The sequence below is a fragment of the Henckelia pumila genome, chromosome 2, assembly GCF_033568475.1.
Source record: "Henckelia pumila isolate YLH828 chromosome 2, ASM3356847v2, whole genome shotgun sequence".
NCBI classification, from domain to species: Eukaryota; Viridiplantae; Streptophyta; class Magnoliopsida; order Lamiales; family Gesneriaceae; genus Henckelia; species Henckelia pumila.
This window is the reverse complement of record NC_133121.1, coordinates 135,688,417-135,760,505: the sequence shown is the minus strand read 5'-3', so window position 1 is coordinate 135,760,505 and position 72,089 is coordinate 135,688,417. Positions and strand designations below refer to the sequence as shown.

The 72,089-nt window shown below is 33.3% G+C and overlaps 5 protein-coding genes and 2 long non-coding RNA genes across 11 annotated transcripts; 5 read left to right on the top strand and 2 right to left on the bottom strand.

Moving 5' to 3' along the window:
* Positions 1–4,345: 4,345 nt before the first annotated feature.
* LOC140881482 (LOB domain-containing protein 12) lies at positions 4,346–5,981 on the top strand. 2 transcript variants are annotated; one of them, XM_073286829.1, is made up of 3 exons: positions 4,346–4,405; positions 4,500–4,694; positions 5,447–5,981. In XM_073286829.1, exons 2-3 carry the CDS (start codon positions 4,530–4,532, stop codon positions 5,801–5,803), a joined length of 522 nt encoding a protein of 173 aa, XP_073142930.1. In that variant the 5' UTR covers positions 4,346–4,405; positions 4,500–4,529; the 3' UTR covers positions 5,804–5,981. The 2 variants fall into 2 exon arrangements, with proteins under 2 accessions (XP_073142930.1, XP_073142929.1); XM_073286828.1 differs by having other exon boundaries at positions 4,375–4,694.
* A 19,325-nt stretch (positions 5,982–25,306) lies between these two features.
* LOC140882405 (uncharacterized) lies at positions 25,307–28,219 on the top strand. The gene is made up of 2 exons (XM_073288394.1): positions 25,307–26,286; positions 27,615–28,219. The coding sequence occupies exons 1-2, from the start codon at positions 25,513–25,515 to the stop codon at positions 27,828–27,830; spliced, it is 990 nt and encodes a 329-aa protein (XP_073144495.1). The 5' UTR covers positions 25,307–25,512; the 3' UTR covers positions 27,831–28,219.
* A 681-nt stretch (positions 28,220–28,900) lies between these two features.
* LOC140882197 (probable protein phosphatase 2C 1) lies at positions 28,901–32,364 on the bottom strand. Of its 4 annotated transcripts, none has more exons than XR_012150153.1 (10): positions 30,961–31,293; positions 30,767–30,824; positions 30,533–30,612; positions 30,354–30,435; positions 30,108–30,178; positions 29,809–29,888; positions 29,589–29,686; positions 29,323–29,446; positions 29,151–29,228; positions 28,901–29,061 (listed from the first exon to the last, which is right to left on the bottom strand). XR_012150153.1 is itself a non-coding variant. In XM_073288021.1 (10 exons), exons 4-10 carry the CDS (start codon positions 30,387–30,389, stop codon positions 28,954–28,956), a joined length of 600 nt encoding a protein of 199 aa, XP_073144122.1. In that variant the 5' UTR covers positions 30,390–30,435; positions 30,533–30,612; positions 30,767–30,824; positions 32,232–32,364; the 3' UTR covers positions 28,901–28,953. The 4 variants fall into 4 exon arrangements, 3 of the variants coding, with proteins under 3 accessions (XP_073144122.1, XP_073144121.1, XP_073144123.1); XM_073288021.1 differs by lacking the exon at positions 30,961–31,293 and adding an exon at positions 32,232–32,364 and having other exon boundaries at positions 29,151–29,233; XM_073288020.1 differs by having other exon boundaries at positions 29,151–29,233.
* On the top strand, positions 32,220–32,969 carry LOC140882198 (uncharacterized). Its single transcript, XM_073288023.1, has 2 exons — positions 32,220–32,296; positions 32,404–32,969. Exons 1-2 carry the CDS (start codon positions 32,254–32,256, stop codon positions 32,883–32,885), a joined length of 525 nt encoding a protein of 174 aa, XP_073144124.1. The 5' UTR covers positions 32,220–32,253; the 3' UTR covers positions 32,886–32,969.
* Positions 32,970–36,313: 3,344 nt separating this feature from the next.
* Positions 36,314–38,253, top strand: LOC140879416 (uncharacterized). Its single transcript, XR_012149411.1, has 2 exons — positions 36,314–36,455; positions 38,067–38,253. It is a non-coding gene; the product is annotated as an uncharacterized lncRNA (long non-coding RNA).
* A 5,101-nt stretch (positions 38,254–43,354) lies between these two features.
* On the top strand, positions 43,355–43,873 carry LOC140880002 (uncharacterized). The gene is made up of 3 exons (XR_012149566.1): positions 43,355–43,460; positions 43,547–43,673; positions 43,797–43,873. It is a non-coding gene; the product is annotated as an uncharacterized lncRNA (long non-coding RNA).
* An 8,178-nt stretch (positions 43,874–52,051) lies between these two features.
* LOC140878480 (uncharacterized) lies at positions 52,052–52,849 on the bottom strand. The gene is made up of 4 exons (XM_073282080.1): positions 52,749–52,849; positions 52,498–52,588; positions 52,264–52,390; positions 52,052–52,182 (listed from the first exon to the last, which is right to left on the bottom strand). The coding sequence occupies exons 1-4, from the start codon at positions 52,847–52,849 to the stop codon at positions 52,052–52,054; spliced, it is 450 nt and encodes a 149-aa protein (XP_073138181.1).
* Between the last annotated feature and the right edge of the window lie 19,240 nt (positions 52,850–72,089).

Sequence of the window (72,089 nt, the reverse complement as noted above, 5' to 3'; positions counted from 1 at the left end):
CAACTATAGTCCCATTGAACTCATTGTGATTGGTTTAGCTGAATCTAGATTTGTATAGCTGAAAATGAAATTGATGAACTCACCATGGGGTGTGTGGATTTCTCTAGAAGAGAAAATATATACATCTTATCCAAGTTGAAAGAGTTAAATTGAACAAGTATGATCGTCACCTGTTGAGATGTACTGTTAGATCAAAACTGGGCTTATTCACTAAAAACTAGCGTAGAGCGGTTCATGATGATGTCTTTGTGACGGACTTGATTTTATAAAAGATGACGAGAATGTGAACTCTCAGCCATTTATGCGTTGGAGAGATCGTTTCTTATTTTGTGTCGAAGTCAGTTATAAAGCACATGCTGGAACACGTAAAATCAAAAGGCATTACTTGAATGCTATTAGTATAGATGAGTTGATTTAATTTCGGTTCTAGGTATTGAAAATTTTCGGGTTATTTTTACGTTAATTGTGTCGAATATTTTAATAATAATAACAACAATAACAAAAAGCTAACAAGTTTCTTCAGGAGCTTAATTTGAACCGATTACTGTATGAGTCTCAAACTCAGATAATCAATGAGCTTGAGGGCGTGACTCACTACTCACTGGTCGACTCAATTAATGTTACACCCTTAAATAATATACTTTATTGGTAATTATTTATTGTAACCAATTATATTCAAAATCAGTGACCGCGAGACAAATCGTAGCAACATGATATCAGTTTTTTCAAAAACTTACGTGCCCACCATATTAACCCCAATTTTAAATCGAAAATATCAGAAGATGATCATACAAAAGTCAGTTAATCAAATATATATGGACCTATATAAATATATATTCCGTATATACATTATAGAAATGGTAGGGCAGAGAGCTGTTTTAATTTCTTTGGAATGGGATATTAGAAGCTCGAAATCATGTGACGTGCATTAAATGCGAAATTCAGAGATTCCAGCTTAGGGTTCTCCCACTGTTAATTAGAGTATAAATTTTGGAGCATCGATGCATTAACCACAAGACATAAGATGACAATTTTCATTAATTGATGCATAGTTAGCCTACTAACAATTAATATACGTAGTGGTCTAGAAATACAAATATTGTAGGTTTTTTAGTTGGTGGAGTAAGTAAATATAGAGCCAATTAATTGGTCATTAGTTCAATTTCCCGGGCTTTATATATCAACACTTTCTCATTAATTCTAGCATGTCGCACGTAACTTTTTTATTATATATAGTTTGCAAACTACTGCATTAAGATCGAAGATTTACCCAACATCCACCAAAGGGCAGCACATTATATATTGCACATATAGCGGTTCCAAAATCTCCAAAAAAAAATATAAATATTAAAATTTAATCAAATTTGGGATGTTATGCATCCTGTATTTATAAAAACTAGCTAGAAATTAGAAAATATAAATTTTTTTCTGAAAAAAAGGAGCACATTTTTTCTAGGTAATATTGAATATAGAGTATATTGTGTGTAGATAGTGCAAGGAATATTTTTCTTTGATGCCCATGTGACGGAGAATAAATATATATTTAAGAAGCAACCACAATCTAATGCATGTGATCACTTGATTCTAATTAATAATATATAGTATGATTTTGAATTAATTATTTTCATATGTATTTTGTCTTTGATTTGGTCTTTTAATATGAAGTTTGTAGCTCTCTTAGATTTCAGTTTCATGTCGGACTTCGTAACTGTCTCATTCATTTATTGGTGGGCATTTTTTTAATCTTTCTTGATTATATATAAATAAAAATTAAGAATTAAATGAGATTAATTAGTTTGTTTTCTAGCTCTAGCTCTACCCTCTATGTCGAGCTGCATTTGAAAAGGTGATATTATAATTTAGATAATAGAACCAAGTTGAACTAAAATATATATAATGGATACAAATGATAATTTTGGACTTAGAAATGAGCGAGATAAATATAGCTTAAAAACTATTTTATTCATGAGAGCTTGATTATGATTAGAGGTGACATACCGTACCGTACCAAAATGTTCGGTACATATAACTAGCATATCGATTATTCCGAAATTTTACGGTATACCGAGATTTCGATACAGTATCGGTATATACCGTTTTTTTACCAAAAAAACCTTATATTTTTTAAAATTTATAAATTTATTGTTTAAAAATATTATATAGTTTTAATTTTTTTATATAATGTTTCGATATATCGATATATACTGAAAATTTCAAATTTCATACCGTTATCGTATCGAAAAAATCGGTATCGTTACCATACCGTACCGAAAAAGTCGATATACCGAAAATTTGGTAAACTCGATATTTTTTCGATACGATAACCTCAGTATACCGAAAATTCGATATTTTTCCCACTCCTAATTATGATGCCTTCTCGTGCAGGATAATAAAACCATACAACATGTACACACACATATACACACAATAAAGTCATGAAATGAGCTTAATTTTATTATACTTCTTTCGGAAAAAGTTAAAAGCAAAACTTAGAAGTTACATGCATTATTTGACTTGTAGCTGCACAAATTAAATGCATGCTTAGAGAACACTTTTGAAAATAATATCTCTGTCCAAAATTTACCCTTTTTTTAAAAGAAAAAAGTGATTCAACGGAAGAATTTCTTATTCCTCTATTAAAATATGTTACTTAAAAATTTAGTTGGAAATTCCAAATTAATATGCTCGTATAATTATCATTCAATTTCTTTGGATGTAAAGATTTAACTTTGTGGGGAAATTTTGCCGATGATATTCGTTAACGTAATTTGTTTCTTGTACACAGGCTATATATCATCGTTGTCAGGGAGAAAATTGCGATTTTAGTCTTGTAAATTGGTCTGTTTTTTTGTTTTTGTTTTATAACTTTTCAAAATTTGATTTTAGTTCAATAACTTGGATTTTTTTTGTTCTGGTCCATTTTTCATCGGAAGTCACTTAATTGAATATTACTTATTTGACATCGATACTCTCCTATATGACTCATTTGACAAGAATTAACCATATGTTGCACAAATTAAAATTCATTACGCAAAATTAAAGAGAAAAAATAAATAAATAATGACATCCAATGTTTAATTTTTATTGGGTATATTTTAATATGTGTAATATAAGTTTAATTCTTATCACATGAGTCTTATAGGAGAACGTTGATGCCAAATAAGCAATATTCGATTGATTTAGTAACTTCCGATGAAAAAAATGATCAAAACCCAAAAAAAAAAATCAAGTTACTAGACTAAGATCAAACTTTAAAAATTTAAATGACTAAAACAAAAATCAGGACAATTTATAAGACTAAAATTGTAATTTTTCCAGGTAGTCAACAATTGTAGTTAGGGAGAATTTAATTATTGTTAAAAGAGGCATTTTGCCCATTTTTTTTATTTTTTTTTATGTTTGAAGACCTACCTAGCTAGATGTGAACGAGTGTGTTAAATAAATCGGAAAATATGGTTAATTTAGCGCATTGTCACTACTGATTTTATAATATTGTTGATGCGTGTTTGTGACAATTATTGAACAAATTTATTGAAATTTCACTTTCCATGTGAACGAATACTTGCGACTTGTCCACCACCACCGACATGAATTCATCAATACTATATATATCGACTATATACAACGCTTGAACCATAAATATAAAATAATTTTTTGGGGTACTTTTTAGAATCCTCAAAATACATTTTTTTGGCATCAAAGTCTTAAGTGTGAGACGAGATAACCTAATTGTTGCTGAAGCATTCTCATAAAACTATTGCCTTTTCTTCTTTTTTTTTCATTAAAAAAAAGGAAAATATTTTTGACATGCGTATGTTATTATAAAATATAATATAATTTTAAAAATCTTGACGATGAACCAGTACAAATGCGTAAAAAAAATTACTATCGTCATACTTCTAACTTTCCTATGATCAGTCACGACCTTAAAACGTAAATTCAGAATGAAGTTATATTGCAAGCCACCTATATACATTTTTTTTTGTGTGGTATATATATCTAAATTGAAAATAATAGTATTTCTAAAATGGAACTCGTTTAATTTACTTTCTTTGTCTTATTATTCTTTTTAATATAAATAACTTATACATGGGACGACTGGGAATTAAAAAGTTAATTGTGTAACGTGGAAAACTAGTTATCTAATTTACTTATAATAATTTTTTTTTTTTAGAAACAAAATATAGAATGGGTTGCCCCAGTTACGTCATTTACCGCGGCGGTGTTCGGTCAACTCTCCATATTTCTCATATCTACATGTGTATATTAATTTCGTACTAATAATTAATAAGCCTATATATATATAATATATAATTAAATTAAATATCATGCACATTGCACACCGGTACTATAAAAAAGCTTCAATCACCCCCTAAGGCTAGCTTGTTCTCAAAATCAATCGATTGTATGGAGCCATTTGTAGTTTTTTGTATAAATTAAAGTAATTTACATATAATATATCAGTACAGTTCTATATACATTTATATATGAAACTGCAGGTTGTTGAATTTTACATGATTGATTGATTAATGAGATCTAAAATGGGAGGAGGACCCTGTGCTTCCTGCAAACTGCTGCGACGCCGGTGCTCGAAAGACTGCATCTTTGCCCCTTACTTCCCCTCCGATGATCCTCACAAGTTTGCTATGGTTCACAAGGTTTTTGGTGCCAGCAATGTTAGCAAGATGTTGCAGGTATTTATTTATCAATCAATTAATAAATTTCTTCTTCATTTATAATAGGGGTAAATTGCAAATATCACCCTTGTGAAATCCCGTGTTAGCTAATAACCCCTGTGAAAATTTTTTAAGCTAATAACCCCCTGTGATTCTAGATTTGTAGCATACACACCCCTTCTGGCTAAAAAATAACGAAAATGCCCTTGACTTTTATGAACTATTTAATTTATCATTTATTTTATGTAGGGGTATTTTCGTTATTTTTTAGTTGAAAATGGTGTGTATGCTACAAATCTAGAATCACAGGGGGTTATTAGCTTAAAAATTTTTCACAGAAAGTTATTAGCTAACACGGGATTTCACAAGGGTGATATATGCAATTTCCCTTTATAATATATATACGTTGTGTTAGCCAAATCTTGAAGTTAGAATCATGCATGCCATCAAAACATAGACTGAAACAAGAATGTGTAAGCGATCAGGGTAGTGTTTTGTAGAGCTTTTAAAAAGCATTTCTCATCTTTTTCTTAACAAAATTTTTACTGCGTAAATATTTTATCTTTCGCGACGACCTAGTTGTGAATTGTGATGCGTAAATATTTTATCTTTCGCGACGACCTAGTTGTGAATTGTGATCCAAATCTTGGATCCATACCCTTAATTAGTTTACTCAAACCCTATAGCTAGCGTAAAAATGGTTGAAGTCAAGTACTAATTACTTAAAAAACCCTATAATATGCATATGTTTGTCTTGGGAATTTTTGTAGGAGGTTCCGGTTCAGCAGCGGGCAGATGCAGTGAGCAGCTTGGTATACGAGGCGAATGCGAGGGTGCGGGATCCGGTATACGGGTGCGTAGGAGCAATATCATACTTGCAAGGTGAAGTATCGAGGCTGCAGATGCAGTTAGCTGTGGCTGAAGCTGAGATTCTGATGTGCATTGATCAGATGCAACATAATCGAGAGCAACCCGAGCCGCCGCCGCCTCGATCAGATTTTCAAGACAAATCTCTTCTCTTAGCTTCTTCTGACTTTCAAAACTGCCATAGCTTTGCTAGTACTACTACTTCGATTAATTACCATGTCATGCAAGACCCCCTCAAGAGAGAGTCCATTTGGTATTGATCGAGCGAGCCCGCTGAAGCCGAATTCGTCGTTTATGATGAATAAATCTGCAAATTTTGCTTCTAAAATATTAATGCGTTTATCTTTCAATGATATTTGGCTAAAATCCATTTTCATGTCCTTCAATGATTTATCTTTATATGGATTTCTTTATGATTTTTTTTATAAAAAAATTACTTTACCCATCGCCTGTACTGACTAGATCATATATGTGTTTGAGTTACTATGAGCAGTTTAAAGATCGACAAATGGTTTACAGAAATGCAAAAGGGGGAAAAAACAAAAAAGATATATTGTGTTTGAGTGACTATTTGGCAACATGGTTCAAATAAATTTTTATCTTTAAACCTTTCTTAGAAAAATAATAATCCGGCCCGACCCTATACAACAATCGCATTTAAGTTGCGTCTGGATTTAAATACAATGATTTTAGATACGACCTTACGAAGGTGAGATCATTTGATGGATGGAAATCAAATAACTCCATTTTGAGTGAATTTGAAATACATGATTATACATTGATATCACACAAATTTAATAAAATAGAAAGGAAGGAGTTTTAATTCCATCGTGAACTAACATAAAAATTCTTGTGAGCAGTCGAGTTAATTTTGTGAGAAAACCTTCAATTTGGCTTACTCATAAAAAATATTACTTCTTATTACAACACATGATTTGTCAAACCAACGTATATTGGTTCAGAAAAGAAGTCGTTTTTGATTTTTTTAAGTACAATTAAATCGGATATCAAATTACATCAAATTATAACACTAAAGAAGGAAATTGTCCGCACAACCGACGAAACTTGAGCATGGACTTGAGACGTGCTTGTCTCGAGCAAAGAAAGTAACTAACTCAACCTAAATAAATTAAGAAACTAACCCGCAGTCAACGGAAATAAAACCTTAGACCTCTTGCTCTCAGGGTCTCAATCTTGATCACTAGGTCAAGACCTCATTGACAAGTCGTCTTCGATTTGAACTTGTACATTAGCACACTTTTATTTAATATATATTAACACATGAAATAATATCTTACAAATCTTACTATATATTTAATTTAAAAAATGTACACTCTATCTGTTAATGAAATCATGTAAATGAAAATTAGAAGGGAAAATTGCAAATTTAGTCCTATATATTTGTCACTTTGTGATTTTGGTCCTCTATGTTTTCACATTTCAGTTTAGTCCTGCATGTTTTGATTTTTGGCAATTTCGGTCTTTTTTATTCAAAAATGCTAACGTGACACTATACACTTCAGCTCCACATCAGCACTGAATTGGTGCCACATAAGCGCCACGTCGGAAAAAGGACTAAAATTGCCAAAAAAATAAAGTTAGCGGACTAAAACTGAAATCTGAAAATATAAAGGACTGAAATCGCAAAGTGACAAACATACATGACCAAAAAAGCAATTTTCCCATTATATCATTCTCGTTTATAAAAATATTAATAATGTTAAAAGAATTAATAATTACAATTTATCTATTATCACATATTATCAGTTTTTAAAATTTTTTAATTACTAAAAATTCTTTTATCTTAATCTAAAAATTTTAAATATTTAATTCATCATATTAATCCTAAAAACAATAAGAAAATTAAAGTTTTGTTTGGACACGTACTAATAAAACGTTTTTATAAAAATATTTTTTTAAAACTTTTTATAAAATATTTTAAAAGTTGTGAAAGGAATATGACTTGCCTTGCAAGACATAAATTCCTTAATGATATTTTCCTAATTTTAATGAGATCTTATTTATGAGTTTTGCCTTTCTAGACTTGATATTTTGTAGATTTATAATTATCATTGATTAGTAAGATATGATTTCTTTGTATTTAAAAGAGTTTATTTCCTAATGAACTTTGTTTCCATATTTTGTTGGATACTAATCATGGAAGGAATTCTAATCTCTATTTAAAATATATGGTGGAACGTTTAAAAGAGAGACGACGAGAGAGAGCAAAATACACAGAAAATATATGCTGATCACTGCAGAAATTCTGGAGCTTTGAAGATCGTTTGTTGAAGAATTTCTGGTGTGTTCATTGCTGTTACGTTGTGTTGCCGAGTAGTATTGAAAACACTGAAGAACACACGAGTAAAGTTTTGTTCAGAAAGTGTTTCTTTGATTTTTGTTTTTCGGCTTAAGAACTTCCTATTGATGTTTTATTCTAGTTCTTACTAGTGTTTAGGAAGTCATTTATTTTCTCAATCTATTGAGAAAAGTAGTTTTTCATAAAATAATCACTAGTTGGTTTTTGTAAATTGATTTTATTTTCTAGTGATTATTTCGCCATGAGGCATCGCACAAGTATTTTATACTTGTGCATATAAATATCTGTGTGCTATTTACTTTTACTGTTAGTTGATTATTTTACTGTATAGTGTTCTCTTGAAGTGTTGACAACACTGAAAGATAACACAAATTCGAAAAGTTATTTCTGGTATTTCTGTGATTTCAGACTGTCCAAACCTAACAAGTGGCGTCAGAGACATTCACTTGACGATACTAAGTGTGATTCTGTTTTTGTGTTTTGACAGGATGGATTTATCACTTGTTGAATTGGCGCAAGATGTCGATGATTCTGATCTAGGGGACGAATCCATCGTCTTGCTTACCAGAAAGTTTGGTGGTTATCTCAGAAGGATGAGGGATGCAAAGAAACCTGAACAAAAATCCAAAGTCCTGGTCCCTCCTACTCCTAACATGCCCTTGAGAATTTGCGTACCAGATCACATACCAGGTCACATCAAGGCTTGCTGTTTTAAGCTCAGGTATGAATATATGTGCTAGAATATCAGGAAAGTGTTTCCATCAGTGTTGCCAACACTGAATCAGAACACTGACAGGAGGAAAAATGCTGAGAAAAAAGATTGGGTACCAAAAGCTAAATCAAACTGTAATGTTGTTTATACTTTCTTGAAAATTAATGTTGCAGGTCATTGGTACTTCGACAGTGGCAGTTCACGCCACATGACAGGATTAAAGAAGTATATTTCTGACTATGTTGAACATGATAAAGGAAAAGTGACATATGGAGGAGGAGTCAATGGAAAGATTGTTGGAAAATGAACTTTGAATGTAGAAGGACTGCCAAAACTTCACAATGTTCTACATGTTGAAGGATTAAATGTTAATCTTATTAGCATTAGTCAACTTTGTGATGATGATCTTTATGTTAAATTTGATGAGAATCTTTGTGAAGTATTTGATAAAAATAATTCATGTGTTATTTCAGGTAAAAGATCTGTGGATAACTTATATCAACTTGAAGAAGATCTTGTTTGCAAACACCCAAAAGAGAATGATCTTGATTTATGGAATCAAAAGTTGGGACATGCAAGCTTCAAGACATTGAAGAATTTGTGTAAGTATGATGTTGTCCGAGGTATGCCAAATCTGAACTTTGGGGTACCATATGTTTGTGAAGCATGTCAAAAAGGTAAGCAAACTTGGGTGTTGTAGCCAGTGTTGCCAACACTTAGAACAACACGCTGCCTTGAGCTTTTGCATATAGGTTTAAGGGTCCTATGGACTTGAAAAGCTATGGAGGTAAGTGGTATTCTTTTGTGTGTGTTGATGACTTCTCACAGTTCACATGGGTAAGTTTTCTTAGAGAGAATTCGGACGCTTTTAATGCTTTTAAAAATTTACACACAAGGATTACTAACCTACATAAATTTAAGGTAGGAAGAATCAGGACCGAACATGGTAAGGAATTCGAGAACTCCTTGTTTTCAACTTTGTGTAATAAAAAAGGTATTTTACATGAGTTCTCTACTCTAAAGACTTCTCGATGTAATGGCATAACCGAGTGGAAGAATCAAACTTTGTTGGAGATGGCTAGGGTGATGTTGTGCTCAAAGAATATTTCAAAACGATTTTGGGCTGAGGCCTTTAATACAACATGTCATATTTCAAACCGCGTGTTCTTGAGGAATGGTTCAACGATGACGTTCTATGAAATTCTCATGAAAAAAAGGCCAAATCTCAAATACTTTCATGTTTTTGGTTGTATTTGCTTCGTTTTGAATGATAAAAATCACCTAGCTAAACTTGATTCCAAAAGTGATACATGTCTATTTCTTGGATATGCTTCTAATAATCGTGCCTATCGAATGTTTAACATAAGAACTAGGACGATTATTGAAAATGTTAATGTTGTGTTTGATGATTTTGCAGATCTTAATAGAAGAATAGCTGAAGTTGAGATAGATGATCTGTTGGAATTTTCCATACCTCAAGAAAATCCAAGTGTTGCCCCAAGTGTTGTCACGCCCAGCCCAACACTTAGCACAACACTGCCTCTGACTGTGACAGAACTTGATGTTGCTCAACATGCTGATTATACAGAAGACACTGATGGTGTAGTGAACAATGATGGAAAGAAAATTCCAAGTAAATTCCAGAGGAACCATCCATCATCACAAATCATTGGAGATTTGCATGGAAACATACAAACCCTGAGAAAAGAGAAGGTTGACTATCGAAAGATGAGTGGGCTAGTATGCATGAATTCCGCGTACTCAGAGGTAAGTCACTCATGTTTTATCTCTAATATTGAGCCAAAGAAGACACCTATGAATTCAAATGAAAATATGTGTAAGGACAGTGTTGTAAATTGTGTTGACAACACTGGATACTGCAAGATTACTGGTAGAATTTTGTGCTTGAATGTTATTCGTCCTGATATTATGCTCAGTATGTGTTTGTGTGCTAGTATTTATTTTGATAATTTGAGAAAAATTGACATTTCAAAGAACTCATCTCCACACACTCGCACAAAACACATTGACGTTGGACATTACTTTATTCAAGATTTGGTAGAGAAAAGTTTGATCTGTATGGAGTTTGTTGGAACAATAAAAACTGGCAGATATATTCACAATATCATTAAATTTTGAGAGATTCTCCAACCTAAGGAAATCTCTTAGCATGTGTTCATTTTAATCACTCACGGTTGCTGTTCCTAAGTGTTGTCAACACTGAAGGACAACACCAACCATGCATGTGCATTTTTAAGACTTTAGATATACTGCATTTTCATTTTGTCCTATGTTTTGCACTGGTTGTTAACAATAACTAGCATACTGTAGTATTCTGGAAAAAGTTATTTTAAATCACACTTGCCATGCATGATAATGTGCTCTAACTAAACCACGAACTAGTTGAGGGATGTTCGTGTATTCCATGATCTTGTCCCATGTGAAAAGTGGTTTCGCAAATTTAGAGTATAGTTTGATAAAATTTCAGTGACCAATGTTTTGAAAATCAAACTAAAATCGGAATAAAATTGAAAAAAGCTACCTAAAGGAGTCCAATGAATACCGTTCTTTTAGTGTGCAGGCTACCACTTTTGAATAAAAAATGATACATGGCTCTGGAAGTGCGAAAAAAAAAAATTAATCAAAATATTTTGAAGATTACAGTGTTGTTGGAAAGTGTTGCCAACACTAGTGCTTAACACGTACTCTGCAAACACTCTACATGCATTTTATTGTTGATCTAATATCATTACATTCTGTTTTAGGCATAACTTAGGTCATGCATATATCATAAATTGTGAATATTTTTTTTGTTCAGGGTTGTAAGTTCTAAACAGACAAAATAAGGTGAAGTACCCTATTTGCTAAAAATTGATATTCTGTGATTGACAATGATTTAGTGGATCTGTGTCTACTACTGCTGTCATTGAGGAAGATAGACCTAACTTGGTCTGCATCTAGTGTTGAGTCGAGTGCTGCTAACACAATATGCCAACACTGTTGAAGCTCTACACTACACTGCTCCCGCCACTGATTTCTCCAGATAACTCATTGTGTACTCTGAAGCCTTATTGGCTCAGTATATATTGATGCTTGAATTGGATGTTTCTGGTCAAAAAGGGGGAGATGTAATTGGCACAAACTTACAAACTTTGGATGCTGGAAATTTTGGATGTTGGACTGAAGATGCTGAACTGAAGATGGAAATTCTAAAGATGAAGAAGCAGTATCCTTAGTCTATATATTCTTTTACTCTAATCTCATTGCTTTGAATTTTTATGATCTTTTATATTTTTACTATGCTTTACTTTTAAATCCCTAAGTAATACTCTGATGATACTTCCATGTTGCTTTAATGTGAATAGGATCCCCATGTTGCTCTGTTACACATGTTATCCCTTGTGTTGCCAACACAAATGACAAATACTGTTTTAAATTCAGGGGAAGACTTACTTATTCACGGGGAGAAATGGTTTTCAACTAAGGGGAAGTTTACTCGAACTCGTTTGTGCGTGTTTTGTTCAAAAAGGCAAAAAAGGGGGAGATTGAAAGGAATATGACTTACCTTGCAAGATATAAATTCCTTAATGATATTTTTCTAATTTTAATGAGATCTTATTTATGAGTTTTGCCTTTCTAGACTTGATATTTTGTAGATTTATAATTGTCATTGATTAGTAAGATATGATTTCTTTGCATTTAAAAGAGTTTATTTCCTAATGAACTTTGTTTCCATATTTTGTAGGATACTAATTATGGAAGGAATTTTAATCTCTATTTAAAGGAGATGGTGGAACGTTTAAAAGAGAGACGAGAGACGACGAGAGAGAGAGCAAAATACACAGAAAATACATGCTGATCACTGCAGAAATTCTGGAGCTTTGAAGATCGTTTGTTGAAGAATTTTTGGAGTGTTCATTGTTGTTACGTTGTGTTGTCGAGTAGTGTTGGAAACACTAAAAAACACACGAGTGAAGTGTTGTTCAGAAAGTGTTTCTTTGATTTTTGTTTTTCGGCTTAAGTACTTCCTATTGATGTTTTATTCTAGTTCTTACTAGTGTTTAGGAAGTCATTTATTTTCTCAATCTATTGAAAAAAGTAATATTTTTTCATAAAACAATCACTAGTTGGTTTTTGTAAAATGATTTGATTTTCTAGTGATTATTTCGCCATGAGGCATCGCACAAGTATTTTATACTTATGCATATAAATATCTGTGTGCTATTTACTTTTACTGTTAGTGGATTATTCTGCTGCATAGTGTTCTCTTGAAGTGTTGACAACACTGAAAGATAACACAAACTCGAAAAATTATTTCTAATATTTCTGTGATTTCAGACTATCCAAACCTAACAAGTTGTTTTAAAAATAAATATGTGTTTGGACAACTATTCTATAAAAAATATTTTAACATTTCAAAATCAATGTTGTTCAAATTGTCTTCCATAATTCTATTCTAAAACATCTCTTAATCATTCTTTAAAAACTGTAACACCCCATTTTTATCTTAATTGAACTTATTTGAGACAATCAGTGATTTCAAAATTCAAGAGCCGACTTTTTATTGATCAAGAACTATTTTGCAAATTTTGGAATTTTCAGGGACTAAAACGCAAAAAGGAGATTTGTTATAACATAGAGACTTGACTAAGTCTTCTTCATTTTCCTCCATTCCCCTCCAAGTCACCTATCTCCATTGAAGGCGAGAGAAAAACTTCCAAGCTTTTGTGATTTTGATTTTAACTCGATCCGTCCGTTGGAATTTGATCTGAAGTTGATATTTGCGATCGCAGCGACGAGTGCTACGTTTGGAAGTAAGTTTATCTTAATTCTGAGAAGTTTGAGTTTTTCGATATTTTTAGAATTTGTTTATATTCGGAGATGATGATTATGAGTTAGCAGTGATCGTATATCTAAGACGGTTCGAAGATCTATCGACGAATGGATTTGATATGAATTTTCTTATGATTTTCGAAATTTGGATTTTTGAGATATGTTGGGTTTCACTTGAAAATGATGTTAGATGATTGATATGAGTAATCTGAATTGATATTCTGCTGTCTACGATTTTGGTTTGATCAGTTTATAGTCGTTATGCCGTCAGTTTGAGTTTCGGGATATAGTTTCTATTGATTTGATTATACCGAGTTTGATGAAGTTTTACTATCGTTATTGATCATGTGACTTCTTCTGTTAGATTGATTCAAAGTCCTTGGAGTTGCGGGATTTGAGATTCGATCAGTTTGGAAGATTGAGCCGGTATAGTATCGACTTTCTTACTTATCGATCGTAGAACTGGAATAGTTATTGAATTGAGATTTGTTGTTTTACAGATTGAAGATTGTGAAACGACGAGAAGGTATAAGATGACTTGGATTAGTATAGGACGATTAACTCGAATCGAGATTGATTCGAGTATCTTAGAAGAAAATCACATACTGCATGTTTATATGCTTATTTGACTATTTGTTTAAAGGATATTTGAATGCTTGAGTTTCATATGCATTCATATTGAACCTTGATTTATTTCAATTTAAATTAGACGATCTAGGGATTGTAGTCGAGTGGCTTGGTAGGCGATTTAGTACCTTGTCGAGTAGCTCACTATAATGCTATGGAGTCTAGAGGATTAAAACATGCCACGTATGAAAGAGTGGGTGCCCGGTTAGCCAACTTGTGGCTAAGGGCTTTTATGACTCTATGTAAAACAATCTTTTGTTTAATATAATTTACACTTTTATAATGGCATTGACTTTATCTTTCTTCATATTGTTATATTATGATATACTATTGTTGTTTTGATAAAGACCTTGAATATACTATAGTGTATGTAAGATGTGGTAGCACATGGGGATGGCTATCATGAAACACATCTTATAGTCACTGTATATTCTAAACAGTTCCTAGTTAATTGAGCCGTCCGCAAATAAGGATAAGGATCGCTCGAGATTGAGACTAGCATTTGCGATGCCGAGTACCACGTTTCATTGGTATGGAACATAGAGATGTTCAAAGCATGCAAATGGATATTCATATGATGAATGATCGAACTACCCTATTCGGACTTTCCAAGTGGTTATCACTTATCGAGTGGATAAAGTCCGCGGTTTTGGTTATACACCATTAGTCCTTATTACTTGAAACATCATTGAGACTCTATATGCTAGTACTGTACTTTGACTCGTTTACCGACTCTATTGGGGTCATCAGGTGTCGGGATTGGGTACAGTTATGACACATATAAGAGTCGATGCTTTGTTGTCAAGGATTCACCACATACTTGCGAGTGTGGATATCCTATGCGATCTGAGGAGATATTAGTGTGACGAATCTTTGGCCAGAGTACATGATGTGTTTTAGGTTAATGGGTTTTCCTAGTAACACATGCAATGTCACTATTTGATCTCCAAGATGTTATGCATAGTTATCGAATCTCGAACGACTCTCAATATACCAATGGTTGTTGATTCGATCGGGATATATGGTTGAAGGGACCGTACTGTACGCTAACCAAAATCTACTGGTTCTTGCAGGCACTATCAGTAATACCTAGGGAATCATGGGGCGATGTTGCTAGGCGCTCTTACCATGATTCGATGGGTAAGTCGGAAATTGTTGTTCCGAGTCACAAGGAGTTGTGAGCCCACGGCTAGCTGTATTCCTGAACCATTGAGGGTTACACAAGTAATGGATTACTAAAACCCCGTAGAGATAGTTAAATTTAAAGAGTTAAATTTAATGAAAGAGAAGTTGGACTTCTTAACTAAAGGGAGTGGGATTTCCTAAAATGACATAGGGATGGGCATTTTTGGAAATCACTGAATTCGGATTCAGAAAAATTATCTTGACTCTAAAAGATGCAGAAATGGTTTCTGTGCACATTGGTGAAATCAGTTTATCAATCGGAGTCACGATGAATTTTATATTAATTTCTATAACAACGGGCTTGGCTTGTTGGGCTTAAGTTATGGATTGTGGACTTTAAGGAGTTAGAGTCCTGATACAATTATAACTAGAAATTATCTATAAATATATGTGCAGTGTTCGAAAATTGCATGCAATTAATTATTAGAATTTTCGAAAACACCACATATTATTTTCTAAGGGTTTTTCGAAAATCCTTGTCCCTTTTCGGAGAAAATTCAGTCTTGTGATTTTTGTGAAAAATTACAATTCTGAATTAACAGATCATATCTGTTTATTCTCTACGCAAACTTCTGATTGATTTCTAGTGCAGTCAATCAGAGGGTTTCTGTTTTCCATTCGTGGACCTAATTCCAGAGAAAGATCGTGACGCCATCAGTTCCCGGGATTTACAAGAAGAGCAGATTAAATTCTGTTGGAGTCCATAATCAAGCTTTTGCTTGACAAAGGTAAAATATTTAATAGTGATTATTTATTTTACTTACACAAATTTAATCGTAAAAGTTTTGATACCCAGATATGAAATCGTTCCATATTAATAAAATAAATTTTTAAACTTCCGCTGCACCGGGTATCAATTCTAATTGATTTGAACACCGTTTTCCAACAGTGGTATCAAAGCCAGGTTGCTCAGATCAAACGATTAAATTAATCGATTGTACAAAATTTTTAAGCCTCGGTTTTTGAAACAAAACAAATTTTTAAAAATTAAATTTTTGACGGGCAAAACACGGGCAGCGACGGGCTGCCTAGCCCGAGCCCCGGTCGGGGCACGGGCTGCCCGGGATTGTCCCGGGCAGCCCGGAAAATTAAAAATTTTAATTTTTGAAAAAATTTTGAATTTTTGAATTCTAGTGTTTGATCCGATCGAAAATTGTTTTTGATTAGATCACGAGGCATCGGATCGAATTGTTCGAGTCCGAAATTTTTAAAATTGATTTTTGGATAAATTTGAATTTTTGTAAAATTTATAAATTTTATCCGTTAAATTAGATTTTATAAAATTAATTATTTTGGTGCAATTGATGATAAGATATGATCTTATGGATGGATAAGATAAAATATGATTTTATCTTTTAATTATGATGCCATTGCATGTTTATCCAATTATTTTAATTATTGAATTAATTATTGGATAAAACGATGATCGATTGTCATGACCAATGTTTTAGGTGTATGTTAGGTGATTTACATTTGTCTTATTGTTGTTGGTGTTTATTAATGGGCTTGGTTTATAGCCCAATATGATTGTCATATGTAATAAAAGTGGGCCTGGTTTATGGCCCGTTTCCACCCCTAAAATGTATCTCATATTTGTCATCGAAATTTAATGTAAATTTATTAGACTTAGTGGGAGACAAAGATTTGAAGAAATGGTGGGCCCAACAGACAATGAAGACCGAAGAAATGTAAATTGGAAGCACAATGTAATAGGATTGCATTGCATACTTACATATCACCTAGGATTGGAATTAGACTCGTGATTGGCAACCACGGGTCGATTAGTTAATGGGATCGATCATCCTTAAATAATATATGATATTATTGATGTATGCATGTTTAGACAAAATTGTATGAATCCCGCAAGCATACATAAATTGCATGATGAGACAAATTTTCAAAATAGAATTCCTCATTTTAAATATGATTTAAAATTGATATCAAGATAAACAAAAGGAATTTTAAATATTGTTTAAAAATTCCTACCTTCCATCAACGATCAATGTATGTGATGCTACCCGCGGATACGGTCCGGCTCATATTATTGGGGGGGGGGGGCCGTTCGTCGGAAAGCTGTACATTGGATCGACACATGTTGTAAGTTGGGTGGAACTCCCATGGGATTGGCTCATATTATTGGGGATCCACATGGCGACCGTCCATCACAACTTAATATTGATGGGTCATCTTGACATGTCACAATAAACGGTGTCATATTATTGGGCCCTTATTGGACATGAGGTAAAAACATGGAGGTTGCTTTGGAAGCAATTGGGCTCTACCTTTTGAAAATTATGGTTGGCTGATATTATTCGGGACCATAGTTTGTCAATTGGACTCCATGTTCCCACTAAAGAAAATGTTTCTCGTTTTCACTAGAGGGTAGTGAAATCGTCAAAATAGTGGGAGTGTAATTCATAAAATGAAATTCGCCATATTTTATGTCTTAGTAAATTAATTAAACAAATCATTGATTATTGTCTGTTTCATTTTCAGTATACTATTACAATGACTTCTCGCAATCCACTGTTTTCAATTCTCGAACAAAACAAATTGACTGGCGCAAACTATACGGAATGGTTCCGTAAGTTGAAAATTATTCTCACTTCGGAAAAAGCTTTCTACGTGTTAGAGAAGCCGCATCCGAAGGAAGCCCCGGCTAATACAAGTCCGGAATAGTTGGCCAAACTTGATTTATGGTGGGACCATGATATCAAGGCCAAATGCTACATGCAGGCTTCAATGTCTGATGAGCTTCAAAGGAGATTCGAGGATGCCGTGAATGCTGCTGACATTCACAAGAACCTCAAGGAACTCTTTGGAGCTCAGTCAAGATCGGAGAGGTATGCCACCGTCAGAGAGCTCATGACGAGCCGCATGCGAGATGGGACTTCGGTCCGTGAGCATGGGGTACGCATGATTGGGCTCATTGAAAAGTTGGTAACACTCGACTTGACTTTGGAGCATGAACTTAGGGCGGACTTGTTTCTTCTATCACTTCCTTCATCGTTTGACGGTTTTGTGATGAACTTCAATATGAACAAGATAGAGGCCACCCTTGAAGAGATGGTCAATATGCTTGTCACATATGAAGCCACACTAAAAAAGGATAAACCGGTACTCTTGGTTGGCTCCTCTTCTAACTCTAAGAAAAGACCAAGTGGAAAGGGTAAGAAACGTTCTGCCCCGCCCAAGAAGATTGTACCAAATAAGAAGGAAAAGTCCAAGGCTTCAATTGAGATAAAAGATGAAAACGTTTGCCATTACTGCAAGAAACCCGGTCATTGGAAATGTAACTGCAAAGAATACCTCGAACAGTTGCGAACTGCAAAGGGTATGTTTTACATTGAAATAAATGTTTCGCTTAATACTTCTTCTTGGGTATTGGATACCGGATGTGGATCTCACATTTGCAATGATTTGCAGGTGATGACAAGAAGTCGTAAGCTAAGGATGGGTGAGACCCAGCTAAGGCTCGGGAATGGTTCTAGAGTCGAAGCCAAAGCTATAGGAGACATTTATTTAGTTTTGCAGAACAATTTTAAGTTATTTTTGAGAGATGTTTTATATGTTCCGGATTTGGTCAAAAACATTATATCTATTTCTATGCTTGATAGAGATGGTTTTTCTTGCAATTTTGTGAATGGGATTTGTAATATTTACAAGAATGAATGTTTGATTGGAAATGGACAACTTGAAAACGATCTATATATCTTAAAATTAAAAGACGTTCCAATTAATTATGTTGATAAACCGGTAACAACAATTAAAAGGAAGGACAATAGTCAGGCAAACATTTGGCATGCTAGGCTAGGTCATATTTTCTCAAGGAGGATGAACAAGCTAGTGGGAGAGGGCATGTTTGATATGTCTGATATTAACTCTCTACCTACTTGTGAGTCCTGCCTAAAGGAAAAAATGACTAAATCTCCTTTCAAAGGGAAACCTGAGCGTAGTCAAAATCTGTTGGATTTGATCCATACAGATGTTTGTGGTCCATTTAGGATTGGTACTAAATGTGGCAACACCTACTTCATTACCTTTACTGATGATCATTCTAGGTATGGGTATTTATATTTAATGAAATATAAGTCTGAAGCATTTGAAAAGTTCAAAGAATTCAAGGCTGAAGTAGAAAACAAACTAGGTAAAAGTATTAAGGCACTTCGATCGGATCGAGGTGGAGAATACTTAAGTACCGAGTTTTTGGACTATCTAAAAGAGAATGGAATTCTCTCTCAGTGGACTCCTCCTATTACACCTCAGCTTAATGGTGTTTCGGAGCGTCGCAATCGAACTTTGTTGGACATGGTTCGATCCATGATGAGCTTCACTGAGCTCCCACCTTCGTTTTGGGGCTACGCGCTTGAAACGGCGGTATTGTTGTTAAACAACGTCCACACTAAAGCAGTAAATAAAACACCATACGAGTTATGGAATGGCAAAGCTCCTAAGTATTCGTACTTGAGGATTTGGGGATGTCCTGCTTACGTGAAGCAGACAGTGGGAGATAAATTGGATAGTCGATCCACTTTATGTTATTTTGTAGGGTATCCAAAGAATTCAATCGGATATTATTTCTATCATCCTGCTGAAACAAAAGTGTTTGTTTCAAGGAATGCCACCTTCTTGGAGAAGGAGTTCTTATTGGATAAGAAAGGCAAGATGATGGAACTCGAAGAAATTCGAGAAGAACCCGAGATACAAAATAGCGATCCTACACCTCAAGAATCATCACAAGACACGCCTATTACTATGAGATTCGAGAGGACTTCTAGGCCTCCTATTAGATATGGTCTTCTTCTTGAAGGGGATCAAAGTGAACCCGTCATTGGATGTGATCCAAGAAACTTCAAGGAAGCAATTTATGATGCGGATTCGAATTTATGGCTTGAAGCTATGCAATCGGAAATAGACTCGATGCATTCTAACCAAGTTTGGTCTTTAGTAGATCCTCCCGATGGAATTGTTCCAATTGGGTGCAAATGGATCTACAAGAGAAAGCTTGAGCCTGATGGAAAGGTATTGACCTATAAGACACGATTGGTGGCAAAAGGTTATGCTCAAAGACAAGGAGTTGACTATGATGAAACCTTTTCACCAGTCGCAATGTTCAAGTCCATAAGAATCCTTATTGCCATAGCAGCATGGTATGACTATGAGATATGGCAAATGGATGTAAAGACTGCATTTCTTAATGGAAACATTAAGGAAGAGATCTATATGACGCAACCTGAGGGATACACATCCATGGGAATCGAGCATAAGGTATGCAAGCTTCAGAGATCAATCTATGGTCTCAAACAAGCATCAAGAAGTTGGAACCAGAAATTTGATGAAACAATAAAGGATTTTGGTTTCATCAAGAACCCGGAGGAACCATGCGTGTACAAGAAAGTAGTTAAGAATGCGGTAACATTCTTAGTACTTTATGTTGATGACATCCTACTCATGGGAAATGATGTAGGGATGTTGCAGTCAACAAAGATATGGTTATCAGGTAGATTCTCGATGAAGGATTTAGGTGAGGCATCCTATATTCTAGGAATTCAGATCTATAGAGATAGATCTAAAAGAATGATAGGACTCACTCAATCAACCTACATCGACACCATATTGAAAACGTTTTCTATGGATGAGTCCAAGAGAGGACATCTACCTATGTGTCATGGAGTTTCTCTATCCAAGTCTATGTGTCCCAAAACTGACGAAGAGATAGAGAAGATGACACACGTGTCATATGCGTCAGCCATAGGTAGTATCATGTATGGGATGATATTTACCAGACCGGATGTGGCCTATGCTCTGAGCGTCACGAGCAGATACCAAGCCAATCCCGGTCAAATGCATTGGAAAGCCGTGAAGGATATTCTTAAGTACTTCCGAAGGACTAAGAATTTGTTCATGGTTTATGGAGGGAGAGAATTGAAGTTGGAAGGCTATACCGACTCTAGCTTCCAATGTGATGTGGATGACTCGAAATCAACCTCTGGATTTGTATTCGTGCTCAATGGCGGTGCTGTCTCTTGGAAGAGTTCCAAGCAGGACACCACAGCGGATTCCACCACTGAGGCAGAATACATTGAAGCATCAGCTGCTGCTAAAGAGGCGGTTTGGATAAAGAAATTCATCCAAGAGTTGGGTGTAATTCCTGAAGCTGTTGGTCCAGTCCCGGTGTACTGTGACAACACGGGTGCCGTTGCTCAAGCAAAGGAACCAAGGTCTCATCAGAAGTCCAAACACGTACTGAGGAAATACCACATCATCCGGGAGATCGTGGAAAGAGGAGACATCAGTGTCGAGAGAGTGGCCTCTACAGACAATATCGCTGATCCGCTTACTAAGCCCTTGCCAGGACCATTGTTTGACAAACATCGCGAAGCAATGGGATTACGTAGTATGACTAGTTGGCTTTACGGCAAGTGGAAGATTGAAAGAGTGAGTGCCTGGTTAGCCAACTTGTGGCTAAGGGCTTTTATGACTCTATGTAAAACAATCTTTTGTTTAATATAATTTACACTTTTATAATGGCATTGACTTTATATTTCTTCATATTGTTATATTATGATATACTATTGTTGTTTTGATAAAGACCTTGAATATACTATAGTGTATGTAAGATGTGGTAGCACATGGGGATGACTATCATGAAACACATCTTATAGTCACTGTATATTCTAAACAGTTCCTAGTCAATTGAGCCGTCCGCAAATAAGGATAAGGATCGCTCGAGATTGAGACTAGCATTTGCGATGCCGAGTACCACGTTTCATTGATATGGAACATAGAGATGTTCAAAGCATGCAAATGGATATTCATATGATGAATGATCGAACTACCCTATTCGGACTTTCCAAGTGGTTATCACTTATCGAGTGGATAAAGTCCGCGGTTTTGGTTGTACACCATTAGTCCTTATTACTTGAAACATCATTGAGACTCTATATGCTAGTACTGTACTTTGACTCGTTTACCGACTCTATTGGGGTCATCAGGTGTCGGGATTGGGTACAGTTACGACACATATAGGAGTCGATGCTTTGTTGTCAAGGATTCACCACATACTTGCGAGTGTGGATATCCTATGCGATCTGAGGAGATATTAGTGTGACGAATCTCTGGCCAGAGTACATGATGTGTTTTAGGTTAATGGGTTTTCCTAGTAACACATGCGATGTCACTATTTGATCTCCAAGATGTTATGCATAGTTATCGAATCTCGAACGACTCTCGATATACCAATGGTTGTTGATTCGATCGGGATATATGGTTGAAGGGACCGTACTGTACGCTAACCAAAATCTACTGGTTCTTGCAGGCACTATCAATAATACCTAGGGAATCATGGGGCGATGTTGCTAGGCGCTCTTACCATGATTCGATGGGTAAGTCGGAAATTGTTGTTCCGAGTCACAAGGAGTTGTGAGCCCACGGCTAGCTGTATTCCTGAACCATTGAGGGTTACACAAGTAATGGATTACTAAAACCCCGTAGAGATAGTTAAATTTAAAGAGTTAAATTTAATGAAAGAGAAGTTGGACTTCTTAACTAAAGGGAGTGAGATTTCCTAGAATGACATAGGGATGAGCATTTTTGGAAATCACTGAATTCGGATTCAGAAAAATTATCTTGACTCTAAAAGATGCAGAAATGGTTTCTGTGCACATTGGTGAAATCAGTTTATCAATCGGAGTCACGATGAATTTTATATTAATTTCTATAACAACGGGCTTGGCTTGTTGGGCTTAAGTTATGGATTGTGGGCTTTAAGGAGTTAGAGTCCTGATACAATTATAACTAGAAATTATCTATAAATATATGTGAAGTGTTTGAAAATTGCATGCAATTAATTATTAGAATTTTCGAAAACACCACATATTATTTTCTAAGGGTTTTTCGAAAATCCTTGTCCCTTTTCGGAGAAAATTCAGTCTTGTGATTTTTGTGAAAAATTACAATTCTGAATTAACAGATCATATCTGTTTATTCTCTACGCAAACTTCTGATTGATTTTTAGTGCAGTCGATCAGAGGGTTTCTGTTTTCCATTCGTGGACCTAATTCCGGAGAAAGATCGTGACGCCATCAGTTCCCGGGATTTACAAGAAGAGCAGATTAAATTCTGTTGGAGCCCATAATCAAGCTTTTGCTTGACAAAGGTAAAATATTTAATAGTGATTATTTATTTTACTTACACAAATTTAATCGTAAAAGTTTTGATACCCAGATATGGAATCGTTCCATATTAATAAAATAAATTTTTAAACTTTCGTTGCACCGGGTATCAATTCTAATTGATCTGAACACCGTTTTCCAACAACGTCCACCTCGAGAGGGGAGTCGGTGTGATTGTTGGATGTTTTAACTTCGGGATCCCAAACCGAAGAAAGAAAGAATAGAATAATTCCATTTGATTATCTGAGTTTGATAATCCAGAAGTTTTAAAGACATGCATATCATTTTAAATTCAGTACTTGACTGGATTAATTGATTATATGAGGAACGAGTTCATATATGACTTGATATGTTTTTATGATTGCATGTCAGTCTCTTTTATTGGGAATATTAATTTTCACCGGATTATCCGGCTGTTGTCTTGTCTTTGTTTGTGTGCTTGGCAACAGGTGGGGCAGGACCGAGTCAGAGGCAGCATGGCTAAGGGTTGAGTTGATTAGAAGTAAGACTTGGTGTTTTGGGAGTCGAATTGTAATCGAACTTAGATTGTATTCGAACTCTTGTTGTTGTATTATTTGAATAAGTTAGATTGAAGCATGTTCTACTAGTTGAGATTGTTTAACTTTAGAACTACCTTGTAATGGATTTATGCATGTTGTATCCTTGGATTTGTAGTGCATGATGTTGATTTGAAAATGCTGGGTTGAGCCTTGTTGAATCCTGCTGTTTCTTTGTTCTGCAGCAGGGGGCGCTCGTTCGGCACTTTTTAGCAGACCGAGCGCACACCCCATCGAGAAAAACAACAGGTTGTTGTGTTGGAGGCGCACGGTCTGCACTTTTTAGCAGACCGAGCACACCCTCTTTAAAAAAAAAAATATTTCAGTTTTATTTTAGTCTTGGTTCTTGCATGCTTTAGTGTAGTTAATCCAAGATTAGTCGTTTAACACCGAGGTCTCACAAAAACTATACTTGAAGAACACTTTTAAAAAAATATTTTACAAAAATTGTATCAAAACACATATTTTAAATTTTTTTCCTTTTATAAAACACTAAAACCTTTTAAAGTAAATGTTTGAACGAAACCTAAATAACACAAAAAATTATGTATTAAATTATATATATATATATATATATGTATATTTATTTTCCATATTTTCTATTTTATTAAAGTTGAGGGGTTGGTACGTCGGTATGGCCAACCCCTTTGCTTTTAATCTTTAATATATATTTAATTACCAAAATGACGTTTTTTTAATCCATTGATAACTATTAATTTACGAAAATACTACTTTTATAAAATTTATTTATTTATATACAAAAAACACTTTTAAAATTATTCTCTAATTTTATTTTTGATTTTTTGTTAAAAAAACGGACTGAATACGCACACAATGCGTGCACGTGAGGACTAGTCTATTACTACTATTATGTAAGAAACATTTAATTGATCTTTTGGTATGTGCACAAAAATATAGAATAAATATATATAAAAAAAAACACACCATAAACCGCTTCCCAATACTATCTCAATTTTTTTCTTTTTTTCATCTAACTATTTATCTTATTTTTTCTCCCAATTTTTCTATTTAATATACAGTACAATCATTTTATTTAAAAATTTTAATTAAAATATAATTTTATAAAAAAAATGGATTATTTAGTGCGTGTAACAAGACGTTGCAAGGGACGTTAGTAGAATTTTATTAATCTGACCAAAACTTTTTTTAGAACTGCATGAATTGACACATTATGGAATGGGCCGTAAATGGGCCATATATTGGATCCAATAAAAAGCTTCATTTCCCGTCCATGGATTTGTACCATGGTCTTGAAAAAACTATTAACGGGCATTGTTGTATGACAATTTATTTTATAATAAGTAACGCACGAATTACCGCGAAATCCCAATTAAGGAAACCCTAATTTGAAAAATCCACTTTTTACAGCGTCCGAATCTTCTACATTGAACACATTCCGGTTCTGACTTTTCTTTCTATGTTCCAGTTCACCGCCCGCATGAATACCAATCTATGTTTCTAAGCCCTTGTATGGAGATAGATTGTTGCGCCAAAAATCCTCTCTTCAACCCTAGACTGATTTCGGTATACGATTTTTTTAATGGCAACCGACGCCTCCCCCAAGTTTCAGAATCCCGACCTCATTCAGATGACCCAGCCGCAGGAATACCGTTCGGAGATCGCCGCGGAGGCGCACGATGGGCTTCGCTTTTCGCAGTTCATGATTGCTGGATCAGTGGCTGGAATGGTTGAGCACATGGCGATGTTCCCGGTTGACACGGTTAAAACCCAGATGCAAGTCCTCGGCTCCTGCCCAATTCGATCTGCTAGTGTTAAGCAGGCCCTTCAATCTATTCTGAGATCAGACGGCCTTAGAGGCCTCTACCGCGGCATTGGCGCCATGGGGCTTGGTGCTGGCCCCGCGCATGCCGTTTACTTCTCGGTTTATGAACTCTGTAAGAAGAATTTTTCTGGGGGGAATCCTAATAATTCGGTGGCACATGCCCTGTCGGGTGTTTGTGCCACTGTTGCTAGCGATGCGGTGTTTACGCCAATGGATATGGTGAAGCAGAGACTTCAATTGAGTAGTAGCCCTTATCACGGGGTGTCGGATTGTGTGATGAGGGTGCTGAGGGAGGAGGGTATTAGGGCTTTCTATGCATCTTATAGAACTACTGTGCTAATGAATGCTCCTTTCACGGCCGTGCATTTTGCTACCTATGAGGCGGCAAAAAGAGGTTTAATGGAGGTTTCACCGGAGAGTGTGAGCGATGAGCGGTTGGTGGTTCATGCTACAGCTGGAGCAATGGCAGGGGCATTGTCAGCAGCCGTTACCACACCTCTTGATGTCGTGAAGACTCAGCTACAGTGCCAGGTATTTAATTTTACTCTTGTTTCTTGTGTAAATGTTAGGCTGGTGAAAGTTATGTGATCATGGACATATTTTCTTTGTAAATTTGGCAATGTGCTCTAAGTTCTTTCGTTTTGATATGAACTTGACGATTGATTGATTTTACTATAGAGCAAGTTGATTTCTGTTTGTCCCCGGATTTGTGATTTCGGCACTTCACCAAATCTTGGTTGATAAAAACCGTGGTTTTGGAGAATGAAAGGATATTTATGTTAATCGACATATTAATCTGTCGGTTGAAAAAATAGAGGGAATATGGTTACTTTATGCAAGTTCTGTTTTTCTTTTACTAAAAGATTTCTTGAGCCTAGTGCCAAGTTTCTTGAGATGCACTTAACCTATTCTTGATCTAGCCTTCTGCAAAAAAGAAGGCTGTGTCTGTAATAAATATTTAACTACCTGGTTATTGTCAAATTCTTCTTATTGATTACCTTTTTTCCCTTTTGAGGAACTTATTGATTATCTTTGGTACATGTATATTCTAGATCACTTCTCACTACTTCTTTTTGAGGAACTTATTGATTATCTTTGGTACATGTATATTCTAGATCACTTCTCACTACTTCCTTTGACCATACTTACTATGGACAAAAAGATAGAAACGGCTGATGGCCTCCATATTCTTCCTTGACATGAAGCACAACTCGATTTATCAGCTAATTCCTATTAAACTGGTGGAGACTGGAACCTTGTGCAGCTGTAATGTCGATACATCATCATCAAATCAAAAGATAAAAGCGTGATCGTCACTCATAGCGTGGAACATTGCTTACTTGCTTGAAGCCCTTGTTTTAATCTCTTTGGCTATAATATCCTCCGTTCTAAGCAATCCAAACTGATTTTTGGGATTTGTGTTCCTCGTCATATACCAAACAGTTGCAACTCCTCAACTGTCCTCTAAAATCCATAGGTCTCACTATACAACGAATGATGATGTAAAGTTGCACAAAATGATGTAATGAATGTAGAGATACATGTGGCAACATCTCGTTTCAGTCTCGGTCAACCCACCACTTTTATCTTGATTGGAAGTCCAAACATTCTGTAAATTTTGTAATCATGTTGAGTTTCTTCGGAAGGTACCCAAGGTAAAATAAGACCACTGGAACTGCTGGTGAAACTTGTTTTATTTTTTTTTGAATTAATGCCCCCGTCCAAAACAAGCGTCTGCCCCAAACTCAAATACCCAGCAAATTAGATTAGTTTGTCGCCTGCCTTGCACTTTAATCTTCTGTGATTGTATGTGAGTTTTTGAACTACTTGTGTCATTCTTAATCTTCGACATTTCGCAGGGTGTCTGTGGATGTGATAGATTTGTTAATGGTTCAATCCGTGATGTTGTTCGAACAATAGTAGAGAAAGATGGATATCGTGGTCTTCTGAGAGGGTGGATGCCTAGAATGCTCTTCCATGCTCCAGCTGCCGCAATATGCTGGTCAACATATGAAGCTGCGAAATCTTTTTTCCAAGAATTAAACGTAACCAACCAAAGTGACAACCAGACATGAGAAAGAGGCAGACAGTTGCTTTTTCATTTTTTTCCTTTTTGTCTCGGTAGATACCTTGTATGATCATGGCAAGCAATGTGGCCAGAGATAGAACCGCTTGCTGATGATTTGATGGAATTCTTTGGAGTGGTGATGTGATTCATACGAATGTTAGGCAGCCATTTTACATAGCGGCGGAATTCTTTGGAGTGATGATGTGATTCATACGAATGTTAGAGGCAGCCATTTCCATAGCAGCGGCGGTATTTATTCACCATGTGTTGTTATTGTGGTTTACTTTTCAGTTGCAATAATCTGGTAGTTTTAAAAGGATCAATTTCTCATTAATTTTTGAGATCATACGCAACTGTTGTTCCTACTTCCTACTTGCATTTGATTGATGCCTATTAAAAATTGACCCTCTAAATTGCAGAACGCTCCTCCGATTCAACTTATAGGTTTGTATGTATGTGCATCCTTATCCAGGCATGTCATATGGGACGGTAAAGATCGAGAGTACTCTAGAACTTGAGCTCGAAATTAAAGCTTTGATTTTTTTTAATTCTCGTATGTGAGTCACAGGTCATTCATCATCAGAACAGTTTATCTTTAGTCAAAATGAAACATGATAAATGTTTGGTGCGAAACAGACGGCGTCAAATAAGTAAATTTTAGATAGTATAACAAACGGCTATAATTTCATATAAAATGTGATTTATATGGCAAATGATATAGCGTTGGTGCGACAATTGCCAATAACATACAGAGACTCCACAATATAATACCATCTAATCTTTATTTCCTCTGTGGATTTTGATCTCATCGTAGGCCACAAAATGGAAAATGTTCTACAGAAGATGTTAATTAATCAAACCACCTGAGAAGGATTTAAGTCGGGGAAAATAGCCACCAAGGTCTCTCCCGAATGCGATTGGTAAAATGAAATCACATGTACAGCAGGGCTATTCCTCCAGCCAAACGCACCCTGAAAGTTTATCATCCAATTTCTTCTGCTTGAAGAGAAAAAACTATTTAAGAGATGACAAAACCAACTAGCCCATGCATTTTTTTGAATGAAAAAACATCCAAACCTGGTTTATTAGGCTATCATCATCATCAATGGTCAATCTGAGGGAAATTGGAGCTAGCTCATTGAGCTCTTCACCTGCCCAACAATTACAGTAATATCATCAAGCTTTCCACCTGTTAACTTCATTCCCAAAAGTTTCTTCCACCAAGGAACGTCGAAACCCTGATCACGAAAACCACTTTCTCATGCAATCAATAATGTGAGGAAGGACATTATGTAGTTGTAGGGATACAGAAATATGTTTAACTCACATGAACTCGGGCTTCCAGTGAATAAGGGGATTCAAAACTAGAATCCTTCGAATGGGTATGAGCTAAATTAGCCAATGCCTTTGCTAGCATCCAGATATATCAATCAAAACACCATAAAACTACCCAACCAAGATTTAGAATTCGTAGGAAGAAAAACTGTATTTCACCATACCAGCATCGGAAACATCATCACATGAGCCAACTATTGAAATAATTTCTTGGTCAAAAAGATTATCAAAGAGCCCATCTGAGCCCATCACAACCATATCCTCTTCCATTAACTCGATGCTCGTCACCTGTAATTTAACAGAATCAGATAAAACAAAAATGTGTTGGGACCAAGAAATATAATGAATTTTGAGAAAAATAAGGGAATCTAAAGTTAAGTTGTCAAAAAAAATCAGAGGATGCTCTTCAACGGGTGGATGAATACGATACCGTGGCATCAAGGAACGTCTGACCAACAGTCTCCGAGCTCAACTGATATGGACAGTCGAAATAATGTTCTTGTGGTGATGTGGAAAATGTTACTCGACCTATAAATCGAGGGCAAGAATCATCAAGATCCTTATTTGAACAATAACAAATGAAAAGTGGAAACTGTAATGTCCTAAGAGATAGGAAACGAAAGCATTGAGAGAGTGCAATATCACCTCACCTTTGCGTATTACTTTAACACCACAATCCCCCACATTGGCAATCTTCAACGTCCCATTCCTTTCTAACATTGCAACAGCCCTAAAAGGTAAACCGAAATTTAGTAGCATTACATCAGGCACCAACACGCGACACTCAAAAAACACATCAAGTGAATAGTACATGTAGGTCCAACATGATCCAAAGCTACCAAGGGATTAAGTATGCACACCATCAGGAATAGCATGAAAAGGCCAAGCTTGTCTTGTCCCTACAAAGGTGCCATTCGAAAAACTAAAAACAAAACTTAAAAGAACCTACACAGTGGCTGATCCAACGGTAGAGACCGCGGCATGTGCCTTCCTAATCAGATTCCGAGGGTTGTAGTTTACCTGTTGATCAGTTATCAACATAGATTATTCCAGTCCAACACTAAATCTATAAAGAATGCATTACAATAAGGAGAAAGATGACAAGAAAACTTGAAATGCATGCAATTTGTATGCTAGTAACAATCATACAAAGATCATAACATCATATAGATGTAATATATACATAGTTGAATACCTCCTCATCCTCCACTAGGCTGGAGGCATTAGCCATCAATTGGCGTGAAAACAGGGCAGGATCCACATCTTTTTCAGCCCAACTGCCAAATCATAAACATTTTTTGCAAAAATTGTTCGAGGCCATCATTCAATGATGCAGCAAAAAATAGATCATAAAAAGCATATTTTATAAATTACCCAGAAACACCATCGGCCACAGCAATAACTCCCCCACCATGACTGCTAACGAAAAAAGCATCTTCTCCACCTTTCTCTACCTGCACAATCCATGATAATAAACCTTCCAAAAGTCACAGAGCCAAAAAGCCACACACTTCAACGAATTGATGGGTAACAAAAAAAAAAAAAAAACTAACAAGAAATTGAAGTTTACCAAGAATCAAGAAATGCCCATCAAAACAACAGTTATACCTTGTTAGGATGTGGAATTAGATGAGTTCCAACATTTAACCACACGCCTGCCTCTAAACTGCAACAGGTAAATCAAGAACTTTACACATATTCAGCAGGTCATAGTCTGTAATGAGCCAAAAAAATAAAATAAACTAAAGGAATTGGGAGATAAAAGTTGCGGAGCTCAGAAAGCTAAGTGACAAAGTCTCTACCCAAGGGAATTGGAATCCGTAGGGGAACAAGAAACCCACTTCTTCATTTTGTGAATGGGGGGAAGTTTCAAAGAATCGAAGGTTGAAATGGTATTCAATCGTTTGTTTGTGCAGTGAGAAATAGCGGCGATTGAATTGAAGAGAGGAATTGCCATTTCCTAGTTTCCCACCACCGTACTCAACCACTTACTATTTGTAGAACAACATACAAAGACGTAAGCTTCTTGTTGCTCCACGTCAGCACTGATTTCTACACTCCAAAGATCTTTGCCTTTTCGGTTAATCTTTGAAGATATTCGCTTCTATTTAGTTTGCAAAGATGGATTTAACTGAATTCGATCCCATGGAGATTGTCTTAATGATGATGATGATATATATACATATATTTTGTTGATATATTTTTTTCCCCATTAACTTTATCAATTATGTTAAAAAATTTGGTTTTGTTACATTAATTTTAAATTTTTAGCTACCTTGATCTAATAGTTGATGTAACATCATATATATCAACAATTTTTTTTTTGATGTTACACCAATATTTTTCGATTTCATATTAGTATTTTTCGATACTACGTCATCACTTAGACCAAAATACTGAAATTAAAAATTAGTATACCAAAATTAAACTTTGAAAATTTAGTGAAAAAAAATTCATGTCAATATTTTTCAGTACTACTTCGTTACTTCGTCACTTAGACCAAAATGTTGAAATTAAAAATTAATGTATCGAAACTAAAATTTTAAAACTAAGTAAACATAATTTCAAAATTAAACAAGCTAATGAAAAATAAAATCATTTCTCTAGATTAAAAAGAAAAATATGGCTATTAAGTCTACTGTGTCAAAATCTCAAGTCTGAAAGTTGATTACAACAACCATCGCGAGAAAAAAAATAATAGAAAATTAGCATTTGTATAATAGAAAGGATCCTTAAAATTATAACATTATTTAAAATACATTAATTAATCAAATTGAAAGGAGTTAAAATATATGTAGATTAATGCATATTATTTTTGTAACAACTTAGACTGTTAAATACTCAGTTCAAAAAAATAAAAAATAAAATAAAATAAATTGCTAAACAATCAATTAATAAAATAAAATATTGTAGCCAACTAATTTAATTCTAATAAAAAATTTAAATGCTAATAATTTACGATAATGAGGGGCTAACTCGAGCATCTAAAAAAGTCCAAGGGGCAATAAGATATTAACTCTTTAATTTTATTTCCCCCTTTTTGGATAATATAAACGTGGAATACTTCATTTACCTTGGGAGGTGCTGAGGGAGAAATGAACGCCGCGGCAGCCTCCGGGACTGTTGAATTCGTCGGAGGTGAGTGATTTTTTGATTTTTTCTACTCTGAATCGCATTTAGGAGCTCTGATACTTTGTATTCAGATGAATTTTGCTATTTCGCCTTTGATTACTACTGCCTGGCAGGAAACGGCGGCGGCGGAAGCGATTCCGACACCAATCCCGACGATTCACCGGACTACTACCAGCCGATATCTTTCGTGGACGAAGGAGAATTCTCGGATGAAGATCGGAACTCGGACGATGAGATCAACGGTCACCAAGAGCTGGATTTCCATCATCTGGCGAATGGCCACGCCGAAGCGAACTGCTTGGAGAATGGAATATCATCGCTAGATCTGAGTGAGGAATCCCGTGAATACGACGGTGAAGATGAGGAGGAGCAGGAGGCGGCGACCGATTCGGAGACGGCGATCGAGAGAGCGTTCAGAGAGGACGAGAGGCGTCGCCACGCTCCCCTGACGGCGGAGAACGCTGGCAGAGTGATGGAGGCCATGCGTGAGGTGTCATTTGGCGGTCCGCCTCCGGATTGGGCGGGTCGGGTCACGGAGGATCAATGGTTGGATCGGCTCCGGAGATTGAGCCGTCAACCTTCAGCTTCTGCGTAAATCGTGAGATTATTATTATTATTATTATTTCTGCTCATTTGTTTGCACAATCGAATTGAGGCATCGAAAATTTGATTTTTTTTAGATGGTGCCAATGCTACCAGAATTTTAATTTATTATTTTTCAAAACTTTAAAAATTAAAACTTGTTGATATATACATATATATTTTTATTTTTTTTGAAATTCAAGTTTCAACAATCTATACTTTTTAATCGACAAACAAGTCAAAGGCTCAAAGGAGAAAACTTTTGTTATATGACAATATTTCGTTACCATTTTTTTAGAGTAATGCTACATATACAACGAAATTTGTACAACAATTTTTAAATTATATAAATTCAATTCAAAAATATAATTTATCAAATCACATTATATATTGAATGCAAAATCTCATAATATAATATCAAAATTCAACGAGATAATAATCAAATGTCACAACATAATTGTTATAAATATTATTGAAATTGAAATTTTAGCATTATTTTATTTTTCAACGATAAATTTTTTTTTTCGAAATACTTGAATATTTGATTGATAATATAATAATCATCAAACTCAATAAACACATTTAAATTTTCAACGATACTAACAATCGAAGCACATATGTTGTATGTGTATAACAAAATATATGAACATTTTGGTGATATATTTGTATATAAATTTTATTGTAAAAATATTTGTTTCAACGATATTATATTACACGTCCTTCGTTTGTCTCATGTCTTGTCTCGTAAGTCGTAAGAAACCGGACCTATAACAGACAATATTTGCAAATCATGGTTCATTTGAAGTTAAGTATTATTAATCTATGTATAAATAATTTTATCTAATTTCACGTTTTTTTTACTATATTATTTATCATTTTTCAATTATTTATGCCACATCAATCAAAACATTAATTATTTATCTTACATCAATCAAATCATTGAATTTAAATTACTATATTACCTTTTATAAATAATATTATTTATATTTTATTAATTATTAAAATAATAAAATGGTAATTTACTATTTTTATATAAAATATAATCAATTAAATCAAACAAACCATAATCTATCAATCAAATCAAATCTTATATTAACTATATTTTTTATTTATTTTTTATTACAATATATTACTTTATCTTTATATTATTTATCTTATCACCCACTCCAAACGAACCCTAACTTTACCTATTTTAAATTACTAAGTTGTGTCAAAATTATTTCAAATAGTAAAAATTTCTTCTAGACAATCAATCGCTAGATCCTAGATCCAATCTTTCTTGCTTAATGATTTAATGAGACCATGTTTTCATGGTAATACGCAAATCATATATCTAATTATTCATATTTAAATATATATATATATATATATAATTATGAATAATGTTGAATAATATTAAATCCATGATTAGGTAATATCCTCAAAATAAATTAAATTGAACTATGTCTGATTTTGGAATTTCTTTATCCTTTCATCGGATTATTCTATGCTACACCTGGAGTACTTCTCCCCCCATGATATGGTCAAATATCACCATTGGATCATCAACACATATATCAATTTTCATAAAAATATATGGGTCCCACATGATCTAATGGTATTAAAATAGGGGGAGAAATACTCTCGGTGTAGCATAGACTAACCCCCTTTCATCAATGCATTACCAAGACGGAGACTTTAAAAAGTTGTCCTAAATTGGACCATTGAGTCCAATGAGAGATGAAGAGAGAATTCGAGTATCCAACTAGGGATAATAATGAGTCAAGTTTGGATAGAATTCTACTTTATTTTCATTTATTTATTGTATTCACCACATATCCTCATCTTCGTATAGGGATGACAACGGAGCAAGTTCGGGGCGGGTTTGGCCGAATTCGGAACCCATCCCGCCAAGAAAAATCCGGACCCGCCTCGCCTCAATTTTAGACCCGCTCCCCCCCGCTTCGCTTCAAAACCCGACGGATTCAACCCGGGTTGAACCCATGAAGCCGCTCTATATTTAATTAAACACTTTAATATATTATTAATAATTATAATTATTTATAAATATACATGTATATTATATGAAATATATATATATACATAATATTTTGTGTGTGCGTATAAACCATATATATTTAATAATATATCATATATGTACGTTTAAAAAAATCATATATGTACATATATATTATTTAAATATACAATATACAATATGAATATATAATATGTACAGTATATATATAGTTTACATATATCATATATATATATATTGTGCTCGTATTAATATATAATATGTACAGTATATATATAGCATATATTTATATCATGAGTTTTGATCACATGAGGAACCACCATGAGCAACTACGTAAGCAATAGCTGACGTGACAATCACTAATTGGATGTCCAAGGTGCCACGTCAGCTGTTGCTCACGTAGTTGCCCATGGTGGTTGCTCATGTGATCAAAACTCTATTTATCATATATATATATATATATAGTATGCATATATGTATATAATATATATAGTATACATATATACATACGGGGAGGGTCCTCCCAAACCCGAAACCCGACCCGGACCCGGACCCGCTATAGGACTCGTTGACTCAAACCCCGCCCTGAAACCCATTTGACCGGGTTTGAACCCCCCGAATGAGGCGGGTTTGACACGGGACCGGGTTTTAATCCGGCCCATTGTCATCCCTATCTTCGTAGGATATTAACTTTTCAACTTTTATTCTCATCTCTAATACTAGCCAGAGGATCGGATATCCATACAACCAAAATACTGTATTACCATCTATAATGATATTTTAAACATCATATAAGAAATAATAAAATATTATAAATAATTTTTTCCACCACCATTAACCTACAAAAAGAACATAGTTTTATACTAATTGTAATGCCTAGAATTTTCTCGTGCGTTAACCGTATGCATAATTAGGATAATTAATATTTTAAATAGAATAATATAATAATTTAAATTAAAGGTTCAAACGACTTTAATTTATCATGATTAGCCGTTTTAAATTTATTTAAGATTTTTGATCCGGGTATTTTAGGAGTTATGATATTTTTAGGAAAATATTATTTTTGAGCTAGTTGACGGGACGGCGCCCGATCGAGATAAATTTTTTATCGATATTCTTGTCTAAGGATTTTAAGAGTCTAATATAATTATTTTAAGATCTATTTTATTGAAAAATTTCAGTTATATATTTATAAATATTTTAAAATTTATTTTTCACCTAATCGGATTATTTTATGGATTTTCAGAGCACTTTTTAAAATGGGCTTTTAATAAATCCGAAAATTTGTCCTTATTTTTTAGTCCAAAAATGTTGGTATGGGCTAAGACTTTTTTTTTTATTAAGCCCAAAATTTCAGCGGCCCATGAACTATTTCTCTTTAACTGAGAGAAGCCCTACCCAAATCCCTCCTCTCCCTCACACGATTTCTTCTGAGAAACAGAACTCCATAGCCGTCCCTTCACCTTGCACACACCTCACCTGAAATCCTGATAGAATCTCTAGATTTCTTCGGGTTATTGTTCGGCACAGCGCGAGCTTCGTTTCTATACCTTTATTTTCCGGTTTGAGGCATGCTCGATTTCCTTCCCTCTCCATTTAGATCGATACATATATTGTTATTTTTGGTTAAATCGTGTGTGAAGCTTTCGGTTGTGATTTCGTAGCTCAAGAGCAGTATAACTTGCATTTTTTTTTTTCGGTTTATGCATTGAGGATGCGTTCCTGTTTTCTTTTCTGCCATTTTTGTTGCTGGTTCGAGCTGCTAAGGGCTTGGTTCAGTGGTCTAGAAGGGACTAAGGGTTCATTATCGAAGGTGGAATAGGGCTGGAAGTGAATGAATAGGATAGGCCGATGGGGCTGCGTTTGTAGGGCCGAAGGGGTGGTTGTCGTTGTGCGCAGGGGCTGGAGAAAGGCCCTTGGCCGAGCCAAGCTGGCCATGGCTCGAGCCAGGGCTGGTGCTAGGTGATCCGGCAGGACCTTGGGATGGTCCTTCCGGCGCGGCTCCGGCCAAGGGTGGCCGGAGCTGGTTAGCTGAGAGGTGGAAAAAAGGGGGGGGGAGGCTGAGCGATGGCGAGCTTGAGAGAGGAGAAGGGTGTGGGCTGGGGCGTGTCATTGGGCTCGGTTCTGTTGGGCTGGGTCCGAGTCAGGCCGGGTCTGGGTTAGTTGTTCAAGTCATGGGTTAGAAGATCGGGTCTGGGTTAATGTATTTTGGGCTGGACTAATTAATTGAGAGTCCAATAGTTTATGAGGTTCAAATTAGGTTATTGGGTTAATTTAGTTGGGCCGGGTTAATTTAATTTAGGGTTCAATAATTATTGGGCTTTAAATTGGATTTTTGGGCCAAACTTTCATATTGGGCTTAACTGGATTTAATTGGGCTTGGAGTATTATTAATTTTGGGCCTAAGAAATGATTTATTAGGGTTTAAATTAAATACTTGTTTGGGCTTAAGGTATAAATGTGGGCTTGAGGAATTAAATAAGTATAATTGGGCCAGACTTAGTTTTAGGGTTTAAATCAAGAGACAACAACTCGAACCAGCCGTGACAAATAATAGTCCGTAAATATATATTTAATAAACGTATATGTAATATTTTGATATGAATATTATTTTTATAAAAATGAATTAAATATATATTTACGGGCAAAGTTTTCAAAGTAAAAAAATTAATATTTTAATTCATGATTCATGCATATGATTTACGTTAAATTGATGGCATGTGAAGAAAAATAATTTTTGGGATAATTGATGTGATTTGTGACAAACACGGGACTGGAGGTGGGGATACCGGTCCCGATGACCTTTTCACTTACGATTATGAGCCTATGGATCCCAAAGGTTGGGTGAAGTGGCATAGGGCGTTAGGGGTTACACCCCACAGGCCATCACCACGTACGTTGGATTTAGATTGATCAATCGAATTAGGTTACACTTCACTGATATGACCCACAGCAAAGATTTTTATGACTATGACATGTCATATTTATGTTACGTAACTATGATATGATTATGTTACGATTTATTATTACACATATGATTTTACGTTCATGCATGCATTAAATTCCTCAGGTTATTTTTATACGCGTCATGTGCTTGCATGTGGTTTTATTTAGTAGTACTTGTTATGTATATTATAGAGCATGCTGGGCCTCTAGGCTTACTAGATCTAAATGGTGCAGGTGAGTTTGATTCCGTAGATGATGTGGTTCCGACTGGCGGCGAGGACCTCTGAGCATTCACTGCTAGCTTGCTTGCCCGTGACCAATGCAGTATTTATTTCCGCACTTTTATGAGAGTATTCTGAAGATTGTATTGAACTATTTACAGTGAATGTTTGCTATTTTTACCTTTCACGTTATGATTTTACCATGTTCGAGTATTTTTAAACTATGTATTTCCGCATTTTGCGATATCGTATTTCTCGCGCTTACATTATTTTAAATTATTCGAACAATTTAAACTGCTAAAGTTCAATCAATTTATTATATATTATATCACGTGGAATAAAATTATTTTCAGTAATAACGCATATATGTATGAGCATATATGTGGTATTTAAATCTATATTTAAAAAAAAAAAATTCCCACGAGTTTTCGATCGTTTCAACTAATAATTTTTATTCGTTCCATCCAACTACCATCATTAAACAAAGTAAATTGATAAGTGCATTTTGTGTGCATTATTTTATGTCTATTTTGCATGCATTCGTATGGTCTCATATTGTTTTATGTGCGTTTTTATGTGATTTATTGCTTATATGTGCATTTCACTTTGCGGGTAATTTTGTAGGAAAAATTGATTTTTGAAAGAATGAACTACGGAGCAACAATGGTCAAAAAATAATTTTTATTTTATAGAGATCCAAATCCAATCTCACCGTTCAAAATGAAGTTCAAGATGTTTTGAAGTTTCTGTTCAAATTTCGGATCGATCCGACGGCTAGAACTCGAGATATGATTTTTTCAAGAAAACTGCGCGCTGAAAAAGACATGCACGGAACCAAGCACGGACCTAGCACGGGGTCCGTGCATGTCACGAAATTTTTTAGAATTGGGGAATTCACACAGAATAAGAAAAAAATACAGATTTTGGAAATTAAAACTCTCAACTTTTCGGGCTTTATTTCGTGGGCTTTTCATACCATATAAATAGAAGATAAAAGAGCAGATTCGGGGGTTTCAAACGCAGAGATTTGGAGGCGGCTAGGAAGCTTGGAGATTGAAGATCTGCTCCATATTCTTCAGAGTTTTTACTTCTTTTTTTTTTTCTTCTTTTTATTTTTGAATTATTGTTTCCAATTATTTAGTAAATTTTCTTCAACCAAGACAGTGTGATTGGGCCGAATAAATTTATGTAGAAAATTTGGATGTATGTTTGGATTTTTCAGAATTGATTTTATTTTATTGATTGTCAGATTTATATTTGTCTTGTGAATATATAGCCTGATCAACTGTCTGCTTGCATGTTAATCGGTTTCAAGTTGACAGAGGAGGAATTGATTTTGATCATTCTGATAGTTAACACATGGTGAAACCGACTAAAAATAGAATTCGGTTTCAGTGTGCGGTTTAGATGAAAACTGAATTTTCATAAATATTTAATGCATTTGAATTTGATTAGAATTGCGAAAAATTAATCCGTTAATATTTGAATATGTTTGATTGCTATAGAAATAAACATTTAAACAATTGAGGAAAATTTCCATAATCTAAGATTAAATCTGAGTCCTGAATCGGCTACTTGTTTGCATGATTTGTTTGGTACCTGCGTCTGTCTTGGTTATCTCTATTTAATTGAATTTATTCTTCTTCTATTTTAATTCTTATTTTATTTTAGTAATTAAATTTTTATTTAATTTGTAACACTCGTTTTATTATTTTGTCTAGATTAAGTAAAATTATAGCAATAAAAAATGGTTACCACATTCACTTTAATAATGGGCTCTTTCACTCACTCATATTCTGATAAATATTTTCGATTCTAAAATAGCTAACGAGTAGTACTGTTAAGAGAAAATTGGAAAATTGCTTTTTTGGTTTGTCACTTTGCGATTTTAGTATTTTACGTTTGATTGGTGTGATGAGATTAATAATGTATAGATATAAAGTTTGATAAAATAAAGGATAGTAAAAGTTGTGATAATTTTATTATTTGTTTGGTAGTATTTTTGAGTTAGTGATAAAACAAGTGTTTATATTTGTATAGACCATTTTACCCCTTGTTGACCATGATTTTGCCCCCAACCAATCAAGGCTACCTTCCTGCACGGCACTACCAGATACCAGATCTAATTTCCATCTTCTTCTCCCTTGATACGGTTGTGCTCATTTCCAGATCTGGATGACTGGATCTCACCTCCCTTTTGTTTTTTTGTACAACGACACTTTCTTACTCATTAATTTGAGGTTTCTTTGAACTTTTGCAGCTATAGTGGACATCGTATTTCACGGAATTGTTGGAACTACGACAATTAAAGCTCGAAATTGTTGGACACTTTCACGGAATTGTCCGTGGGTTCATGCAACAAAGTGTAAAAATCAAAGCTCGGAATTGTTGCATCAACCTGTTCTTGGACATCTTATTCACAAACAAGAGTTGGAACTACGACAATTACCTATTTCACGAAACGAGAGTTGGACATCTTAAATAGAAGAAGAGAAAATTGCTTAGGCGAAGAGTGTTCATACCTTCGACGCGGGAAATAATGGAGGAAGGAAGAAGCGGCCATGAAAGATTTCTAATGGCGGAGTGGAGAAATATTAGGTCTAAGGGTAGAAAGGTCAAAAATTAACTAATCCAACGTACTGTACACATTGGGCTTAGCAATACCACGTGTGAGGCCTTGACAACAGTCCAATGTTTTCCAGCTGCTACAGGTATTTAGTGCCGGGCCGTAGGTATAAGCAATTTCCGTTAAAAACGAACCAAACATTGGATTGTACACTAATCTCTATGCTATCCAGTCTACCAAACACTGTTTTATATTTTCAGATTTCAGTTTTAGTCCGCTATCTTTATTTTTTTGGCAATTTTAGTCCTTTTTTCCTACGTGGCGATGACGTGGCACCAATTCAGTGATGATGTGGAGCTGACGTGTACAGTGCCACATAAGCATTTTTGAATAAAAAAGATCGAAATTGCCAAAAATTAGAACATATAGGACTAAAAATGAAATGTGAAAACCTAAAGGACCAAAATTGCAAAGTGACAAACATACAGGACTAAATTTGCAATTTTCCCTACTATTAATGTAGTTGTTACAAATACTTGTTGACTTGTTTATTCACGTGATATATTATTTATGTAGTTGTCAACTTGTTATTCACGTACATGATATATTGTTTCTGATATACATATTTATGTATTGTGTAGTATATATCTGTTATTTACGACTTGAATTTTACGATTATTTATAGTTTACAGTTATCTACGGCAACAAGAAGACTCGTGTTTCATATTTGGCCTTGTCCCAACCCTTTTTGATGCCAGCGATGTTGTACCAGTCGAGCATGATCAAAGCCCATTACATTAGTAAATTGCTTATTCACAACATAAAAATTCCCGTAAAAACTTAATTACGAACAGTTTCGACATAATTACAAGCTCGAAAAAACACTTATATTGGAAAGTATTACTGTATTAGGCCCTCTTAGACCTGGTAGATTTTATGCTATATTGAAAGAAAAACTTCATATCTTTTTCGTAGAGATGATCGGCTGATCATCTCGTGCAAATCACTGGAAGAATATATAAATTTAATTACACATGCACAAATAAAGTTCATATTTTATCCCTACTTGATTCATTTAAAAAATGGTTACACGTTTTACAAAACTTAATATTTAACAGGAGTACTAGTAAAATATCGACTATAAACAATATTACTAAATATATTATACAAACTTATATATTTGAGAAAAAAATGTAATCTATATAATCGACATAGAAAAACTAATTAGAAATATATCATTTTCGTAATTAAACTAATATTCGGATATTTATCTCCCATTGAATTAGGAAGAAGAATTTTATATTAAACTTTACTTCTTGATCATTGGCTTAATTTTACGCGTAAGGCCATATTAGTACCTTTATATCACTATTTTAGAGGGCCATGGTCCCCCCTGCCTCTTAATATATAGATATATCCGCCCATGCTTACCAACCAAGTTAAAAGCAATTGTTTTTTGTTACCGAAGTGAGTTGCTTTTTTTAAATAATGATTCCTTATACTCACGAGGGTTGTTAATTTGATATACATATATATAAGAGAAACATACACCAACTTTGCAACACTAAAAAGACCTTCCTCTAGGATAAATACAAAGTAATGCAAGTTCACAAAAGTAATACATATATAGAACCCCAAATTTTCTATTGAATTATATAATCTGTGAGAACCCTATAAGCGTACATTTACAAAGATTTGTGCATGATTTAACTAATAATTGAAAAAGTAAAAAAAATCTATCCGTTTAGCTAATTAGTTCTTGTTCATATATATACAACATTCTCATGATTTGGAAGAATATTTTGAGAACTTTTATCTAATTAATTTGCCTCAGAATCGATCGTACTATATAGACGACAAAACTAAATATTCACCGTACAAGTGAATTAAAATACAAATCGACAAAAAAATTTCGATTCAGTGTATGGTTTTCGATATCATATATATATATATATATATATATATATATATAATTGATGTATGTATTGCTGTAGAATTTTTCATGCATAATGTAATATACTAATTAAGGATGAGAAATATCCCATGCATGCCAAGATAAAAGAGGACAAAAACGGATGGTATTAATTAATGATACCCATGAATTTTGTGCTGCAGTGGAGTGTGTATAAATATGGTGGATTGTCATTTCATATCCTCGCACCACTTAAATATATACATTTGAAGGGCTTGTTTAATTTCATCATTATTTTCTCCAAACATTTTTCCTTTAATTTCTCTCGTAAAAAGAATATTGAAAATGGAGAATTCATCTCAGAAGCAATGCCTACCCACTCTCGATGAAGCCATTGCGCAAGAAATGAAAGATGGGAGCATCAATTTGAATGATCCTAGAATAGATTTGAAGAAGATTAGAAGGTGAACTACATTTTTATTTGTTTTTTGAAAACTTTTTACGTTTGAATTTGAAAAAGAACTCATATTTGGAGTCACAGTTTGGAAATCGGAGTGGCGTACGTGGCTATAAAAGATACCACTTTTCTCACAAATTTTTCAAAAAACCAATCAGCTATACTTTTTCAGTACTTTTGACATTTTTTTTAGTGGAAATTACATATATCACCCCTTGAAATCTCGGGTTTGTCGATAACCTTTGTGAAAGTTTTTGAGCTAATAGCCCTGTGATTCCAGATCTATAGCTAATTAAGTGCGTGTGCTACATATATGCAATTTTCCCTTATTGTTGTACATATCTAAACTCATCTTTTTCATTGATCATCTGCATATTTCAGGAATGTATCAAACAGACTCTCGGCTCAAAGATCTAGAATGAAGATGGTAAACCATACTCGTGATTCGGAAAAAATGGTCAAGGATTTGGAGGTAAATATATATTAGTCCATTGTGTGTGTTTTTTTGGTTTTTTGAACAAAATTTAAATCTCAGACTATATATGTATTAATTTGCAGGCACATATATCCACTCTCACTCCACAAGTGGAAAGCTACAAAGAGAGGAAGAATCTCTTGCAAATTGAAAATGACACCCTCCAACGAGAACTGGAGAAAAGTTCGAACAAATCCAGTCGTCATGAATGTAATTAAAATATATTTCATGAATTTCAAATAAAATCTAGCTAGCTACGGAAAAATATATTAGATATATGCATGCGCGCATGATATAAATATGATAGTATATGGCTTCATTTTACGCGTGCAGTGGAAATTGAAGAGATGAGATCTGAGATAAACATGCTAAAAGAACTCCAGAAAACTGCACAACATAATAAGCATGAGGCACGACAGATACCGCCCGATTTTCGTCTCGAGCCACTCCTGGAGTATGAAGATGTAGACCAGTATATCAACTTTGATGCTCTCGATACTGCCGAAAATCCATCTGTTTGAGTTAAATTTTGGGGAGCTAGCTAGGTTTTTTAATAATATTGATTGCAATTGAGTTTCCTTTTTTTTTTTTTTCCCAGCATGAGAAATTTGATTAATTTTTTTTTTTTTAAAAATACTAAATCTCAAAGTCTTGTGCTCAATTCGTGCGTGCGTAATATATATACTTGCACGTAATAAGCACACTACATTCATATTTTTCGTGCATATATGGATACCATTTTATTCGTTTTCATCTAAATCAAAATGTTATTCTTTTAAATTAAAAGAAAAATATCGGTCTGATGCGACTGCTGGAATCGAAACATTGTTTAATTGCTGTAACTAAAATCCGGAAAAATTGTAATTTATATAAAAAAAACTTTTATGAAAACGTTTTATTGCATATCCAGATCATGAACCCTAAAAGAACTTTAATTTCCTCTAGGATAAATACAAACTAAATGCAAATTAAATCTAACTCCACAAGAAATATTATAGAACCCAAATATATTATTGAGTTATATAAGAACCCCTAAAATTTTAAAATATGTAAAATTTTGATTTAATTCATAAGTATATCTAGCTGTTTAACGGATAATTTTATCCTTCCTTTATCGGCATTACCCCAATCATGTATTTAAGGATGAAGGTTAATCAATATTTGTGGGGTCCACTGAAAAATTTTAGACCCCATGTATTGATAAATCTCAACCCTTGAATCTGGGTTGAGACAGTGCCTGTACAGGTAGGATATCATTTTCTCTGTTTAACTAACTCGTTCCATTACTCTTGCAAAACAATTAGGCCATGTTTGCTAAATTGGATGGATTAAGAAAGGAATATAATCAATTTTGTATCGAATTTGGCTGAAATTCGAGCTATGTATATGTTAACTCTAAATCTTTACCATACAAATTAAATTATATATTATACGCAAGTCCCGCGACAAAAAATTAATTACTTAATGTTGCCAATACGTTTTGTGCAACAATGGTGCATGTGTGCGAGCACACATACACATATATAGGGATCAGTTTGGGGGAGCTAGCTAAACTGCTTGATAAACTGATCTCTTGAATTACTATTGTAGCAGTTGATCTCCAAAACACTTAGTTTGGTTTAGTTGGGGTTAGTCAACTGAATCTTGTCCTTCTCGTGTGTCGGTATTAATTGACCAACTACATAAGTGCGGAATAAGGTCAACTAAAAGATTGAACTTGTAATTAGATGGATTGTGCGTGAGTGTGATAAACTGAAAGTAAAAATGCCGAAGTTTGTTTATGGATATTCGGAGATTTCAAAAACTCCTACGTCACCCATTCTTCCACCTCAAAAGGATTCACTCTATAAGACTTTGAATATTACAATACACTTGCACTGGTTGATCTTCAATACACAGATACGTGCTTGTGTTCTTCGACTCTCAGATGATAGGCTTCAGGATATATACTTAATTTCTCGATTAAGTGAGTAAACTGGATGAGTTCAGTTTACCTTTGATGACTTGAGTATGTGTGCGAGAATTCTTATTGATTTGGATGCCAAATCTCATCTTCTCGGTGAATATTTATATTTGGCGGGCAACGACTCTTTTGAATTTGAATTAATACTAGTTTGTCTCATTCCACAGATATTCCCTGACATGCTCGTACAATGATCATAAGCTCTGTAAATGCGACGTGTTGTCTTGTACGGACAATTTAAATTTGCACCTCATTTTAATTACTGTATGTAATACGTGCAGCGAAAATTGTCCAAAGGGAACCTTAAATTTTGGGATGTTATTTAATCTTCCAAATACATATTGAATGGTGAAGCATCTAGTCTAGTTATCAAGAAGGTTCGGTTTGGACATGTACTTATAAAATGTTTTTATAAAAATGTTTTTTTTTAAATTTTTTTTATAAAATATATTTAAAGTTGTTTTAAGAATAAATATGTGTTTGGACAACTATTCTATAAAAACATTTTAACATTTCAAAAGTCAAGTTGTTCCTCTTTGTCTTCCATGGTCCATGCTAAAAGCATATAAAACACTTTCCAAGTATTCTTTAAAAACTATACTTGGAGAACACTTTTTAAAAAATAATTTTCAAAAACATTTTATAAAACTTTTATCCAAACATATACTTTAAGTTTTTTTCACTTATAAAACACTAAAAACATTTTAAAGTCATGTCCAAACGGAACCCAAGAGTAGGTTGAAAGAAACAATTTTTTTTTTAATTGCCTACCGACCTAAAGTTTACTTTTGTTACAGAAATGACTTGGTTTTTTTTTTTTTTTTTAATAATGATTCCTTATATCCAGGTTGCTAATTTGATATACATATTAAGAGAAGACAAACACACGCCAATTACTTTTCATTTTTCCTTCATTCTAAAAAAAATAATCAAATTAAACTAAATACAATAAAATTAAGGGAAAATTGCAAATTTAGTCCTGTATGTTTGTCACTTTGCGATTTTGGTCCTCTATGTTTTCACATTTCAGTTTTAGTCATGCATATTTTTATTTTTGGCAATTTCGGTCCTTTTTATTCAAAAATGCTTACGTGACACTGTACACGTCAGCTCCACATCAGCACTGAATTGGTGCCACGTTCGCGCCACGTCGGAAAAAGGACTAAAATTACCAAAAAAATAAAGATAGAGGACTAAAACTGAAATGTGACAACATAGAGGACCAAAATCGCAAAGTGACAAATATAAAGGACTAAATTTGCAATTTTCCCTAAAATTAATTATAGTGTTGTTGGTAAATATTAATTTTACTGGTAAGAAGGATGAGCATTAATGAAGTTATGCAACACTAAACAGACCTTCCTATAGGATAAATACAAAGTAATGCAAGTTCACAAAAGTAATGCAAGTTCACAAGATCATTTGCGCAAAAAATTGTGCTAGTTTCCACCATGCATCAGCAGCAACAAGAGCGACATATCTTCGTACTCGGTGACCTTAATTGAGCGGGAGATCATCATGTTGTATCTCTTTCTCCTTGGAATCTGATGCGAGCTTGTAATTCTTTTGTGCAGTTTTCTCCTTGGAATCAAGAGTATAATTTATGGTCTTAATTCTAGATCTTTGTGCTGAGAGCCTGTTTGATAAAATCCTGCAGAAATATCAGATGTAAAGTGGAATTGAGTGAGTTACTTTTAGATTGAAAATATAATGTATAGCTCATGATTGTTTCTTAAAACAAAAAAAATAATAATAGAGGAATTCATGACCTTCTAATCTTGTTCAAATCCACGTTATTAGGATCATTGAAAACGCTCCCATGTTTCATTTCATGCTCCATAGCTTCATCAAGAGTGAGAGGACATGATGGCATCTTTGGAATTTTAATGTGTGATGATGAATATTTCTCCATTTTTAATAAACAAAAATGTTTGATAAACGATTAAAGATAATCTGCAGAATCTTTCTGCAAGTAAAAAAAAAAAAGAGTTTACTTGAAGAAACAAAATGAAAATGGTGAGTATATACCCACACGGCCAGCTAGCAAACACAAAATGCATTGGAATATATCATCAATACTTACCATGCAAATATACCTTAGCACGATATGTTTCCCACCTGTCGGAGCCCACGGTTTGTCAACTGTGCCTACTATATTTTATGAATTCAATCAATACAAATGCAAAATGAGTTGAATAAAATCTGCACTGCCTTCCCTTTTGGAGTTGCTGAGTTTTTTTCTTTTATTTTTTTTCATGACAAGCGAGATATTAGTTTGATAGTTGAGATTGAATTCCATGTTTAAATTGGTCTAAGATTTTGTTGATAATTTTGGACTGAGAATGTGTTTTCTTGTAGGTAACTCAGGAGTAATGCATAAGGGGTTTTGATGCAAGGATTGAGCTGTGTTTCAGATCGCCTTGGTAATACGTAGAAGTCATCTCGTGAACATCGTTATCAAGAACAAACACATGATGATTTATGTTTTGATACAACCATCTTTTGAAACTACTTTTGTTACATTTATATTATATTAGATGGGATATTTTGAGTTTCGACTACGTAGTATTATCTTCCAAATTAAATGTGTGTAACTATTTTGGAACTTGAATATTTTCATGGATTCAATGTAGTAAATATTTTATTTTATATTGATTTCTTTATTAATATTTATAGTTCGTATGAAGATTAATTAGGCAATGGTTTTAATGACTCCAAATACAACTGATTTATGTTATTGCAAAACCGTTGTCGTCATTCAAAAACGACAACGGATATACACTGTTGCAAAACCGTTCTTGTAATCCACAAACGACAACGGATATAAATTGTTGCAAATATGTTGTCCTAAGCCATAAACAACAACGGATATAAACTGGGCAAAACCGTTGTCTTAAATAGTAAATGACAACGGATTTACACTGTTGCAGAACCATTGTCTTTGGAGACTTACGACAGCGGTTACAAACTGTTGCAAAACCGTTGTCGTTGGATAGCTACCACAACGGATATAAACCGTTGTTATATGGCACGCTTTTTACAACGCCCCCAGTTATAACGATTTTATCCCCCCCTACGACAACGGATAATATCCGTTGTCGTTTTGCGATTTTCTTGTAGTGATTCTATCAGTAGATTGTATGTATAGTAAATATTATCCGATTAATATCGAAAAACATATGAGCTAACTTGAAATTTTTTGTCGACTCGTATATATATTATGAACTTGTACATGGACGAATATTTAAGTTTGGCTCACGGTTCGAATTAATTCATCAAGACGAATTAGATAATTAGATTTCTTCAAATGTCGTCGCTAATCGACTAGATTCGTTATAGGGGGACTTATTATATATAAATTATATAATTCAATACAAATTTTGGGTTCAATGTATTTTTCTTGTGAATTTGCATTAGTTTGTATTTATTCAAGTGGAAATTTTTCCGGAGAGTGTTTGTGAGAACTTATAAAACTGTATTTTAAATTTTAATTGGGTGAAAGTGTTTTGAGGTGTTTGTAAATGCCAAATTCTGTATTAATTTTTAAATAAAAACTATAAGTAAGATTGAAAATTTTTTTTTCCTGTTTCTGTTTTTGGTTAATGGTTTAAAATTACAATATTTTGATATTTGTATCTTAAAAAATTATCATCTTCCACAATTGCTCTCCATGTTTATAAATATTTTTCGAGATTTTTTTAAATGTTAAATTTTATTCATATATGAGTTTTAGGAGTTTCAATTGGAATTCAAAAGATTTCAACCATATTTTATTACAAGAATTTATTTTTTTAAAGGCATTTGTTTTATAATTTTCATTTCAAATTTTTTAAAACATGTTTTGTGCATTTATAAAAAAAAATTCATTTGTTTTTTCTTATTTTAATTAAGCTCATATAGATTTTCAAGCATTCATATTTAAAAAATTAAATTAATTTTGATACAAAATATAATAATCATTATATAAATGACCGTATGAGTACCAAAATTTAGAGAATTAAAAAAGACAAATGTTATATATGTTAAGGATATTATTGTCATTTGTGCTAAAATTTATTTTTAGAAGCAATTTTTCTCCAAACACTCAAAATTTAGTTTGTTAGCTTTAGACTTTTATTTTCAAACACTCCATACTTTTGATTTTCACCTACTTCAAAATAAGGAAAGATATTTTTTTTGGTCCATTTACTTGTCCATTTTTTGATTTTGCTCCATTAACTTTTCAAAATTTTGTTTTGGTATACTAACTTTTAGTATTCCAACTGCTGATGTGGCACAGGAAAATGCTGACGTCAATTAGAAAATGATGACTTGGCACCGAAAAAGACCGACGTGTCTAACTGCCACGTTAGCAATTGGACCAAAATCACTGAAAATTAAAAGTTAGTATACCAAAACCAAATTTTGAAAAGTTAATGGACTAAAACAAAAAAAAATAGACAACTTATTGGACCAAGAAAAGCATTTCCCTTCAAAATAATTATCAACTTTACCTTGCAAGATAATTTCATCCCACCTTTACAGACACTACCCCAATGATGTATTTAAGGGTGGTGACTGGTGATTGATCAATATTGTGAGGTCTACTAAAAAAATTATGGACCCCACCTATACTGATAAATCTCAACCCTTGAATATGGGTCGAGGTAGTGCCTCCCTTGCTCCATAAATTATATTCATCAACAACTATCTATCAGAACTTCTCGCATTTGAAAACCATGCAAATGGCGGAAGAATTGACTCTACCAAATGAAATAAAGCTACACCTATGGTGATGTTTCCATGGCTGGATTTCGGCCATTTAATACCATTTTTAGAGCTCTCCAAATCCATAGCTCGAAAGGGTCACAAGATCTCCTTCATCTCCACCCCAAGAACCATCGACCGCCTTCCTAAAATCACCCCAGACTTGGCTTCCTCCTTCACTTTCGTCAAAATACCCCCTTGCACGATAATTTCATCTCACCTTTATAGACACAACCCAATGATGTATTTAAGGGTGGTGATTGATCTATATTTGTGGGGTCTACTGAAAAAAATGTGAACCCTATATGTACTGATAAATCTCAATCTTTGAATTTGGGTCGAGGTAGTGCTTGTACGGGTAGGATCTTATTTACCCTTCCCTTGCAACCGTATAAATTAAATGCTTATCCACGTTAATGAGATTCTACACTAAGGATAATACCCAAATCATGCATCCAATGATTCATATCTTTATACATAGGCATAATTAATGATATATTGTTGACGTGACTAATCATAAGACATTAGATCTATCATTGGGGTAATACCCATAAGGTAAGTTGAACTCTATCGCTTATCCATTCCACCAGCATTAATATATTATTTTTACCCACATCTCTATTAATTTTAATATGGAGCGCTAATAATTTTATCATATCATATTATAAGTTTAATACAACTTTTTTATTATATGAAATCAGAATTAAGGAATTAACTAGGAAATTTAGGTTGCGTTTCTCTTAATTTATATTTAATATTATGTGATCACTATTTTAAAGATGTAAGTCGATTAACTAAGAAAAGTACACAAAAATTTTATTAGATGGTCTCAAGAGTCAATTTTGTGAGAGAAATCTTACCCAAAATATTATTTTTATTGTAAATATTGGTCGAGTTGACACATCTAACAGCAGGCCTGCTCATAATTAAAAAAGTATTATTTGAGAGAAGTACTCCATGGTTTTGAATTATATGTATGACTTAGCTAGCTTTAGTTGGTGAGCAATAAATAATTCAATTTGTTCTTTTCAACTACTGGTTCCACCCTCCAAATAGATGTATGGTAAGTGGTAAGTGGTAAGTGGCATCCCTTGTGGAGGGTTCATTCTATTTTCCTTTTGTAATTTTAAACGGGATAATGGATTAAAACACAAAATGAGACAAGTTAATAGATATCATCTGATTTGTTAGTTAATTGGAGAGCATAGATTGGTGAAAAATTACTTTAAAAAAAATTCAATATTACAAATTTTTAATTTTAAAAAATTCATGTTAGCAAAACAATATATTAAATCGCTCTATTATTATCTCAAAATTATCAATTTTTCATATATATCCATTTTTTTGGTACAAGAAGTTGTCTTTTTTTTTTTTTTTTTTGGTTTTGGTCCATTAATTTTCAAATTCTGATTTTGGTACGTACACTACCTTTTAATTTCGTTGATTTTCGTCCAATTTCTTATGTGACATCTTGACACGTAAGCATTTTTCGGTGCCATGTCAGCATTTTTCGGCGCCACATCAGCAGTTGGATCAAAATCACCGAAAATTAAAAATTAGTGTACCAAAACCAAAATTTGAAAAGTTAATGGACCAAACCAAATAATGGACAAATTAATGGACCAAAAAAACTATTTTCCCTTTCCGTGCATGAAATCAGAGCGACATGCATGCAACCATAAAATTTGTTTTAAAAAATTTATGGCAGAGCTTTAAAAGATCATGACAAAAGAAATTGAGCATAAGAATATAAGATGACGCGACGAGAAGAAAGAAAATTCCTGTAAACAACAACTCCCATCAAGTCAATGTCCAAAAATTTGTGCTAGTTTAATTTTTCCACCATCAGCAACAAAAGCATCAAAATTTATATTCCGATCTATAATTCGTGCTTGGTGACCTTGGGCGGCTGAAAATGTAGATCTTGTATCTCTTTTCCCTTATTCTTTTGTGCGGTTTTCTCGGGTTCTTTAATCAGTTTTATCTGTGATCTCTCCTCTTCGATTGCCACTGCAAATATAGTAAAAATTAAGAAGCTATACATTTATATTATATATACCGATATCATATCCATGAAGTGATTTTAATTACGTTCTAGACTCTTGGATTTAGTGGAACGTTTCTCCAGCTCTCGTTGGAGGGAATCATTTTCAAGCTCTAAAAGTATTTTCTTCTCTTTGGAGCTTTCAACTTGTGAGATGAGAATGGATATTCTATCCTGCAAATACATATGGTAATTAATCAGTATTAATTGTGGGTTTCTGAGTTCTCTTCAATCGAATATATATGAAAACAATTTTTAAAAAGCAATGGAACAATATTGACCTCTAAATCCTTGATCATCTTTTCCGAATCACTGGTATAGTTTACAATCTTAATCCTGGATCTTTGCGCGGAGAGCCTGTTTGATACAATCCTGCAGAAATAACAGATGCATGTAAAGTGATTTCCATTAATAATATATACAGATAACAGACTTTGCTTAATGCGCTATATACATGTATAAAATTGATGCATGGGATCGAGTGAAAATGTAAAGCTCATTGTAAACAAATTTGAAAATGAAAGTAATTCACCTTCTAATCTTCTTCAAATCCACGTTGTTTGGATCATTGAAAAGGCGGCCATGTTTCATTTCATGCTCCATAGCTTCTTCGAGAGTGAGGGGACATGGCATCTTTGGAATAATATTGTGCGACGAATTTTCCATTTTTAATTGAAACAACGTCTGTTAAATAATGAAGATAAAGATAATATTCTGCAGAATCTTTCTGCAAGTAAAAAAGAGATTACTTGCTGGAGAAACAAAATGAAAATGTTGTGACTTGTGAGGGTGCAGTGCGAATTGCCCACCACACACACACACATATATATATATATATATATATATATATATATATATATATATATATATATATATATACCCACGCCAGCTAGCACATCACAAATATATATGCATTCTTTTGTCTTCATTTACCTTAGCAGGATGTATCGAATATCCTTGTCAAACTGTCATATCAGTAGTTGAACCAAAATAGTAGAAAATTAAAATTAGTTTAATCAGAACCAAACTTTTAAAATCTAATAGACCAAACTAATAAATAGACAAGTTATTAATGGCGAAAAAAAAATCATTTTTCCCTATTAATAATGTATTATTTACTTTTGGTTGGTGAATGGGCAATAAATAAAAGTTTGTTCTTTTCAACTATTGGTCCCACCCTCAAAATGATGTATGGTAAATGGTGAGTGGTAAACCTATTTTAGTTATGCTTTTTTTTTTCTTACAAATAATTCAATTACAATGAATAATAAATAACAAAAAGGAGAGAACTAGAAATACATTAAAAACAATACCAAAAAAACCATAAAATTAAATAAAATTATTGAAATGTGCAACTATATACATGAAATAAACCAAATAATAATAATAATAATAATAAAAGGCTTATTTTGTAATTTTGGAGAATGACATTTTCGTAAATAATGTTGTTAGACGTAAATTTTAATTGACTTGTTTTGATTATTTTGGTGTGGATATTCTATGTTTTGATATTTTTGGACTATGAAAATTGAGATAGCTAGATAAAATATTTAGACTATTTTGATCTTTTTGGAATCTTGTTGGGTGAGATAGTTATTTTCATTTCTTTAGATTTGATAAGATATATTTTGACAATAATATATTAATGAAGAGTTGATGAGACTAATAAATAAATATTGAGAATTTGTCTAGATTCGTTGAACAAATATTTTAAATTCTATATATATGAAAATGATATGTGATAAATGATGAGATAGAGGTAAGATTTGTTGATTTTCAAAATATTCCGTGAGGATGTATGCAAACTTACTCCTATATATTATTGAGAGGTTATTACTTGATTATAAGTTACACTTTTCTGAAGGAGAAATACGCTTTTGTTTCTTGTATGTCCCGACATCTCCTGAGACACGTTGTCTTTAGTATCACATAATTCATTATGTGTTCATGAGATTTTTAGGTTTCTCGTGGTACATCAAAGGGGGTTCGAGTAGAGAGGAATCAAAGACGAGTGGTGCTCGCCAAGTGTAAATCCTGGAATCCGAAATGCAAGCAAGTAAAGCACACCAAAGGGAATCAGGGATTTCAAACGGCTAATCCAAGGAAAAACATAGAACACGAGCAGCTTTTACAAGAATGCAGAAAACAATCGGACATCCTCCTAAATTAAGAAAAATTTCGCAAATACAAGCAGGAAAACAAGCACGCAACGTAATAATCTACTTGGTGGCCAAAGAAACCCATAATCTTGCCTTAATCAGTAAACAATCAGAAAAGAAAGGTAAGGGGGAGCTCAACGAGCTGTGACCGAGACCGAGCTAGATTGCCGAAATGAGCTTGAACCGCGAGCTCAGGGGAAGACCACGCCAAAGAGGAAAAGGGAGCTGCTGCGGTCGAGGTTCGAAGGAAATGAAAATGGAGAAATCTGATGAGGCCGATTGAATGAGGGAAAAGGAAAATGGAGAAGAGTCTGCTATTCGAATGGCTTGGAGAAGGGGAGATAAATTTTGGGCCGATGAAATGGGCTGGGCGAAATCCTTAGTGGACCGAGACTAGGCTAAGGAAGTTCTTAAAATGGGCCGAGTAAAAGTGTTAGGTCCAGATTTCGCAAATACTCAAATTTTAAAAAATCAAGAATTAAATACTTACTAACTAGGTTCGAATGAATTAGACCAAAACAACACTAAATTTTCTTATCTTGCACCCATATAAGCTGGCCCAAATCAGCTTTCGCTGCGCACTCTAATACATACGAATACCTATATCATCAAATATTTGACTAACTCTAACTGCAATATATAACCACAATTCTAATTTATTCCCAAGTGAAGGTATCCTAGGAGAAATTTTTAATCACTGTTCCAATGTGATCAAGATTTTCCAGTTCGCCACTTAATCCCCTAAAATACCTGATACTTTCCTTAGTTAGATAGCTTGAAACCCCTAATCACAACTTCTAGCAATAGAGTCCGCCAAAACCAGTAAATGATTTATGTCGACCACAATCGAAAATTAAAGCTTTCTCACAACAAAACTACATTTAGTGTCTATTTACTAATTAAGCTTAACACATATAATATAGAATCAAGCTCTTAAGAAATTCACAAGTTCTCAAAATACTTAGCAACTAAACACTAACTTTTGTTAATAGGGTAGCTAAGGGACTATACAATTCTACCTCGTTAGACCTCAAGGTATGAGATGAATCTAACTCATACTTACACAACATCGACACATGAAACCCATCATGTATCACTAACAACTCTGCGTCATGCCCAAATGGTAAAACAAATTACCAATCTCCTCAAAAATCGCATATGGACCGTCAAAACGAGTTAATCTACCTTTATACCCAAATCAATAGTATTACTGAACGATGATACCTTCAAGAACAAATTAATAACCATTTTGAAATTCCAAAGGCCTACGCCACTTAATAGCAATGCTTTGCTTAATGATCCTGGACTAAGTTCATCCCCTCCTTAGTTACTACAGTTCACAACGCTTCTGAAGATGATTAAAAATTTCCTCAAGCAACGACTCTAGTTCAGTTAACCTCTAAGTGGAGAAAATGACTCTTCTCGTCTTAAGATTGATTGACATATTCCTATAAATAAATTTATTCTAATCCTTGATGAGAAAATATAACCATAAAATGTTGTTCGATTCCAAGATATTATCTGATAAAATAAAGAATGCAAATGAGCAACTAAACAACTCCCAATTATCCATTCAACAATTCATACTTTCGTCTCTTTGACATTCTTGGTTCTATCGAAACTTAAATTCTTAGTTAAAATCTCCCAACAGATTTATCCACATCACTATATCTCAGACGCAACGACTAAGTAATCCATATTTCAAGAACTTGGTATACAATTAGACACCTCAAAGAGTTTGTAATTCGATTGTAAATGCTTTCTAATTGTTCCTCCAGTACCTTAGCATCTCATCGGTAAGTAAATCTACAGCTTATCCAAAAAACTTCCTAAATATTCTATTCATCATTCTATATCCATAGTTGGTGCATTAGTCTTAACGATTGACATTCAAAAAATCATGGGATGCTAACGTAAGGTGCCCAAAAGTATTCTAGGAACAACTCTATTTCCCCTAACTCAAGACTGGTCACCCATTCAACTTACCAAAGTCGTCTGGTACTCTTAACGATCCTATTTAAAATTGAAACAACCCATTCAATTAATTACTACATAGCAGTCTTCTCTCTAAAACTAAATATATTTAGTAGTCGTCATTTCTCAGAACACAACGATAACTTAGGATTCTATATAATAATAATTCTAAATTCCTATAGTATAAACACTTGCTATGCGGTTACGAGCCAAATCTCTACAAAGAAATCGAAATAACAGTTGAAACTATAATCCACCCGAGTCTTCATCATGATGAATCATATAAGGAAGCAAACATACAAGTAATGCTGCTTAATATGAAATAATATAGTGCAAGCATTACAAGAAAACGAACTGGAGATGAAAACCTGGATAAGTGAAAACAACTCACTCGTAATTCAATTCTATGGGTGAGTGAATAATAATGTAGGCTCTAAGAACAATGAATATATGTCAACAAGATATCAAATCTCAAGATCACTCATCCATGGGTAATGACATCATGTCCAAACAATCGAAGCACAATCAAGGCAATCAGCGTGACTTCAGTCGAGAGGAGTCCGCACAAGTCAATAATCAGGGGAAACAACGGTTCTAAGATATATTCAGATGCCAGCCACATCATAAGTAGATTCACCAAAAAAAATAAAGAAAGACAAGGTGAATCTTACTCACATCAACATGTGGCTCTAGAACCGAAGAAAATTTCAAGAAGTGTTAAATATAAACAAGATTTTATTAAGAATTTGCTGAAGTGTTCATCATAGAGAGGTGTCCATACTTATGTATTTAAAAACTGAATAATATTAAATGCACATCCAATATATCGTACAATGATATTTACAATAATTATATCGTGAGCTTTTACTATTATATCGTGATGTTTGATATTATATCGTGAGATTTTATATTTAATATATATCATGATGAGATTTGATAAATAAAATTTTTGTATTGAATTTTTTATTGTGTAAGAATTGTTGTATGATTTTCGTTGTGCGTACCTGTAGCATTAATTTATGACAGAGCTTTAAAAAGAATTGTTTTTCATTAAAACTATATCCATTTTGCGTCATGTTGCCCATTTTCTTCTTTTAATTTGGAAGAATTACATTTTTTTTGAGAGAATTACATTTTGGTTTCAAATGGAAGTGGAAAAATGACATTGTGCATGAATTCATTGCAACTTAATTTTCACCAATCTCAAATGCATCAAAATTTATATATATAATGATCAATATCTTCATACTCTAGGTTCTCCTTCTCCATCTCGTCGAATGGGCTTAATCTATTTACCAGATTCTTCAATGGTATTATGGTAGTGTTTGCAACATCTAAAAATAAGTGTTTATGGATTTTTTTCTTAACAAATTGTTAAGAATCCATAATCACTTATTTTTAGAGGTTGCAAACACTACTTATATAGTGGCATTACGAGGGTATTGTTGCAGTGCTGAGAATTTTTCTAGATGTGTGGATTCATTCGAAAGCTTCTCCCGTTTTTGTAAGAGGGAATCATTTTCAAGCTGCAAGAGTTTATTCTTCTCTTTGTAGCTTTCAACTTGTGTTGTGTGTGTGAGAATGGACATTTGTCCTTGCAAATTAATACATGGTACGTAATTAAGTATATCACGACAGTATTAATACCGAAGTTAAATATTTGATGAGTTAAATGCCTAAAACGGAAAAAAGAGAGAAAGTTAGTGATATACACTAGAACAACTATATTCCCTTACAATCAAATACATATATGGTTAGTCAGGTTAGATTGCATCTGATATAATTTACAAAAGTAAAGAAAATGAAATTTCTCAAATAAAAAATTAATAATTTATCAAATTATATATCAAACCATAGTGAACCATTTTTTTTCCGAAGAAAACTAATGAACAATTTTTATTTCATGAAAGTGGAAAAATGGCATTCGTGCATGAAACATGTATGTAGTGTGCATTTTACGTGCATTAAAATTAAATAAGAGCGACATGCACGCAACCATAAAATTTTTTCAACTTTGTTTCTTTTTCAAATTCAAATGTAAAAAAGGCTTTAAAAATTTAAATAAAATGTAATTCACCTTCTAATCTTCTTCAAATCTATGTTAGGAATTAATTAGGATCATTCAAATTAACGCTCCCATCTTTCATTTCTTGCTACATAGCTTCATCAAGAGTGAGCTAGGGCATGCATTGCTTCTGAGGAAGGTCTGATGAATTACCCATTTTTCATATTCTTTCCTACGAGAGAAAAAAGAATTATTTGGAGAAACAAACCCTTCAACTCTATGTAATGGTGTGAGGATGTAATGCCAATCCACCGTGTGTGTGTATGTATATATGCACCAATTCAGCACAAAGCACATTGGCATCATTAATTAGAGTACTTCAATGCTACCCTTCGAGTAGTGTCTGAAGTGTAGATTTAAGGGTTCTCTGCTCTAAGATGTTCGCATGATCAACATCTCACTATATAAAAAAAAGCTCTTGGATCTACACTTCTTCGAGTATAGCCCGAGGGTAGCATCGAACAAACTCATTAATTAATACCATCCATTAATTTTGTCCTCATTTCTTTAGCATGCATGGGATGTTTCTCACCTGAAACACACACACACACACACACACACACACATTTCACGTGATATGTGGAAAACTTCAATCAATATTATATATACTTATTTAGCAAATATTTGATTATTATTGGGAAAACATTAATGAGTTAAACGACCAAAATAGACTAAACCCATGCATATATCTTTTAAATTTGGGAAAATTGCATATATCACCCTTGTGAAATCTCGTGTTAGCTAATAACCCCTTGTGAATTTTTTTTAAGCTAATAACCCCCCCGTGATTCTAGATTTGAAGCATACACACCCTTTTCAGCTAAAAAATGACGAAAATACCCCTACATAAAATAAATGATAAATTAAATAGTTCATAAAAGTCAAGGACATTTTCGTCATTTTTTAGCCAGAAGGGGTGTGTATGCTACAAATCTAGAATCACGGGGGGTTATTAGCTTTAAAATTTTTCACAGGGGGTTATTAGCTAACACGGGATTTTACAAGGGTGATATATGCAATTTACCCTTTAAATTTTATGGGGGTCTTATGAATATAATTCAATACGGTCCATGCATTATTCTTGTGAGAGAAAACAAAATTTATAGTCCAGTACTACATATTTTTCATTTCTGGTTTTGTTATTGGTCAAATTTATAGTTTTAGTCCACCAACTTGCACATCTTCTTCAATCTTTGTCCTTTTCACTGGAACTGGCATCAGGGGCGAAGCCAGGATTGAAAAGTACCTGGGGCTGGCTCCGCCCTTCGTTAAACAATATATATATGTATCATATATGTATGAAAAGTCAGTTAAAATCGAATCGAACTTTTTAAAATTGAATTAACTTTTTTTCAATAAAACGAATCAATTGAACTTTACTATGAACACCAAAAAAATAAAATAAAATCTATTATTTTGATCAGTAATAAAATTAAACGATCTCGATTTTTTTGAATTTTTTTTTATAAAAAAAATCAAGTTCTACTTCAAAAATTATAGTTAAAAATTGAATTATATAAATTTAAATTATTTAATAAAAAATATATTTTCAAATATAGTTCTATTGTCCAATAAAATTTTAATAGAAAATTTAACAATAATAATTTTTTTTTATAAATATTAGGTTTTTTCAGTAAACAAAACTATTACGTTAAAAGCCAAAACCAAAGCGACCTAACCAATATTTTTAAAATCTAAGACCGAAATTCTGAAAAAACTAAACCGATTTTTCATATGAATTCAACTCGGTAGGTATTTTGATAGAAATAGATATTTTTGGCTCATCTTGACTGTAATTGATGTCTGCCCCTGATATGTCGATATATGCTCTTTCGGTTTAAAAATAAATTTTAAAATTTTATTTTTTTATTTTCTTAAATACCTAGTTAGAAAATTTCAATCATCCCAAAAATTTACTACAAACGGTCATTTTTCAAATCTCATAATTATTGAATTTTTTGTTTTTTCTAATTAGAAAAATCATAATACAAACTCAATAATAATTGCAAAGTCAATAAGAGCTCAAATATTTTAATTTTCAACCAATTGATTATTTTTTCTAAATTTCGAAACAATAGTTTTTAGGTTAAAAATTCATTTGTATTATAAATCAATATTATCGCAACTAAATATTCGAAAAAATTTTAGAATTATCGAATTTATCTCAAATCACATAATTTCAAAACCTACTACAATAAATCAACCAAAAAATATAATTGATTGTTCTATTTTTAATTTTTTTTTACATGGGCTGATTTTTTTTTTTAAATTTAGAAGTACTAATTTTTTTTTTTTTGAAAAATTGGGTGGGGCTGGAGCCCACCCTAGCCCAAGGGTGGCTCCGCCCCTAACTGGCATGGAGTCAGACATGTCAGCTATGTCCGGGGTCATGAAAACAATAACTAACTCTATCTCTTCATTTACCGGTGTCACGTCGATATTTCGGTTAAAAATGAGCTAAAGTGGGAAAAAAAGTGTAAGTAATTATTGGATTAAAACTATGAATTGATTGATAACGTAACATGAATCAAAAATGAAAAATATGCAAGTTACAAGATCAAAAATATTGTTATCACTTCTTGTGAATTTGCATTAGTTCGTATTTATCTTAGATCAGGAAGGTTTTTTTAATGTTGTATAACTTCAATGCTTTTATCTCTCTCACCAGCACTATTAATATTATGATGCGTACATAAGGACCACGGTGGAGAAGAACTAAAATTGCGAAAAAAAGAGATATCAAATTAACTAAGAACCAAATTTGACAACGAAGTACAAAAATTGTGATTTTCCCTTAAATATAAATAGAAGACTTATTATTATTATTTTTGAATAATGTACGTGTCTTGAATAATTCCATTGACACAAAGTACTATATTTAAGTAAGCAAAGCATTTGCCAAATCACATTGATGTATATCTAAGATAACATCCTAATACTTTCCAACATCAATGTGTAAAATAACAATAGAATATCAAACATGTTGTGACAAGATCTAGAGTTGTTAGGGCCGTACAAGTGATGGCGTTCAGGCATGAAACATGACCTTGTCCAGCATTAAGGCCGTATCCAAACCATTAAAGATCTTTGGCTAATTTTTAAGGGAAAGTTGTATATAATTTTTTTTGTGTTAAATGTAAAACTATTGCATAGGAGCTGATAACTTAATGCACATAATTGTCATCAATATCTAATTTAATAAACTAATATACTACGAAAATCTATTAAATTAGGAGAAATGATCACACATATATATATGTTTTCAACCTTCATGAAAATTATTTTTCCATGAAAATCATGAAATGTAGGAAGTATTTAATGCATGAATGGTTCTCGCATTGGTTTATGCATGCACGACATTGTTTATGAAATTTCATGATGATGGAAGAATAATGATGACGTGCATGAAGAATGATATGATACGAAGAATGTTATTATGTATGAAAACTATTTTGATGACTTATTTGTCTTGTGGTGATTATACGGGGTATGCACTTCGGGATGAGCTTCGGAGCGGCTATCCAAACATGGCTCAACGGATTGGTTATACGGGGTATGCACTTCGGGATGAGCTCCGAAGCGGCTATCCAAAGAATGAAAGTTTACGGGCGTAATGCCATGTGCTTGTTGATCAACAGGAATCTATGAATGGCTCACTATGACGGTTGCCACACTACTCATACTTCATCACCCCAAATATTTTTTATGATATGGCTTTATCAAAGTTATGTTTATTGCATGAAAGTTTAAGTTAATGTTTTTTCTTTTAAAGTTAGAAAATCTTTTTTCTGCATGTTCTTGCTGAGTCTTTCGACTCACTATACTTGAATGGTGCATGTAACGATGATGTGGATGCTTTTATTGATGATTATGTGGGCGGACATGAAGAAGAAGCAGGGGTCGGTCCAACGGGCAATGCATGAGTGTGAATGCTTTAGAATGGAAGATGTTTTAAACATTTTTATTTGATGAGAGGCAAACAAGTTTTAATTTTTAAGTTGATGGCCATGTTTGGCAAATATTTTTGGATGCTATTCTATTTTTGTGCACTTATTATACGCTCTTTTAATAAAGAAGATGATGCTTTCGCAAAATTTTTATTTTTCCCAAAATTTTAAATATGTATGTTTGAGTAACGTTTCGATTGAGAAATTGAGACGTTACAACATGTGTTCCTACGACATCACCAACAATTTCACATTTTCATTGGGAATTGGAACTGGCAAATGTGCCAATTTCTCTAGTGCCATGTCAATGGATACACTCCTTCTTTTGCTCAATCATTAGATATTTGTCAACACCATCATTCCTCCATTTTCTACCAACATTAAAATATAATGTTGGAGTGATATGACCTCCAATAGCTATCACACGACCACCTTGCTCTCTTGAATCAAGTGCTTTCGCAAGTATGTTTTCTTTCGGCTCTGTAATTTGCAATGTTCCCTCACGCTTTTTTTGGGAGCTGAAAAATAAATGAAACAATAGTCACCAAAAAACTTTCCTCATAACTATAAGCGAGAAGATCAAATAAAATGACAACATGCACATATACGTCAAGAAGGTTGTTGAGTATGAAAAGCTTTTTCAGTTTCAAAGCAATTTTTGCGGGTGAAAAATAAAATCAGCAAACCAAGAAAAAAAAAGAAAGAAAAAGAAAAGCAGAGGACTAGAATCACTGTGATATATCAGTAACAATTTTTATTTATTCCAACAGAAGACCATATCCAAAGCAATGAGTTTTCATTTTCAACTTTACCTGTAAAAATTGTAAAGAAAATGGTGGTGACATGATAAAGCAACTGTGATTCTATGCCACCCTGCGTTAATTATGATTTTTTTCCAACGATGATAATTATGACTTCAAGTCTAAATCATGATATATAATAATATATATATACACACATACTTTTTTTTAGCAAAAATAAATCTTATAAATAAGAATATAAGATACAAAAGAGTGTTTGTCCTTATCATACATACCATACAATAAAACTGTTTGCTTATATAATACACAAATCTCGTAGTTCAAAAGACGAATGGTTAGATGCTAAACCAAATGATCAAAATTTCATAAAACTCACAGCTTTATGTTCTTCAAAATCAAAATTTTTATTTGGAAAATTTCAAATTCATGGTTGCAGCAAGAATAACAAACATCGTAATCAAAGATGCATAAAAAAATCTTCAAAATCAAATAAAATTTACAGCTATGTTTTAATCAATTATGTATATTTAATCGAAATCTTGACAAATTTATGATTTCATAAATACGAGTTTTTAGATAATATATAATATAACACAAAGATAGGCCCACATAATACGAGCATTTGGAATAATCAACGATTATGAGATGTAGGCTTTGACCCGAGAGCAGAGAAAACAACAAAGAAGAAAAGAAGATGCATACTGCGACCTGAAATTAATACTTCATGTAATAGATGAATGAAAAATTGAAAACCCAAAAAAGGGGAAACAAAAATAGTAAAGATTCCTTCATATTCACGAATCACAGTTTTAGTATTTATGTTGATCAATGATTATTACTATATTATACATTGTTCTATAACAAAAAATATTTTCAGAAAAGAATATAGAAAATTTTTAATATTCACAAAATCTATTTCATCTCATTTCATCTTTAGACAATTTCCATGTTCGAAATATGAAACTATCAAATGATTAATAAATATATGCTTAATAAATCCAACTAAAAACTCAGAAATTCGAGAAATACTCGTCCGATTAAAAACCCAAACCTTGAGAAAATTATAATTGGGCGAACGCATTTATCCTAGCATATTAAACGCATAAATTTGTTTAAACAAAAATAAGAACCCTAAAAAATTGCTCCTATACACAACACGTCCGAATCCATGAAAAGTTCAACACCTAAATTATATATTGTTAAAGATTTTACCTTCGAGTTTCTTGAATGCCGCAAACCTAGCAAAGGGAGTAAGTGTAGTTGAGAAGAAACCAAAAGCAGGGAAGAGGATCTCGAAGGAGGCCGCCGCCGCGGTCACCGACGATGCAGCCGAAGCTTCCGAAGAGAAGATCGAAGGAGGAAGAAACGTTGTGAGATATTTGGAGCTTAGGTCTTCGGTTGTGTTTTCTATTTGAGCACTTGACGTTTTTTTGAGTGGTATGTTGTGTTGATACATTGTTGAGGTTTTATTATTATTTATTCATATAAAATTATTTTAATTAAAAGACATTATTTTTTTACAACAATTTTTAAAAAATATTGTCTTTAAATCCAAAAAACACTCTCATTAACAACAGTATATAAAAAATGTTGTATCTTGTATAAAAAATGTTGTCGTAGCTAAAAAAAAAGGTAAAAGACAACAATTTTCAAAATAATGTTGTCTTTGATACTAAAAAATGCTCAACATTTTTTAATAAAAATGTTGTCGAAAGGTGGAAGACAACAGTTTTTCCTAAAAAATGTTGTCTATTGAATGTTGTGGATTGATGATTTTCTTGTAGTGTAATTACGTTCTAGACTCTTGGATTTAGTGGAACGTTTCTCCAGCTCTCGTTGGAGGGAATCATTTTCAAGCTCTAAAAGTTTTTTCTTCTCTTTGGAGCTTTCAACTTGTGAGATGAGAATGGATATTCTATCCTGCAAATACATATGGTAATTAATCAATATTAATTGTGGGTTTCTGAGTTCTCTTCAATCGAATATATATGAAAACAATTTTTAAAAAGCAATGGATCGGAACAATATTGACCTCTAAATCCCTGATCATCTTTTCCGAATTACGGATACAGTTTACAATCTTAATCCTGGATCTTTGCGCGGAGAGCCTATTTGACACAATCCTGCAGAAATAACAGATGCATGTAAAGTGATGTCCATTAATAATATATACAGATAACAGACTCTGCTTAATGCGCTAAATATACATGTATAAAACTGATGCATGGGATCGAGTGAAAATGTAAAGCTCATTGTAAAAAAAAAATTTGAAAATGAAAGTAATTCACCTTTTAATCTTCTTCAAATCCATGTTGTTTGGATCATTGAAAAGGCGGCCATGTTTCATTTCATGCTCCATAGCTTCTTCAAGAGTGAGGGGACATGGCATCTTTGGAATAATATTGTGCGATGAATTTTCCATTTTTATTTGAAACAATGTCTGTTAAATAATGAAGGTACATATAATATTCTGCAGAATCTTTCTGCAAGTAAATAAAAGATTACTTGCTAGAGAAACACAATGAAAATGTTGTGACTTGTGAGGGTGCAGTGCGAATTGCCCACCATATATATATATATACACCCACGCCAGCTAGCACATCACAATTATATATGCATTATTTTGTCTTCAATTACCTTAGCAGGATATATCGAATATCCTTGTCAAACTGTGTAGTTGAACCAAAATAGTAGAAAATTAAAATTAATTTAATCAGAACCAAAATTTTAAAATCTAAGGGGATATGTAGGGCTTTTAAAATTTTTCAGGGGTGGGGCTTTTAAAAACCCCACTAAAAACCTCCCACTAAAAACCCCACCCCCATTGCAGGGGTGGGGCTTTTAAAATTTTTCATAAACCGGTCCCAAAATCTTGGGACCGGTTTTTGCCTTTTTTTTTTTTTTTTTTAATTTTTTGTACATAGCGCACTCCCCCTTTTGGGACGCGCGCGTGTTACACACGCGCGCGTCAGGCTGCTTGCTGCCATTTAAAAAAAAAAATTAAAATGTAATTTGTTTTCTTTTTGTGTGTAACGGATCCTTCAACTTATTTTTTTTATAAATCACAATTGTTGATTTTTTTTATTATTCAACGGTTACCTTATTTTTTGTTTTATTCATAACGGCTAGATAACAACTATTTTTTTAACTATAAATATACCTATCAATTTTTCATCAACTACTACCATCATTCTCTCTATTTTGTTTCATCTCTACTAGTATAAATGTCTGAAGATCCAAATAATTTTAGCATCGATAGGATTATCGAACTCTTTAAAGAAGAGTTGTTGGATGATAGTGATGAACAGATGATGCTGGAGATCATTCAACAACAACAACAAATGTTACTTGAGGTAGCTCGGATTAGTTGCAAAGGATCACATAGAAGAAGGTATTTGAATCGAGATCGTGAAGGCGGACATGCTCGTCTTGTCAATGATTACTTCAGTGATGCACCGGTATTTCCAAGTGAAGTTTTTCGGCGACGATTTCGTATGCGAAAAGAATTATTCCTTGGCATTGTCAAAGCATTACAAAATCATTCCGAATATTTTCAGCTGAGAGTTGATGCAACGGGAAAAAAAGGTTTGTCTCCACTTCAGAAATGCACGACAGCAATCCGTCAATTAGCGTATGGAGCCCCTGCCGACCATTACGATGAGTACATACGAATTGATGAAAAAACTTCCATCAAATGCGTGTTCAATTTCTGTCGATGTGTAATTGAGGTATTTGGGGCACAATACTTGAGAAAGCCCAATGCTACTGACATCCAACGTTTACTTCAAATGCACAAGGAAAGACATGGTTTTCCTGTTATGTTGGGTAGTCTTGATTGTATGCACTGGGAATGGAAAAATTGTCCGGTAGCTTGGAAAGGTCAGTTTACTCGAGGTGATCATGGAGTCCCGACAATTGTACTTGAAGCAGTCGCCTCTGCTGACTTGTGGATATGACATGCCTTTTTCGGGGTCGCAGGATCGCGTAATGATATCAATGTGCTTAAAGAATCACCTTTATTCAACAACGTATTGCAAGGTAATGCACCAGATGTTTATTTTACAGTAAATGACACACAGTATACAAAGGGATACTATCTGACTGACGGGATATAGCCGCAATGGGCCACTTTTGTTAAAAGTTTTTCGTGCCCCCAAGATATGAAGAGAAAAAAGTTTAAAGAAAGACAAGAAGCTGCGAGGAAAGATGTCGAGCGAGCATTTGGGGTACTACAATCTCGTTGGGCAATAGTTAGAGGTCCTTGCCGATTTTGTTATAAGAACAGGTTGAAAGATATAATGCTAGCATGTATAATTTTGCACAACATGATTATTGAGGATGAAGGAGATACAGTAAGTAATTGGTCAGATGAAGATGGAAACGATCCTCCCGCACAAATAAATCAAGGCTCGACAGAGGAATTCCGTGAGTACATAAGAAGAAATTGCGAGCTACGTGATAATCAGGTACATCATCAGCTTCGAGCCGACTTGGTTGAACACATATGGACATGCTACGGCTGCGATGGGTAAAGAATAATTAATTAATTATGGAGCTCTTTATTATCAGATGTTTTATTTTATTTTTTTTGAAATATTCTGTATTTGCATGTGTTTCTCTGTTTTGTAATTTTTCTATGTTATTTTTAATTTCAATTTATGTAATGGTATTTTATAAATTTATGTTATTTTTTTTTCTATTAAAGTCTCTTTAAATATATCCAAATATCCGTTGCTTTTAAAGTTTTTTAAGTTTTTTTGTCAAATTATTTTTTAAATAAAATTAATGTTTTAAAATTTAAAATACAAAATAATATTAAATTACAATTTTAATTAATAATATATGTGATAAAGGAAATAAATATAAATGAAATTACAAATAAATATATGAATTGACAGTGGGACCCATAATAAAGTTGTTGAAGAGGTTTATGATAATGGAGAGAGGTTTTAAAAAGATACTAGGTTTTTAATTTTTGATGTGGCAATGACGTGGCAGAGCATAAATCCCTTGTACAGGTTTATGACTACGAATGCCCTAATAGACCAAACTAATAAATAGACAAGTTATTAATGGCGAAAAAATCATTTTTTCCCAATTAATAATGTATTATTTGCTTTTGGTTGGTGAATGGGCAATAAATAAAAATTTGTTCTTTTCAACTATTGGACCCACCCTCAAAATGATGTATGGTAAGTGGTGAGTGGTAAACCTATTTTAGTTATATATGCTTTTTTTTTTCTTCTTACAAATAATTCAATTACAATGAATAAATAAATAACAAAAATGAGAGAACTAGAAATACATTAACAATACCCAAAAAACCATAAAATTAAATAAAATTATTGAAATGTACAACTATATACATGAAATAATAATAATAATAATAATTCCCTAATAATAATTCCCTAATAATAATAATAATAATAATAATAATAATAATAATAAAAAATAATAATAATAATAAAAGGCTTATTTTGTAATTTTGGAGAATGACATTTTCGTAAATAATGTTGTTAGACGTAAATTTTAATTGACTTGTTTTGATTATTTTGGTGTGTGGATATTCTATGTTTTGATATTTTTGGACTATGAAAATTGAGATAGCTAGATAAAATATTTAGACTATTTTGATCTTTTTGGAATCTTGTTGGGTGAGATAGTTATTTTCATATCTCTAGATTTGATAAGATTTATTTTGACAATCATATATTAATGAAGAGTTGATGAGACTAATAAATAAATATTGGAAATTTGTCTAGATTCGTTGAACAAATATTTTAAATTCTATATATGATAATGATATGTGATAAATGATGAGATAGAGGTAAGATTTGTTGATTTTCAAAATATTCCGTGAGGATGTATGCAAACTTACTCCTATTTGAAGGAGAAATACGCTTTTGTTTCTTGTATGTCCCGACATCTACTGAGACACGTTGTCTTTAGTATCACGTAATTCATTATGTGTTGAGATTTTTAGGTTTCTCGTGGTACATCAAAGGGGATTCGAGTAGAGAGGAATCAAAGACGAGTGGTGCTCGCCAAGTGAATTTGCTGAAGTGTTCATCATAGAGAGGTGTCCGTACTTATGTATTTAAAAACTGAATAATATTAAATGTACATTTAATATATCGTACAATGATATTTACAATAATTATATCATGAGCTTTTACTATTATATCGTGATGTTTGATATTATATCGTGAGATTTTAATTATTTTTAATATATATCATGATGAGATTTGATAAATAAAATTTTTGTATTGAATTTTTTATGGTGTAAGAATTGCTGTATGATTTTCGTTGTGCGTATTTATGGCAGAGCTTTAAAAAGAATTGATTTTCATTAAAACTATATCCAATTTGCGTCATGTTGCCCATTTTCTTCTTTTAATTTGGAAGAATTACATTTTTTTGAGAGAATTACATTTTGGTTTCATATGGAAGTGGAAAAAATGACATCTGTGCATGAATTCATTGCAACTCAATTTTCACCAATCTCAAATGCATCAAAATATATATATATATATAATGATCAATATCTTCATACTCTAGGTTCTCCTTCTCCATCTCGTCGAATGGGCTTAATCTATTTACCAGATTCTTCAATGATATTATGGTAGTCTTATTTTTAGAGGTTGCAAACACTACTCAATGCTGAGAATTTTTTCTAGATGTGTGTATTCATTCGAAAGCTTTTCCGTTCTTGTAAGAGGGAATCATTTTCAAGTTGCAAGAGTTTATTCTTCTCTTTGTAGCTTTCAACTTGTGTTGTGTGTGTGAGAATGGACATTTGTACTTGCAAATTAATACATGGTACGTAATTAAGTATATCACTACAGTATTAATACTGAAGTTAAATATTTGATGATTTAAATGCCTAAAATGGAAAAAGAGAAAAAGTTAGTGATATTCAGTACTAGAACAACTATTTTCCCTTACAATCAAATACATATATGGTTAGTCAGGTTAAATTGCATCTGATAGAATTTACAAAAGTAAAGAAAATGAAATTTCTCAAATAAAAAATTAATAATTTATCAAATTATATATCAAACCATAGTGAACCATTTTTTTTCCGAGGAAAACTAATGAACAATTTTTATTTCATGAAAGTGGAAAATGGCATTCGTGCATGAAACGTGTATGTAGTGTGCATTTTACGTGCATTAAAATTAAATAAGAGCGACATGCACGCAACCATAAAATTTTTTCAACCTTGTTTCTTTTCCAAATTCAAACGTAAAAAAGGCTTTAATTAAAAATTTAAATAAAATGTAATCCACCTTCTAATCTTCTTCAAATCTATGTTAGGAATTAATTAGGACCATTAAAATTAACGCTCCCATCTTTCATTTCTTGCTCCATAGCTTCATCAAGAGTGAGCTAGGGCATGCATTGCTTCTGAGGAAGGTCTGATGAATTACCCATTTTTCATATTCTTTCCTACGAGAGAAAAATGAATTATTTGGAGAAAACAAACCCTTCAACTCTATGTAATGGTGTGAGGATGTAATGCCAATCTACCGTGTGTGTGTGTGTATGTATATATGCACCAATTCAGCACAAAGCACATTGGCATCATTAATTAGAGTACTTCAATGCTACCCTTCGAGTAGTGTCTGAAGTGTAGATTTAAGGGTTCTTTGCTCTAAGATGTTCTCATGATCAACATCTCACTATAAAAAAAGCTCTTGGATCTACACTTCTTCGAGTTTAGCTCGAGGGTAGCATCGAACAAACTCAGTAATTAATACCATCCATTAATTTTGTCCTCATTTCTTTAGCATGCATGGGATGTTTCTCACCTGTCACACACACACCCACACACACACACACACACACACACACACACACACACATTTCGCGTGATATGTGGAAAACTTCAATCAATATTATATATACTTATTTAGCAAATATTTGATTATTATTGGGAAAACATTAATGAGTTAAACGGCCAAAATAGACTAAACCATGCATATATCTTTTAAATTTTATGGGGGTCTTATGAATATAATTAAATACGGTCCATGCATTATTCTTGTGAGAGAAAACAAAATTTATAGTCCAGTACTACATATTTTTCATTTCTGGTTTTGTTATTGGTCAAATTTACACTTTTAGTCCACCAACTTGCACATCTTCTTCAATATTTGTCCTTTTCACTGGAACTGGCATGGAGTCAGACACCAGCTTATGTCCGGGGTCATGAAAACAATAACTAACTCTATCTCTTCATTTACCGTGTCACGTCAATATTTCGGTTACAAATGAGCTAAAGTGGGAAAAAAGTGCAAGTAATTATTGGATTAAAACTATGAATTGAATGATAACATGAATAAAAAATGAAAAATATGCAAGTTACAAGATCAAAAATATTGTTATCACTTCTTGTGAATTTGCATTAGTTCGTATTTATCCTAGATCAGGAAGGTTTTTTTAATGTTGTATAACTTCAATGCTTTTATCTCTCTAACCAACAATATTAATATTATGATGCGTACATAAGGACCACGGTGGAGAAGAACTAAAATTGCGAAAAAAAAAGAGATAGCAAATTAACTAAGAACGAAATTTGACAACGGAGTACAAAAATTGTGATTTTCCCTTAAATATAAATAGAAGACTTATATATTATTATTTTTGAATAATGTTTCTTGAATAATTCCATTGACACAAAGTACTATATTTAAGTAAGCAAAGCATTTGCCAAATCACATTGATGTATATCTAAGATAACGTCCTAATACTTTCCAACATACATCAATGTGTAAAATAACAATAGAATATCAAACATGTTGCAAGATCTAGAGTTGTTAGGGCCGTACAAGTGATGGCGTTCAGGCATGGAACATGAACCTTGTCCAGCATTAAGGCCGTATCCAAACCATTAAAGATCTTTGGCTAATTTTTAAGGGAAAGTTGTATATAATTTTTTTTTGTGTTAAATGTAAAACTATTGCA

What these genes read in the sequence shown, in the direction of transcription:
- LOC140881482 (XM_073286829.1), top strand. Translation starts at nt 4,530, where the DNA reads ATGAGATCTAAAATGGGAGGAGGACCCTGTGCTTCCTGCAAACTGCTG. An exon ending in ATGTTAGCAAGATGTTGCAG is followed by an intron (nt 4,695 to 5,446) that starts GTATTTATTTAT and finishes GAATTTTTGTAG; the next exon opens with GAGGTTCCGGTTCAGCAGCG.
- LOC140882405 (XM_073288394.1), top strand. Translation starts at nt 25,513, where the DNA reads ATGGCAACCGACGCCTCCCCCAAGTTTCAGAATCCCGACCTCATTCAG. An exon ending in AGACTCAGCTACAGTGCCAG is followed by an intron (nt 26,287 to 27,614) that starts GTATTTAATTTT and finishes GACATTTCGCAG; the next exon opens with GGTGTCTGTGGATGTGATAG.
- LOC140882197 (XM_073288020.1), bottom strand. Translation starts at nt 31,115, where the DNA reads ATGGCAATTCCTCTCTTCAATTCAATCGCCGCTATTTCTCACTGCACA. An exon ending in TAATTCCACATCCTAACAAG is followed by an intron (nt 30,613 to 30,766) that starts GTATAACTGTTG and finishes TGGATTGTGCAG; the next exon opens with GTAGAGAAAGGTGGAGAAGA. An exon ending in GCCTAGTGGAGGATGAGGAG is followed by an intron (nt 30,179 to 30,353) that starts GTATTCAACTAT and finishes ACTGATCAACAG; the next exon opens with GTAAACTACAACCCTCGGAA.
- LOC140878480 (XM_073282080.1), bottom strand. Translation starts at nt 52,849, where the DNA reads ATGCCATGTCCCCTCACTCTCGAAGAAGCTATGGAGCATGAAATGAAA. An exon ending in GATTTGAAGAAGATTAGAAG is followed by an intron (nt 52,589 to 52,748) that starts GTGAATTACTTT and finishes TTATTTCTGCAG; the next exon opens with GATTGTATCAAACAGGCTCT. An exon ending in TAAATCCAAGAGTCTAGAAC is followed by an intron (nt 52,183 to 52,263) that starts GTAATTAAAATC and finishes CTATATTTGCAG; the next exon opens with TGGCAATCGAAGAGGAGAGA.
- LOC140882198 (XM_073288023.1), top strand. Translation starts at nt 32,254, where the DNA reads ATGAACGCCGCGGCAGCCTCCGGGACTGTTGAATTCGTCGGAG. An exon ending in GACTGTTGAATTCGTCGGAG is followed by an intron (nt 32,297 to 32,403) that starts GTGAGTGATTTT and finishes ACTGCCTGGCAG; the next exon opens with GAAACGGCGGCGGCGGAAGC.